Source organism: Bos indicus x Bos taurus, chromosome 20, assembly GCF_003369695.1.
Source record: "Bos indicus x Bos taurus breed Angus x Brahman F1 hybrid chromosome 20, Bos_hybrid_MaternalHap_v2.0, whole genome shotgun sequence".
NCBI lineage: Eukaryota > Metazoa > Chordata > Mammalia > Artiodactyla > Bovidae > Bos > Bos indicus x Bos taurus.
The window spans coordinates 13,284,278-13,356,366 of NC_040095.1; the positions used below are offsets into that span (position 1 = coordinate 13,284,278).

General features: G+C 38.0%; 1 protein-coding gene across 6 annotated transcripts; it reads right to left on the reverse strand.

Annotated features, from left to right (window-relative positions):
• Window positions 1-7,256: 7,256 nt before the first annotated feature.
• SREK1 (splicing regulatory glutamic acid and lysine rich protein 1) lies at window positions 7,257-52,196 on the reverse strand. Of its 6 annotated transcripts, none has more exons than XM_027520437.1 (12): window positions 51,887-52,196; window positions 41,370-41,503; window positions 35,629-35,744; window positions 29,392-29,556; window positions 29,068-29,246; window positions 27,878-28,008; window positions 26,893-27,007; window positions 20,854-20,973; window positions 20,104-20,490; window positions 16,029-16,124; window positions 10,502-10,643; window positions 7,257-9,435 (listed from the first exon to the last, which is right to left on the reverse strand). In XM_027520437.1, the coding sequence occupies exons 1-12, from the start codon at window positions 52,045-52,047 to the stop codon at window positions 9,286-9,288; spliced, it is 1,896 nt and encodes a 631-aa protein (XP_027376238.1). In that variant the 5' UTR covers window positions 52,048-52,196; the 3' UTR covers window positions 7,257-9,285. The 6 variants fall into 6 exon arrangements, with proteins under 6 accessions (XP_027376238.1, XP_027376237.1, XP_027376239.1 ...); XM_027520436.1 differs by having other exon boundaries at window positions 10,502-10,646; window positions 51,887-52,195; XM_027520438.1 differs by lacking the exon at window positions 51,887-52,196 and having other exon boundaries at window positions 10,502-10,646; window positions 35,629-38,884; window positions 41,370-41,474.
• Window positions 52,197-72,089: the final 19,893 nt, after the last annotated feature.

The window sequence follows — 72,089 nt, forward strand, 5'->3', positions numbered from 1 at the left end:
GCTGTACCACAGAGGAGCATACTTTCTGGAGATTTTACTCTTTTGTCAGTGAATCTCAGGGTTATTTTTCCACAGGTAAGAAAATCAGCATTATAAAAACTAAATATACTCTCATTATACTCCTTAAGTATAGAAACCATTCATAATAAAAATAATACGAGACATTTTGTCTGGAAGTCAAAAAGTTAAGGGTGACATGTGTCATTCCTCTAGCAAGTCATGTGAAGGTCACACTTGGAAAAGTTCAAACTCACTACTGGCAAGGGTCTCTCCTCTCTTACCCCCAACCTGTCCTCACAAATGTAGTTCAACATTTGGAAACCAAAGCAGGTCATGACCTTTAACCACAGAAGGACAGAAGGCTTACACAGAGAAATCTGTGTGTATAGCCTCACCACCTCTGAACCACTTAAACCACTAGCTCATATAGGGTTGCAAATTTACGTATCTGATAGCCAATTTAATTTTAAGAGAAACCCGTAATAGTCTGTCTCACTTATATGACCATCCCAAGTACACAGCTCATTCACCAAATGGAGAGTTAAACTTCTGACATATGGGAGAAGGCATTCCACTTGCTGTTACAAGACAACTAGTGGCAATTTTCATCGTGCAAATACTAGTTCATCAGTAGATGAACGGATAAAGACAATGTGGTACATATATACGATGGAATATTCAGTTCCGTTCAATCGCTCAGTTGTGTCTCTTTGCGACCCCATGAATCGCAGCACGTCAGGCCTCCCTGTCCATCACCAACTCCTGGAGTTCACCCAAACTCATGTCCATCAAGTTGGTGATGCCATCCAGCCATCTCATCCTCTGTCGTCCCCTTCTCCTCCTGCCCCCAATCCCTCCCAACACCAGTCTTTTCCAATGAGTCAACTCTTCACATGAGGTGGCCAAAGTATTAGTTTCAGCTTCAGCATCAGTCATTCCAATGAACACCCAGGACTGACCTCCTTGCAGTCCAAGGGACTCTCAAGAGTCTTCTCCAACACCACACTTCAAAAGCATCAATTCTTCGGCGCTCAGCTTTCTTCACAGTCCAACTCTCACATCCATACATGACCAGTGGAAAAACCATAGCCTTGACTATATGGACCTTGTTGGCAAAGTAATGTCTCTGCTTTTGAATATGCTATCTAGGTTGGTCATAACTTCCCTTCCAAGGAGTAAGCATCTTTTAATTTCATGGTTGCAATCACCATCTGCAGTGATTTTGGAGCCCAGAAAAATAAAGTCTGACACTGTTTCCACTGTTTCCCCATCTATTTGTCATGAAGTGATGGGACCAGATGCCATGATCTTAGTTTTCTGAATGTTGAGCTTTAAGCCAACTTTTTCACTCTCCTCTTTTACTTTCATCAAGAGGCTTTTTAGTTCACCTTCTGCCATAAGGGTGGTATCATCTGCATATCTGAGGTTATTGATATTTCACCTAGCAATCTCAATTCCAGCTTGTGCTTCTTCCAGCCCAGCGTTTCTCATGATGTACTCTGCATATAAGTTAAATAAGCAGGGAAACAATATACAGCCTTGATGTACTCCTTTTCCTATTTGGAACCAGTCTGTTGTTCCATGTCCAGTTCTAACTGTTGCTTCCTGACCTGCATATAGGTTTCTCAAGAGGCAGGTCAGGTGGTCTGGTATTCCCATCTCTTGAAGAATTTTCCACAGTTTATTGTGATCCACACAGTCAAAGGCTTTGGCATAGTCAATAAAGCAGAAATAGATGTTTTCTGGAATTCTCTTGCTTTTTCCATGATCCAGCAGATGTTGGCCATTTGATCTCGGGTTCCTCTGCCTTTTCTAAAACCAGCTTGAACATCTGCAAGTACATGGTTCACGTATTGCTGAAGCCTAGCTTGGAGAATTTTGCGCATTACTTTACTAGCATGTGAGATGAGTACAATTGTGCGGTAGTTTGATTCCTCAGCCACAAAAAAGCAATGAATTTGAGTCAGTTGTAGTGAGGTGGATGAACCTCTCAGAGCCTGTTATATATGCAAATAGAGGAAAACAACAGAAAGGGAAAGACTAGAGATCTCAAGAAAACTGGAAGTATCAAAGGAACATTTCATTCAAAGATGGGCACAATAAAAGACAAAAACAGTAAAGATCTAACAGAAGCAGAAGAGATCAAGAAGAGATGGAAAGAATACACAGAAGAACTGTACAAAAAAAGATCTTAATGACCCAGATAACCATAATGGTATGGTCACTCACCCACTCACCCAGAGCCAGACATTCTGAGAGCAAAGTCAAGTAGCCCTTAGGAAGCACTGCTGTCAATAAAGCTAATGGAGGCAATGGAATTCCAGCAGAACTATTTAAAAATCTTAAAAAGATGATGCCATCAAAGTGCTGTACTCAGTATGTCAAAAAATTTGGAAAACCCAGCAGTGGCCACAGAACTGGAAAAGGTCTATCCTCATCTCAATTCCCAAGAAGGCCAGTATTAAAGAACATTCAAACCACCAGACAATTGTACTCACTTCCCATGCCAGTAAGGTTATACTCAAAATTCTACATGCTAGGCTTCAGGATTATGTGAACTGAGAACTTCCAGATGTCCAAGCTGGGTTTAGAAGAGGCAGAAAAACCAGAGATCAAATTGCAAACATTCACTGGATCATAGAGAAAGGAAAGGAATTCCAGAAAAACATCCACCTCTGTTTCACTGACTTTGTTAAAATCCTTTGACTGTGTGGATCATAACAAGCTGTGAAAAACTCTTAAAAGAGATGGGAATACCAGACCATCTTGCCTAGCTCCTGAAAAACCTATATGCTAGTCAAGAAGCAACAGTTAGAAGAGAAAACAACTGACTGGTTCAGGATTGAGAAAGGAGTTCGACAAGGCTGTTTATTGTCACTCTGTTTACTTAATTTAGATGCAGAGCACATCATGCAAAATGCTAGGTTGGATGAGTTACAACCTGGAATCAAGATTTCTGGGAGAAATATCAACCACCTCGGATATGCAGCTGATATCACTTTAATGGCAGAAAGCAAGGAGGAACTAAAGAACCTCTTGATGAGGGTGAAGAAGGAAAGTGAAAGAGCCAGCTGCAAACTAAATATTAAAAAAACTAAGATCATGGCTTCTGGTCCCATCACTTCATGGGAAATAGAAGGAAATGTGAAAGCAGTGACAGATTTCCTCTTCCTGGGCTCTAAAATCACTGCGGATGGTGACTGCAGCCATGCAACCAGAAGACGACTGCTTCTTGGCAGGAAAGTTATGACAATCCTAGACAGTGTGTTCAAAAGCAAAGACGTCACTTTGCTGACAAAGGTCCGTTTGGTCAAGGCTATGGTCGTTCCAGTAGTCACATACGGTTGTGACACCTGGACCACAAAGAGCACCGAAGAATTAACTGACGCTTTTGAATTGTGGTGATGGAGAAGACTCCTGAGACTCCTTTGGACAGCAAGGGGATCAAACTAGTCAGGCTTAAAGGAAATCAATCTTGAATACTCACTGGAGGGACTGATACTGAAGCTGAAGCTCCAATACTCTGGCCACCTGAAGCAAAGAGCCGACTCACTGGAAAAGACCCTGATGCTGGGAAAGATTGAAGGCAGAAGAAGAGGGCGACAGAGGATGAGATGGTTGGATGGCATCACTGATGCAATGGACAGGAACTTGAGCAAACTCCTGGAGATGGTGAGGGGCAGGGAAGTCCAGCGTGCTGCAGCCCATAGGGTCACAAAGTCGGACACGACTTGGCCACTAAACAACAAATCAGAAAAACAAACATCGTATATTAAGGCACATATATGGAATCTAGAAAAATAGTTCTAATTAACCTATTTACAGGGAAGAAATGGAGATGAAGACATAGAAAGCATACTTGTGGACCCAACAGGGGAAGGAGAGAGTAGGATGAATTGAGAAAGCAGCACTGACATATATATACCATTAAGTGTAACACTAGTGGGAAGCTGCTTTATAAGGCAGGGAGCCCACCCTCGCACTCACTGACGACCTAGGGGGTGGGACGGGAGAGGGCAGGGAGGCTAATGAGGGAGGGGATACATACATATACATATATATATGACTGATTTCCATTGTTATATGGCAGAAACCAACACAACACTGTAAAGAAATTATCCTCCAATAAAAAAAAGAAAGTTGATTCTGAAAACAAAAGGGAGATTCAAAGAGCCGCTGTCACTTACTGGAACACTGCAAAATGTTCGAGATGCAAAGCTTTGACTTGAGATGGCCACCTAACATGAAGAATCCCCAATGATCAAAAAGGCTATTAACAACTTTTCAGTTATAAAAGTATGCTGTAAATATGTAATTAAATGTCTTAGATGAAATTACTACTCAACAGTGGAGACTTTAAGATTTTCATTTTATTAAAAATAGAGCAACACAACAGCAGCAGCTTCTGATAAATCTTCACTGGTACCATTTGGAAGCAGTCCTACTCACATAAACATACACCACCTATGCAGTACCTTTGTTTTACATTTCAAACCTTTCCCTTGATGATCCATAGAGCATTACGTAAAGATTAGCACTACTGTATTAAACCTAGTTAAGATGGAGAAAAGTAATATTTAACTATTAAATTGAACTACCTATATAACTACACAGTACACCCAAATATAACCTCCTGTGGAAATTAAGAGAATTCTGTACTGTTTCCCAACAGTGTTTTGCCTACCAGTAACCTTAAATGGTAGAACAATCTCTTCAACTCTTTCAGCATGAATTTCACGAATTTGAACTTACAGATACAGTTAAGAAATTATCTACCTAGCAAATAGAACTTAGTCAAGAATGAAGGCAACTATTATTCTATTCCAATTCTCAGAAAGGAAATCTTACTGGTAAAATTTGTGAAGTTTTATAAAAGTTGGCAAGTCTCAAAATTAAAATGTTACAAAGTAAATTTAAAAATCAGACAACACACTAAAAATCTAAGAACAGTATGTTAAGAAATGTTGCATTACATATAAACTAACAATTGTAATAAATTGATTGGCTACAAACTATAGAAGTACCTTAAAATGAAATAGAAAGAAATCTAGTTATTAGTTTCTAAATCTCATCTAGTAATAATAGCTTTAGCTTTTATTTTAAAAATTATGTACCAATCTTTGGCAGAATCACCAATAAAAGTGTATTTAAGAAAAACAAATTCACCCACAAATCCAAGATTAAGTAGGGAAGTGAATTTTATTTTTAAAAGATTATTTTATTACATTTATACTTGACTCCTGCTTCCAGAAATATCACTTAGCTCTTCTGAGAGCACTAACCTCTGAAACTTAAAAATCAACAATTTTAAATGACTATTACTGAATAAACATGAGAAAATACTAAGTTATATATGTAGTAAAAATTCTTTTAAATCTTTAAAACACTGAAGGAATGTAATTACTTTGTGGAAACGACTCTACTTCATAAGTGACCCAATTAAAACCAGATACTCCTTTCAATAAAAATATAAGAAATATCTCATTGAAATGTTATTCAATACAACACTCAAAAAGAATTCATTTTAACTGCTAATTCAATTACTAAAGTAGGATTTAAATCAAATCATACTAAACGACCCTGATGCTGAGAACGACTGAAGGCAGAGGAGGAGGAGGTGGCAGAGAATGAGCTGGTTGGACAGCATAACTGACTTAACGCACACAAATCTGAGCCAACTCCGGGAGACAGTGAAGGACAGAGGAGCCTGGCGTGCTGCAGTCCATGGGGCTGCAGTCAGACTCGACTTAGTGACTGAACAACAATTATTCCAAATGTTTAAACTTTTAAAAGCCTATTATTGCATATCATACCCCTTAAATTTGAATGATATCTTCAGTTGGGACCAAATTTGCCTCCAGATTCAAGTTTTAACCATAGCAACCCATATAACGTATAAGAATGAATGAGGATACTGAGGATGACTAATATCACAAAAGAAATTATTTTCCTGACCAAAAAAAAGAATACTGATTCTAAATGCCAGTGTTTACTTTTCAATCACACATGTCAAAATTTAAGTCTCTGATACTTCTCAAGATCAACGTAGCAAATACTGAATATCTTGGGAAATAATTCTAAACAGAAGAGCACAAGCTGACTTATGTATTTTTAACTATGTGTTAATTAGACTCCATAGAAAATAATGAGACAGCTGCAAAAGTTAAGAGTTTATACTTGTTTCCTCACACGAAACTGGCTAGCTTATAAAGAACATCTTTTATTAACAGTGTACACTGCTGAAGAACAAAAACAGAAGGACCAACAGAATTTGTCTAGAATGATGAACAGCAACTACAATTTAAGGAACAGAATATACTCGCTATATAATCAAGCTGAAAAAGATAATTTACAGATGGTATCAAGTATAAAATGGCTGTCTTCTTGGCCTTACCTCACGTTTTCCTGACATCTACCTGGGATGAAAAAGACGGTTTTAAAAAAGTAATGAAATACCTTAAAAGAAAATAATAAACAAATGAAAACATATCAGCCCTTATAAGTGAACAAAGAGAAAATCTTTCTCACACACACACACAAACACACACTCTCTCTCTCCTCCCCCCGCCCCCACCCTCCCTCCCTTACCTCTAGACCCTAGAAAGTTTCACTTCCCTAAGCCTGTTTAAGAAAATGACTTCACGTTCTCTGGGCCTCTGGTATTCCTGCGGCTGCTGCTGCTAAGTCGCTTCAGTCGTGTCCGACTCTGTGCGACCCCACAGACAGCAGCCCACCAGGCTCCCCCGCCCCTGGGATTCTCCAGGCAAGGACACTGGAGTGGGTTGCCATTTCCTTCTCCAGTGCAGGAAAGTGAAAAGTGAAAGCGAAGTCGCTCAGTCGTGTCCGACTCTTTGCGACCCCATGGACTGCAGCCTACCAGGCTCCTCCGTCCATGGGATTGTCCAGGCAAGAGTACTGGAGTGGGGTGCCATTGCCTTCTCTGTCTGGTATTCCTACTCAAGCCCAATTTTTATAAATCAGTGTCTTTTAAGATTGGAATGGTTATCTCAAAGCTGAATAAATATCATCAGCAAGAAAAATAACTGGCATCAGAAACCAAATTACGTATGTTAATTACCAACTTACCAAACATTTAATAGAGTACAGAGCACAAGAAAATACTCAACTTTAACTGATTGCTCTATAGACACCACACAAACATGCACTCTCCATACCAAAACAATCTCCATAGCTATGCCAACTAAAACAAGAACAGGATAAACCTAAGATGCTGTTTTGAAATGCATGAACAAATATTTTCCTCTAAAATACTTAGCTTTATTAGAGAAATGGTACTAAAAATAACAAAGATTCAAACAACATTTGTTCTATTCTACTTACATATCATAAATAAGAAGCTTTAATGCAAGACACACACTCCTTCACAATCTTTCCATATGCACCCAAGCATTCCTGTATCAAAATAAGCTGTTTACCAGCCAACCGTATGTGGTTGAATGATTAAAATGACCATCTATACTTTACATAGTAAAGCATTTTCAAAAATTTTAATGTACATAGTGACAAAGAGGAAAAAAAACAAAAACACAGTAATTGTGAACACATGAAGAGTAGTTAAGCAGCTTCATAATCAAACCGGGCTTCATTACTTGGAATAAGGGCAATTCCTTCCATTCTCCACCAAATACTTAAGTTTCAATAGTATTAACATTAAAAGAAAACTCAAGTTGAAACCAAGTAACTGATGTGTTACTCAGCTCTTTAAATTTATAAGTAACTCTTCCCCATGAGGTAAGGCAACTGAGTAATTTGATTGTATTAGACTGCATTAAAATAATTATACTTGATTTTTTTTAATAACATGCTAATTAAAAGGTATAACTTTTGGAAATGGAACAATGAAAAGAGTTCTGAAACTATAAGCTGTGGTTGGGGGAAGCATTAGCAATGCTGTCATTTTACTACCTGCATACTTTCTGCAAAAAGTGTGCCTAACAATGCAGGATGACCTATATTTTAAGCTCAAGTAAACATACTTCACACATAAAACAAATAACCTCACGTACTCTCCTTTAAGCACAATTTCAGCACATCATTTATGAGAAGATGATTGAGAGGTAATAATTAAGGCCATCCACTGGAGACAACTAAAGGGTCTTGTTTTAAGTAAAGTGAGAACATGCTGCTTCATTTTCAGTTATCACAGTATAAAACTGATGGTCCCACAACTGCACTGTTGTTTCAAGCGCTGAAGTCATTCTTAAAACAGACTTCCCTCTCATATTAGGTAAGGAAGAACTCTTCTGACATATCACTTTCACACTTTTCTATGGGAGGGAATGAAATACCCATCTAAATTCCATATGAATTGAGAATGACTAGCTCATATAAAATTCTAGAAAACAGTATACCACGTTGTAGAAGGCACTAAAGCTTCAGCTTGTGCTCCCATAGCCCATTTTGAAAACCCAGCTTTCTTTTTATAAATGGCACCTTTACCACCTACAGCTGACAACACACACTGCAATATTGTTCATAATAAGCTCGGAAATGTCAAGAAAGTTCAAAAAGAAATGCTTACTATGTGGGGAGACCCAATGATTCTAAACACTGAATACTAATATGTCATTAGTATTCAACACAGTTGTTCTTCCTTTTGAAAGAGAACAGTAGCATGCATTGTCAGTTGGTTTGTAATCCACTTATTTAAGCAACTTTAATCTGTAAAACTATTTTAAAGAAAAACCACTGTCCTAAACTGTGAGCAAAAGAAAACACAACAGTGAGAATTTAACACAATCACTATAAATCCTGTGAAGTAAATGTTAAAACTTCTTACAAACTCTGCACTTACAAGGGTGTGTACATATTTGCACCGATTTCAAGCACATTATCAATTTGTATATATTGAAATTAAAAAAAAAAGTAAAATAATACAAAATCAGTTTCTAGCATTTCTTAAAAGAGCCTCCAAAGCTTATCTCCAGTCTTTATGGATAGTATAACAAATTTAGATCTTTAACGTCCCATTTATTTGTAATGGTTCTTGGCAAACACTAACAAACCACGTGACAACGGTGTCAGCCGCCATGGAAACGCACAGATTTAGAGGATGAGGAGTTTGGGTCACACCTGTTATCGTCATGATGTCCATGCCTGTTTTCTTACTCAGTAACAAGATGGCCACAAAGTCTCCTAACAACTAGAAAAGCCGTTAGCTCGTATCTTTATGCTCTACTGGATTTCTTCACTTTTAACATCTTGCTGAGAGAATTAACAGCTTTGGATTCTATTCCAGCGTGTGTGTAGGTGCGTTTGTCGGTCCTATACTGCTTCCGTTTTGGCAGAGAGGTTTTCTTCGTTGGGCTGACAGTTCCCATTTTGCTGTACTTTGTTTTCCTCAGTCCGTGGTGCATCCTTGTCATCCACTTCTTTGCCCACGCTTGAATCTGGTTCTTTATTGTGCTCCTTCTCCTACAATGAGTATTTAGGTATACATTTAATATTTTTCTCAAGAGCTGCCAGCTATTACATCTAGTTCTGGCTAAAATATGTAACTTTACCTTTTGTGTATTAGTCAAACTGGGTATTTTCTCCCATTTACCTTTTCAAATAAATAGTATATGCAAACATGTATCGATATGTCCTTTGTACTTCTAAGATGGGACAACCCACGGAGACTCAGTTGGAATAAAACAGGTACACAGAAATTCTATGGAAGAATTCAACAAACGTTGCTGCCTGACTTGAAAAAGTGGAAGAGATCTGCTGAAAGTAAAACAGTTCCCACAGAGGCCAGGATAGACTTGTAATCTGGATACCAAATAAGCAAAAACAAGGGAATGTAGAAAAGGAAGTCACTGTTCTTCCTACCAAAGACTGTTCAAGAACAGTCCAAATTCAGTCCTCAACCAAGAATTAAAGAGAGCATGTGGAACAGTGTCTGGAATGTATTAAGTGCCCAGGAGATATTAGCAATGTTACTGACAATGATGATAAACTTCTAGCAGTATGGGAATAAATAAAATTGTAAGATGAAAGCACCAGACTTCATAAAACACAAATATTACTTACCAGTATAAGGAAAATAACCTAATTCACAAGTATTTACAATATTTAGCCCCTCCCTCAAAATCCTTACTTGATGGAATTTGGTTTCCATTAATTATTCTAATTCAACAAACCTAACAATTGGTATATTATCACAAAACCAATGATAACATCATCTGTCAAATTTGCTAAAACAAATACAGTGAGGAAAATGTCAACAAGTAGAAATACTCCTGTACCTTGTTAAAATTTTTATTGTATGCCATTCTGTGAATAAGATAAGGAATGCAACTGTTTACACTAGTTAACATTAATTAGTTCTTATCTTCAAAAACTAGGTGAAAAAACTGCTGATATAACAAATATTAAATAAGTAGTACCAAAAACACTGTTGCCCTCAAGGAGCTTTGTCTAAAGTTACTCTCTCTATGAAATAAAGAACAATCTCATACTTATTATTTAAACCCTAAACATGGAAAGACTTGCTTACTTTAAGTGAAGTATTGTTCTTCTCCACCTTGTCCTTCCCTTCTCTATCATTAGAGCTCTTCCTTGTAGAAGCTGAACGCTCTCTCTCTCTTCTTTCACTGATGTGGTCCTTTTCTTTTTCTCTCTTTTTATCCTTCTTATTTCTGCTATAGGAGTATTAATAATGTCAGTTAACATCTTAAAAAGTAAATACCCAGTATATTGTTAACTAAATATTCTTACCTAATACTAATGCATTGTAAACAAGCGTATCAGTAACCTGGTGGACCAAGTAACGTACATGAGTCCTGTAACCCACCACCTCAATTCCACACCCAGTTAACTTTTTAAAGACACACAGTCATTTCTGCAGAGGCGCAATCTTGTATTACCAATTTCTTAGTTTTAAAACATTCAAGGTTTATTTATCTACTGTAATTAGGATAAAACAAAATCAAATACATAATACTTTTACCCCTTCTTTTCAAAGCAAAAAATGAATAACCAGAAAATAATTAAAAAAAGATAAAAGAATCAGATAAGGCTGAATGACTTCTCAGGCAAGACTGCATGACTTACAAAAACCTGGAACTTCAAATAACCAATGACACCATGCGCCCTCCTCTCATTCACAAAGTCCCACCCACCAATTCAAGAGCGAACGCTAAGCAGAAGATGGACTGAAGGCGTTCCATTTGCAGAAACAACATATCCCTAAAATTAGAGGGGAAAAAAATGATGCACTTCATATCAGAAGCGTAACAAGACATCTTCAACTCAAAATAATTAACGCTAATACAGAATTCTTTGTCTTAATTATGAGTAGCTTTAAAATAAACACTAAGACCAGGCAAACAAACAAAAACACTTAAGAAACAGACCCAAGTACATGTGAAAATTCAATAAAGCATCTCAAATCACAGGGGAAAAGATAAAGACCTGGGAACAATTGGATTATTATTCAGAAAATGATACAAGTGGGTCCGTATCTCATTCACATAAATAAATCCAAATGGATTAGAGACCTAAATTTTTTTAATGAAATAATACAAGTACTACAAGAAAATGTAAGTGAATTTCTCTCAAACTTGAATGAAAGGGAAGATTTTTGAACCATAACTAAAATTCCAAGTACAATAAAAGATTCATATGTATGCCTACATAAACTTTTGCAAAGCAAAGCAAAAAAACACTGCTAGCATATTCAAAAGAAAAATGACAAACCAAGAAAAATATATTTACAACATACTTATGTATATATGTTTATCTTTACATATAACTCTTAAAAGTCAAGGAAACAACTGCAAAAAGATCGGGATTCCTTAGCAATGTATTTAACCAAAAGGGCAAAAAATTTGCCAAAAGAAATAAATGCATAAATAAAATGGAAACACACCCCATGTTCTTGAATCAGAAGACTTAAAATAGAGTTAAGGTAACAATCGTATTCAACGTGATCTACAAATTCAATGCAATCCCCATCTAAATCGCATCGGCATTGTTAGCAGAAATAGAAAAAAGCCCATCCTAAAAATCATATACAATCTCCAGGGACATCAAATAGCCAAAACCACCTTTAACAACAAAATCGGAAGACAGTTCCTGATGTTAAAACTTATTACAAAACTACAGTAAGCAGAACTTTTGTTGGTGATACAGTGGATAAGAATTTGCCTGCCAGTGCAGGGGACGTGGCTTTGATCCCTCATCCGGGAAGATTCTACACGCCGTGAAGCAACTAAGCCCATGTGCCACCACTGCTGAGACTGCATGCTGCAACTGCTGAAGCCTGCATACCTAGAGCCTGTGCCCACAACAAGAGAAGCCACCACAATGAGAAGCCCGTGCACCGCAATAGAGAGCAACTCCCACTCTCTCCAACTAGAGGAAGCCCAAGCAAAGCAAAGCCGACCAGTGCAGCCATAAATAAATAAATAAATACCTGCACACAAATGCTCACAGCAGCATTATTTACAATAGCGAAAAACCCAGGAATAATACTAAACGTCCATCAACTAATGAATGGTTAAATGACAAAACCTGGTTTTATCCATTCATTGGAATATTACTCATCCATTAAAAAGGAATGAAGTACTGATTCATACTGTAATATGTATGAACCTTGAAAACATTACATTCAAAGAAGTCAGATACAAAACCACACATACTTTGAGTCTATATGAAACAGCCATAATAGGCAATCCAGAGACAAGAAGTAGGTTAGTGGCTGTCTGGAGCCATGGAGAGTAACTGCTAATGGGTACAGGCTTTCTTCTAAACTGAAAGAAATTTTCTGGAACGAGCAGTGATGGCTGCACAAAACTGTGAACTCTTTTGAGAAAAATGCAACAAAAATTACTAAACATCACTGAAATGCACATTTAAAAGGGTGAATTTTATGTTATGTAAATTACTTCTTCAATTTAACAAATTTTAAGTCAAAATGGAACTGAGGTTGGGTAGAGTTGCTGACCACATACAGACACACACACAGCATATATTGTCAATATTGTCTTTTGGAAGAAAAGGAAAAATTTAAATACATGTATCTGCTTAATTTTGCAAAAAAGAAACACAAGGAAGGATAAAACAATTTATCACTTATAGAAAGTGGATGTTAAAGTAGAAGGAATCTGGAAGGAGGTGAAATGTTCTAAATATATCTTTTTGTTTAATTTGAGTTTACAGTTGATAAAAGGTTTTACTTTCGTGAGCAAAGTATTTTTTAAAAATCTGCCCCACCTCCTCAATATCCCACACCTTCCTTTTATTCTCATCTAAAAATAATAACCCACAAACAAATAAACAAAAGATCTCTGCTGGGAAGCATGTTCCTTCTACCCTGGGCAAAACTTTTTATAAATTCCTCTTTTCTCTACCTGGAAAACCAAGTGAAAAATTATGACCCATTAGGAAGATAGTGGGATGAAAAAATATATATACATAAATCACTAACCTTCCTATGTATAAACCTAATCTCCAATTATATGACATAATGAAAGACTTCATTTACAAGAACAAAAAAGCAACATATATCTAAAATTAGACCTTGAAAATGCATAAAATCTGTTTGAAATAAACACTGAAACATTCATGAAAAACACTAAGGATGGCCTGAGTAAGTAGGCCATGTTCCTGGATAGAAAGACTCACCTTCATAAAGTTTTATTTATTAATAAATCTATTCATCAATTTCCCCATTAATAAATTTAATCATACTATAACACAAATTATCAGTAGGTTTTACTTCTAGAACACAGTCAAACTAACTCTTAAGTTCAAGCAGAAAAATAAACACACAAGCATGATCAAGAAAGCTCAAAAAAAGAGAAATGAGAGGTATGGAAAAGTGTGTGTGTGTGTTTATGTGTGTGTGTGTGTGCGCGTGTGCGCGTGTGTGCACGTGCTCAGTCGTGTCCAACTCTTTGTAACCCCATAGACTGTAGCCCGCCAGGTTCTTCTGTCCATGGCATTCTCCAGGCAAGAATATTGGAGTGGACTGCCATTTCCTACTCAAAAGGATTTTCCCAACCCAGGGATGGAACCAGCGTCTCTTATGTCTCCTGCACTGGCAGGCAGATTCTTTACCAACTGTACCACCTGGGGAAATAAAGACCTTACTGAATATTTAAAAATATTATACAATCCGTATAATTAAAAGCATGGGGCACTACTGGTACACAATCATCAGTCAAGCCAATCCAATACCACATAAGGCCCAGAAACAGACTCCAAGACAAACAGGAAAATTTAGTATATGGCAAAGGAAACACGGGGTAAGTGTTAAGAAAACTGGGTTTTTAATGATATTGGAAAATAAAGAAGCATTTGGAAAAATAAAATCGTATCCATGTGCCATACTGCAAACAAGGAAAAACCAATGGATCAAAGATGTAAAAGAAAAAATTAAAAGTATAAAAGTACAAAAAAGAAGCAATGAAGGAATTTTACTATAATCTTGGAATAGCCAAGACTCTTCTACCTGTAAGACTCAAAATGGAAAAGTCACAAAAGAAAAAAACTTGAGGAATTAAACTATGTAAGTCAAAAATCTCTATAAAATTAAGTCTCATAAACAATTTCCAAGAAATGACAAACTAGGAATAATACTTGAAACCAAGTCACTGAAGAATCATCTCCACAATATAGAAAGAATTCCTGAAAATAGAAAAAGTAAAAAGAGAGCCCATAAAAAATGTGCAATGTATACAATTCACAGAAAAGGAAATACAAATGGCCTTCAAATATATGAAGAGATGGTCACCTTCACTCTTAAGAAAAATGCACTGAAAATAACTTTATACTGGTACCATTTCTCATCTCTCAGATAGACCAAAATCCACAACTTTGGAAACAATCTGCAGGAGCTACAGGGAAATAAGCATCTCAAATGCAGCTGGTTAAAGCGCAAGCTGCCACCAACCTTTATGAAGGACAACACAGAAGGAAGTATCTCTCAAACCACAACAACACTCACCCCCTGGCCCACCAATACCATTTACAGAAACTGTCTCTGCATACTGGTGTCATCCACGGACTGGCACATGCCAGGGGTGCTTGCCATCTACCTCTACAAGGATTAGATCGCGTGCTGCTGCAGCCGCTGCCCTCCAACACCCTCTGAGGAAGCCCAGGGTGGAGAGCAGAAATGAGGCACTCTGTGCTCCGGGAAAATGGACACGACAGATCTTCACAGAGTAAGATATTTTCAGGAGCCGACTTTATGAGCCCAATTCTTACATCTACTCCTATCTAGAAAAGCACTGAAGCCCTTCATGGTGACGACTGTTTCTTGTGACTAGCAGAAATTTCACCAGACCAGCAGAAACTTTCTAAAAAAGTAAAAATAAACGTGCTTGATTGCATGCACTCTCCCTTTACCAAAGTCACATATATTCTGTCCTCCTCCCCGCCTCTTTGGAGCAGTCTCTCAGCGCTATCCGAGGTGCTGTCTCCCCGGCTGCAGTCCTCACATTGCCCCAAACAAAACTTAACTCACAACTCTCACATTGTGCATTTTTTCAAGTTGACACTGGCACACTACAAAATTATGTAAATCCAAAGCTATTCATTACAGACTTACGTAATTTATAAAAAGAAAATTAAGAGAACCTATTCAGTTACTGTAGGCTGGTTTCATAACACACAACGGAAGACCATGCAGTTATGAAAAGGGATGAGCATCACTCTGATGAATACACAAAGTTCTTCTGGTAGTTAAGTGACAAAAGCAACTGTACAACAGTGTACATTTTGCACTACCTTTTGTAGAACATGAAAAAAAACATTATATATTCTCATCTGCTCCTATATACAAAACTGGAAGGATATACCAAAAAACTAATAAAGTCGTTACTTGTGGGGACAGGATAGGTGCACATATCATGGAAGTTAAGATCTATTCATAACTTTTTGTATTCTCCAGATTTCTAAACCAAACTAATATATTACATGTTACTCACTCAAAATATAAACTTATAAAAATAACAGACTGAAGAGAAAAACCCTCCCTGCTTCCTCCTCAGTTCTAGAACATGTTTTCAACCTACCTCCTGGGGGATGGAGACCTAGAAGATTTCCTTTTTATGGTTTTTGATGTTCTTGGTGACCTGGAAGAACTCCTGCTCCTCCTCCTACGCCTTTCCCTGAAAGTCAAGAATGTCATTTTAAAAACCAGTAACTTCAGGAAGATTAATTCAAATACACAAAAGCAAAAGGGTCTGGAATGCTCTCAAGTCAAGAGTATTCTTTAACGGTCAGTTTAAACTAATGTCTTTCATGAAAATATTCTATTATCTAATTTTAGTACAGGTCAAATGATGAACCATAAATTCAACAGACAAGCAAAAACATCTCTTAAGATTTCATTTTAAAAAGATGATCTCCTAGTGCACCAGCCCCAAGCATGGGGAGGGAGGAGGGAGGAGGGTTCAGGATGGGGAACGCATGTATGCCTGTGGCGGATTCATTTTGATATGTGGCAAAACCAATGCAATGTTGTGAAGTTAAATAAATAAATAAATAAAAAGATGATCTCCTTTACGTGTGATTTATTTGGACAGAAATTTCTAGAGCAGAAAAATATTAATGGATGTTTCATATTCTCTCTTACATTTAACATATTTTCTTCCTCAACACCTAAAGCATGTTGCTGTCCAGATCCTCTGTCATGCATCTAGCTCCTTGCTGCCCCACTGTGGATTATTTTTTCTTAACAAGTTAATAGGCCCTTTTCAAGAAGTGAAAGATAAATAGGCTTGCAACATACAGCCTTTCTAAACCCGAGTGTGCAGAATGCCTCTTTAAGGAGTATTTACATTAGTTCCCTTCACAGATAAACTGCTTTTACCCCCTCAACCACCTACCACTTCATTATTGTTGTTCTAGTCATTTAAAATTAAGCACACAAGTTACTCAGATATAAGGAAATTACTTAAAAACTGGGGTTTAAATATGATGAAGTAAAAAATAATTATTAAATAGATTAACAAGATTATTAAAAACTTTTTTATTAAAAACTATTTTGCTTAAAATATTACTGAATGACACATACTTTTAATAATAATTTTATGTGTGTGTTCAGTCACTAAGTCATGTCTAACACTTTGCAACCCCATGGACTGTAGCACACCAGACTTCCCTGTCCTTCAGTATCTCCTGGAGTTTGCTCAAATTCATGTCCACTGAGTCAGTGAGGCTATCTAACAAATTATGTCATTTGTAAGAGTGGTCAACTTAGAAACAATGAACTGCAAGATGTCTATTCAGGTGATGAGGTATGAGGATTTATTTCTTAAATGACTAATGCAGCCAATGATCTATCTCACAAGAAGCTTTGATAATAAGTGGCCACAGAACTGAAACAACCAAATGCTCTAGACTTCAAGTTCCCTTATATGTCAGTAAATTGATTCTAGGCTAATGAAATATTTTGTGTACTTTTTTCATCTATAAAATAAAAAACTAGACAATGCTTACATGTGGTATACACAGTAGATGTGAAGACTGAAAGAGTTCAAGAACTTTGAGAACACAAATCAATTTCTGCTCTACCTAAGGTTCTTGCCTCCATTACCTAATTTTATCTCCAAGTCATCTCAAAATTATACTTCCTACTGTGGAAATTGGATGACATCATTCCATGCAATCAATACCATTCTGGAGCAGCACCCCTTCCCCCACCTCACACCCCAAGTAACTTTTTTCATAGTGTGAGAATGCCAGTGTATCCCATTTTATACAAAATGGCTCCCTTTTCATCAGTGTAACTCTTTACTTGTATTTCAGGAACACTGTGTGTGGGTGGACATCTAGTAACTGCCAGTTAGTGGTAATGAGAGCCAGGCTTGAGACACAGCAATCCAGAATAATCAGTTAGTTGAGAAGGAAGCTATCAGCACTAGTATGCAGACTGGAGTTAAATAGGCTGACCTTGAAATTTTAGTTTCACACTTAACCAGCTGCATGACTGGAGTCACAGTACTTAATCTGAGTCTTAGTTTTTCCAATGGATAAATGGATAAATAACAACTCTGGTCTCACCATGCTGTTATGAGGATTAGGATAACATCTGTAACGTACCAAGTCTAATGTGTGGTGCACAGTAGGTGCTCAATAAATTTTTTCTCTTTCCCTTTGTTGGTCTCATCCTTACTGACTGTAATTTCAAGCATTAAAAGTTCTTAAATATCAAAATTTTTTCTTTAAAAAACATAGCTCAGAAGACAATGTTGGAAATAAAAACATCAAGTCGACTATTTTTCTGAGCAGTTAACAGGTTTCCTATTCACTAAACAAATCAGAGCACTTGAAAGGAAGAAAACTGCTAAAAGAAATTTTAACTCTTCACTAAGTTCTTCTGAAAGCATGAATCATTTCAAAAGACTGAACCAGCATCAGTCAGCATTTATTCTCCAGGCCCCAGAGGTTATCTAAGGACTGAATATGACTATCCACACGTTCTTAAGTATCAAGCAACTTAAAATAGTCCATGAAAAAATTAAACATTTTGAAGTCATCAGAAAAAGTAAATTCAAATGAAGTTGAAAAGAACCAGGACGCTACTTGGTGTTGTGAAAGGCACTGTCTAAACATAAACATCAAAGAATGTGTGAAACACAACCAATAAAACAACTGCAGTAAAGACACCGCAAGGCTTAACCGACACCCACAGCAAATGAGGGAAATTATTCAGGTTGTTTCAATGTGCTGAAATACAGCAGAGATCTACTGATTTGAAGTTCCATTTTAACATATACTGCTGCTTTCAACTTTAGAAAAAGCCAGTACCAAGTACTAGTGAGAGTCTTCATTTAAACAATCACTAAAACAGAGAAAGAGCTACTGTACTACTACACTTCTAACTGAAGTGCAGAGCAGATGGAAAATTTCCTGAGCTTTGGTTTCTTCATGTTTTAAAACCATGATAACAGTCTTCTCACAGGCTTACTGTGACGATTAAATAAGATTAGTCATGAAAAACTCTGCTGAAACACAAAATCTGGCATATGGTAAAGCACTCAATAAATGCTAGAAATTATCTTCAATTAAGTAACCAAAGACTAGCATTAAGAATAAGCTATTTAAACAGAAAGCAAAAACATTAGGAAATGCACATGCCAGTCTCAAATTATTCTCTATGAAAAACCTTTCAAAAATATCTTTAAAATTTGCTAAAATATGTTTTGAGGTATTTTTAAGATACAGTTTTTAACACAACTTAGGAACTTCCATTTGTTTATAGTCACAATATCATCTGAAGCAATGGATACAGGTTGAGATAATCCTGAATTAAGGAAGGTCCTTGTTTGCTGCTGTTACTATGGCAACCTGCTGCCACCTGGTGGCAGTCTGTGTGTGTGTGTGTGTGTGTGTGTGTGTTTGCTTCAGTCACATCTGACTCTTTGCAACCCTCTGGACTGTAGCCCGCCAAGCTCCTCTGTCCATGGGATATCCAGGCAAGCATACTGGAGTAGGCTGCCATGCTCTCCTCCAGGGGATGTCCCCAACCCAGGGATCAAACCCGTATCTCCTATGTCGTCTGCATTGGCAGGTGGGTTCTTTACCATCAGTGCCACCTGGGAAGCCCTGATGGCAGTGCACCTATTAATAAAGAGTTCTAAGAAAAAAGCAAATCCTTAACAAAGAAATGAAAACCAAAATTTAAACATCACACATTCAACAAAATAGAGCAGTAAAAATGAACTTGGATGACAAAAAAGACTAATACTGCAACCTTAAAAATAATTTTACATATTAAATTTACTACTCATTCCAAAGAAATATAGAAGCCTAATAAGCAGTCAACTTTTCCACATAAAACCAAGTCAGAAATAAAAAGCTTGCCCCTGCCATCCCACCCTCCAAGAAAATAATAAGCAACAGCGACAGCAGTCACTGCACCACCGCCAGGTTACAGCAGTGGATTACAAAGGACAGCTAACTTTTCCAAAAACTGTGCCCAATATTATCTCTTCCTCCTCACTGATTCAATACTGTAGCAATCCCTCTGCTAGAGAAATGTTCTACCATTATTTTACTGATTCCATGTATAACAATATTTTCCCTCTCACTGAAAACTGTCATCAATGAGCCTCTTGGTAGAAAGGTGAAGCATTATCAAACCTGCTGGAACTACGAGATCTTCTTGATGCATTGTAACTTCTGGGTGGTGTTCTGGACTTTTTATCCTTCTTTCTTTTCTCATCTATCTCTTTGGATCTGTCCTTTTCTCGTTCCTTTTCTTTGTCTTGTTCCTTCTCCTTTTCTTTGTCTCGTTCCTTTTCATGGTCTTTGTCCCGCTCTCTCTCTTTGTCCTTCTCTTTGTCCTTGTCTTTATCTCGGTCCTTTTCCCGTTCTTTATCTCGGTCTTTATCTTTGTTTTTACCCCGTTCCTTTTCTTTTTCACGTTCCTTTTCCCTGTCTCTTTCTTTTTCCCTTTCCTTTTCTCTATCTTTTTCTTTCACTCTTTCCTTTTCCTTGATTTTTTCTCGGGTATCTTTTCTTTTGTCCCTTTAAAAATAAAAATAAATAAATAAATTCACAACTAAAACAATTCTACTCCCCAAAAAGGACCTCATTGTTTCCTCAACAATTATCAAAACAACTGATAACAGCTAAAAGACATTACATACAAATATCTACATACTTTCTACATACATGAAGCTAAATGAAACAATTACCAGGCTGAATTAAGTAGTCTGGAAATCTCATAAGTCATACTAACCATCAGATTCAAATCAATGACAATTGACGTTAAATTATTACTTAAATGATCAAAAAAAAGTTCAATTTCTTTCATTCAAATTTTAAACTACAATAGATTTTTAACAAATAAGGTCATGAGAAAACTACCCTTAAATTCAAAAAACTCACCGTGAACGTGAGCGACTCCTTGACTTTCGCCTCTCCCTTGATTTAGAGCGTTTTTTATGAGGACTCTTAGATCTACGTCTATCTTTTTGTCTTGAACGTGATCTATTGTGGGATCTACTCCTAAAGAAAGACAAATTGTTAGAGTATCAAAACTTAGTCTCAGAATTTCAATTTCAAATGGGAGAATTTTAAAACCAAACTTGACAGTATTTATCAGTATTTTTAAACTCTCTTTACATAACACTTCAGATAGCTTATCTGACATAATTTATTGGAAACTTTACCAGTTTATTGCCCAGAATACAAAGACAGAAATAGAGAAAGAAGTTAAGCTATTTCCTACGTCAGACAAGCTGATGGTTTCAGGTGTGACTTTCCTTTGCTAAGTACTACATGCTTCAATTAGTACAGATGATTTCTCTTGGTCCGTATTTCCATATCATAAATTGTCTTTAACTCCTGACTTGCATGTAATATGACTGCTTGTGGTTACACCTTATCTTGACAGGGAGTGGTGGTTATATGGTTCAATGGTTTCTATAAACAGCTGTGTGTTGTTTGTCATAACACATACTAAGAAGAATGTGTAAGAAAGCACAGTACTAATGATGGTGCTAGTGTGACAGGGGACCAAACACCTTACTCATGAGTGAACGCTAAATATAATCAAATACTCAATTTGCAAAGGCCCTGATTTTATAATTACATATACAGAAGTATTAAAAGAAACCATTATTACTAGAATTCTTGGAGGAAAAATAACTGTTCTTCCAATTCTAAAATTCTCTAGGCTCTTCTCCCAACTAAATAGCATATATAAGTGACATTTTTCATATTGAGGTATGCTAGGAACTATTCATTAAAATATGACAAAACTGAATGCATACAACAAGTGATGAGACTCACTGGTTTTGGAGACAGACAATCTGGCTCTGACACTCAGTTCTGCCACACAACAGCTGAGAGAACTCTGGTTAATCACTTAACCTCTCTAAGCCTGAGTTTCTTCATCTAAAAACTGGAGTAAAAATCATACCTACACCTCTTATGACTGCCATGATGGTTAGAACAGATGATGTATGGAAAACTAACCATTCCTGGTGCAGAATAAATGGTTAAAACTCCTACTCTCAATATCTACATCATCATCAACAATTAACATTAATGAAAAATTATTCCAAGAAGGTAAAATGAACTTCTATAAGGATGCCTTACATAATTAAGACTCATCTTGATAGTAATATTTTCATGAATTAAGTTAAAACAAGTTTATAGAAGAAATACATATAGTTAAATGCTTGTAGAATGCTATGAAACCAAAAAAATCTACAAACAATCCTCAATTAAAAATAAAATCTTGTTCATAAAACACATTTTTCAGTTAGCTAAAATTTGTTTTCCAACAGTTAATTTTCAACTAGATCATTCATCTATTACATGGCTTTAAAAATTAAACTTTTATCTTTACGCTATTCGGTCCCTAAGTTGTGTCCAACTCCTCGTGACACAGGAAAGCACGCCAGGCTTCCCTGTCCTTCACTGTCTCCTGAAGTTTGCTCAAATTCATGTTAGTTGAGTCAGTGATCCTATCTAATCATCTCATTTATCTTCATACCACATTTTAATCTAAGAAAATAACTATTAGTGAGTTGAAATCTTTATCACCAATAACCTATGAGACACTAGGGTCAAGTAGTAGCTACTAGAGAAAAACTGCCAAACTTACAACGTTTTTAAGTCCATTTACAGCCATCCACATAAGGGTAATGTTTTAAAGGGCCTTTGCCTCTATGTACTTAATAGTCCTGTTAACTTTGCTAAAAAAAATAATAATAATTTTGTTTTCCTCAAATAGCGCTTTCCAGTCTTAATTAAGAAACTCTTAATAAAAATTAACCATAGCCCTAACAAATAAAAGTTAAAAATAAAAAAGCACTCACCAAAAAAAACAAACAAAAAAAGAAACAAAAGCAAAGCAAAACACAAAAAAGCAATGACCGCTTGGCTTCCCACTTTACACTGTGGGTACTCAGAGTTTGAAACTCACTGCTCAAGAGTAATTACTGTATTTTAATTTTGACAATAAAGATTTCATGTCTATGTCACCCACTAGTTGCCTTTAAGTATTCTGATTAGGAAAGCTAAAAGCTGTAAGTCAAGAGCAAGACTACTCCAATCAAAGATAAAGATGTGAGCCATCATTAGCAGTTCTCATTTTAGCATAAATGTACAAAATTGCACTTACAGGTTAAATTGTAAATAAAGGACAACTTACCATGATGTTGCATCAAAGTTCATTTGTAAGTCAGTTGCTTCCCATTAAAATATTATAAAATGTCTTACAGTTCCTATGCTGGTCTGTAAAAGTTATAACTTTACAATACAGTACTACCCACCTTTTCTAACCCTGACCCTATGAAAAAAAAAACAATAAAAATTTGGACAGAGTGGAAACACATCTTCCCAGTCCTAGCCAAGACAATAACAAATAACTCCTTACTCCCTCCTACAGAGAGAAGGGAGGAATAGGGAAAAGATCAGGGGAAGGTCCTAGAAGTATTACAACACTGCTGCTGCTGCTAAGTCGCTTCAGTCGTGTCTGACTCTGTGCGACTCCATAGACGGCAGCCCACCAGGCTCCCCCATCCCTGGGATTTTCCAGGCAAGAACACTGGAGTGGGTTGCCATTTCCTTCTCCATTACATGAGAGTGAAAAGTGAACGTGAAGTCACTCAGTCATGTCCGACTCCTAGCGACCCCATGGACTGCAGTCTACCAGGCTCCTCCATCCATGGGATTTACCAGGCAAGAGTACTGGAGTGGAGTGCCATTGCCTTCTCCAAGGTAGAAAAAGATGGGCCTTCGAGAAAGGGGATCCTGCAACCTCCACTCTTGGCTAGGTCTAGTGGGCCAGAGAAAGAGCTGAAGGTGCCCAATCCCACTAGAAGGAGAGAGGAACCACGAAATGTATGGCATTTCCTACAGTGGAGAGGGGGAGGGAGTTCCTTAAGTCCAATGTTTTTGGTTGAGGAACCTTTTTTTCAACAAAATTCATCCTCTTTTGCATTTCTTTAAGATTTTAGTAAAGGCTTCTTGTATAAGAACAGTATATGCTGATAAAAAAGACATACAGGCGTACCTCAAGAAATACTGTGGGTCAGATTCCAGACCACAGCAACAAAAGGAACATCACAATAAAGCAAGTCCAAGGAACTTTTTGGCTTCCTAGTGCATATACAAGTTATATTTACTCTACAGTGTAGTGTATTAAGTGTGCAGCAGCACTGTGTTACCAAAAAAAAAAGTACATACCTTAATTTAAAATGTGTTGGCCAGAAAGTTCATTCAGGTCCTTCCCTAACATCTTACAGAAAACCTGAATGAACTTTTTGGCCAACAACATTTAATTGCTAAAAATGCTGATCATTATCTGACAATGCAGGACTGCCACAAACTTTCAATTTGTTAAAAACAACAATATCTGTGAAAGCATAATAAAGCCGAGTATAACAAAATGAGGCATGTCTGCATGTGAGCCAGCCAAGAACAATGAATTTCTCACTCTATATCATTAGACAGACCTCCATGAAACTCCCATGAATAAAAATAATTAACAAATTTCTAACCCTTGGAAGGGGAAAATATCCAAATACACTTAAAATGATAAGAGTAAAAACCTTAAAATAGATAAATTATATGTCCCAACAGAGAAAACTTCACAGAAATTATCAAGAAAATAATGATATTAATCATTAAGTTCTGCTTTTTTCCAGCTACAGAATACCATTAACAGATATGGAATATGGCTCTATTAACAGTATGGCTCTATTAACACAATTTAAGAGTCAAGTCACTGGTCTTTTTCTTCCTCAGAAAGTTATTACTCTTTCACTCACTCCTATACTTTCTTGATCTCCTTTACTTTTACCACTCTGTTGACCTATAGAAATATCCATAACCTAGTACCACTGAGTTTCTGCTACACTGCCTTCTTCATACATGAAACAATTTCCTTCTCTTAGACATGAACTTGCCTTACTGTACAGCCTTGGATAAAGAGTAAAACCATATTCTAAAAGGAGTTTTGCAATCTAATAATAATAGGGAAGTATACACCAGTACAGCTAAAAGTATAGTTTACTAGTCTAATTAAGAATATCTGCAATTAGAGATCACCATTCTGTGTGAGGTAAATCAGAAAGAGAAAAACAAATACCATACAATAACACTTACACGTGGAATCTAAAATATGATAAAAACGAACCTATCTATGAAAAACAGAAATAAAATCAGGGACACAGAGAACAGTATGGTGGTTGCCAAGGGAAAGGGGGTGGGAGAGGGCAGGAGTGGTAGTTTGGGATTAGCAGATGCAAACTGGTATGTCTAGAATGGATAAACAAGGTCCTACCGTAGAGCATAGGAAACTATATTCAACATCCTGTGACAAACCACATGAAAAAGAATGTACATATACGTATAACTGAGTCACTTCAGCTGTCCAGAAGTAATCAACACAACACTGTAATCCAACTACACTTCAATAAGAAATAAATTTTAAAAAAGAATATCATATTTTCCTATCCCATTGCCTCAACTCCTTGATTAGCACAGGAAATTAAGACTAAACTGAGCTTGCTGATGAAGTTCAACAAAGAACATACTGGTCCTTTTTGCCCTCCCCTGAAATCCTCCTTCTCTAATACTCCCAACAAACATGCACACACACTCTTTTCTATGTCTTCTCTTCAGAGAGTATGAATATGTATGTACATATACATACAATTAGGATCCACTGTATCCATTTTCACATTTCAGTAACAGCTCCCTCCTCATCTTAAAGAAGACAATAAAACTTACCATGTTCGACCTGATTCTTAGGTTACTTTCAATCAAGTTTATATTTTGAGATCCCCTTTGCACCACACACAACATATTTTTAAAAGAACATTAAAATGAGAGAGCCATGCTCAAAAATAAGATAAACAGAATAGAAAACAGTTCTAATGAGGTGGATGAAACTGGAACCTATTATACAGAGTGAAGTAAGCCAGAAGGAAAAACACCAATACAGTATACTAACACATATACATGGAATTTAGAAAGATGGTAACAATAACCCTGTGTACGAGACAGCAAAAGAGACACTGATGTATAGAACAGTCTTATGGACTCTGTTGCAGAGGGAGAGGGTGGGAAGATTTGGGAGAATGGCATTGAAACATGTAAAATATCATGTATGAAACGAGATGCCAGTCCAGGTTCGATGCACGATACTGGATGCTTGGGCCTTGTGCACTGGGACGACCCAGAGGGATGGTATGGGGAGGGAGGAGGGAGGAGGGTTCAGGATGGGGAACACATGTATACCTGTGGCGGATTCATTTTGATATTTGGCAAAATTAATACAATTATGTAAAGTTTAAAAATAAAATAAAATTAAATTAAATTAAAAAAACAAAACAAAAAAAGAATAGAAACAAAGTTGAAGCACAATACAATAGGTGCCATTAGAACTGCAAGTTACTCCTATGTTTCAGGTCCCAAAGTGGGTGGAGGCAGCTCTATCACCAAGAGTACAAAGGCTTAAAGGACTTCATTTGATGCAGAGTACTAGAGAAAGGCAACTACTTGAAATCTAGATCTGGGGTAATACTTCCCAGACCTTTTGGGGAACAAAAATGCAACTTTACCAGCACTTTCAGCACCATATGTTCCCTTTTCCCAACCTGAAGAAAGAAAAATTTCTGCCAATTCTTTACACTAGTTAATTCTTAGAAAAGTCAAGAACAGAACACCTTAAGATAAAAAATCAACTTCTAAAACTAAAAATTAGTTGCAAGTATGTATTTACTAGATAAAACTTCATTCTTAAGTATACTGCTATAATTAAAGCAACATCTAATAGTAACCATTATTTCTGATGAATACCAGTGAAATTTCTAAACTCTGAAACTTGGACAAAAACTCAAGAAAATCTTAACCATGGTAAATACAAAAACAAACAAACATTAAAAATATGACAGCAGAAATTCTCACCTGTGTTTTGACTGCGACCTTTTCCTTCGAGAACGGGATTTTGAGCTAGACCTGGATTTTGAACGAGTGTGGGAACGAGATCGACCGCCTTTTCTTTCATTGCTCTTTCCAGACTCTGGGAGGAAAAAACCACTTTGCAGTGTAAGCTCAGAACAATTAAAGATCCCAGTTAATAATCAGGCACAAGTGGAATGTACCACATATAGTGCAAGGGGCCTACTCTCTGTACATCCTCCTCCTGTGCAATTATCCTTCAGAAACATCCAAGAAAGTCATTGCATAAACTCGTTGAGTGCAGCCACCCTGCAGCAGTACATATAAACCAGATGATTATAAACAGCTGTTCGTAGTATTTTGTTGCTGCCATAATGTACGATTATAACATGTCTGTAATTCCTATGACAGTGATTTTAAATCCTTTTTCCATTTATTTTCCTAGAATTGAAGTTTAAGTTCTGAGTGCTAATTTGAAAATTTGCTCAAATGTAAACCATCTAGACATTTTTAGGTTGGATTTTTATAGTTAGCAACACAAAAGATTGAAGAGATGTTCCTTTACCTTGCTAAAATAGTCTCTATTTTTCCTAAATTGTGGTCTCTGTTGTCTATTTTTAAAATTAAAACTTTGAAGGAAAAATGAAATCTGCTTAATCGTAACATTTAAAATATATTTATTCTTGTCTTTAGTCTCACAAAAACATTTATACTTTGCTTTAAGCAAATCAGTTCTGTACACTGATTTTGCTATTAAAATATAAAGAACTGATTTAACTCAAGCTAATGTACCTCAATTCAGTATCATGGAAAAAGACATTTGTGCTAAATAGTTCTTCAACCTTTGGTGCTAGTTAAGTCACTTACACTTTGAGTTTCAGTCTTCTTATTGTAAAATGAAGGGACTGAACAGATAATTTCTAAAATTCCTTTCAGTTCTAAGAGTCTATGATCATCAACTATGACCTATGTAACAACGCTGTGGCCTTACCTGGTTCGATAGCTGCTGAGATAAAGGACTGAGCCTCTCGTACTCGCTTCATTACTTCTTCTAACTCCTTAGCTGCAGCCTGAGGTGTCATCTCAGGGGGTTTTACTATTGCATTGTTGGAGTGATTTATTCTAAATTAAAAATATTAGCATATCACAAATACACACCATATTTTACAAAACCTGAAACAATTAACTGCTTATAAGGTACACATATTTACAAATCTGAGGACATCTCAAAAGCACATGAAGAATAATATAGCTAAATATAGAATAACCAAAACCAACCTCAGAACCATGATTCATCTCATTTCCATCTGCCATCATCTCTTGCTAACCAAGGCAAAAGCAAGGGGAAAAATAAAAAGAAAAACTGAACCCTAGCTAACTTCTTTGACAACCTGAACAGACCAGGACAACAGCTTTACCACACAGCTTAGAATTAAAATACATTAAAATGGTAACACCAGTATTAAAATGAGTCATTTCTATTCTTAGATTATAAATAACTCTCCCTTCATCGCTAAGAGTGGTTTCTCTGAGGCACATAAATGAATTTGGTGTGTCTCACTTTAGCATGGTGAAAAGACAAGCATTCACTAAGAACATCATTTCTTATCCTCTAATAGCAGACTCCTGACCAAACTGCATAGTTAAGATCGTTATCTACAGAATTCAAATAAAACTGTCACCTCAATAATCTACATGAAATAGAATTTCTCGTCTTGAGTATCTAAAAGGTTCTATCAATTTTTCACTTTGCAAACAAGAATGCAAGCAAGCCTTAAAATGTTTAATTTTTAAACATTTCTGAGATTCTGGATTTACCAAAATTCTATTTCTATATTACTATAAATTCAATTCATATGTTAGACTGCCCATTAGTCTATCATAATAATGCAAAACTAACCTGACTTGTTAAAGCCTATGGAAAAAGAGCTACAATCAATATGTATGGTATAAATATGCTAGTATTAAACTAGACCTTATAAACTAGAAAGTAACATGTCTTCAAATGTGACTTTAAAAGCTAAAATGGTAAATATCTCATGTGTTTCATTTATACTTAACACAGTCTTCCTTTCCACAAATTGCCAATTACTATTAAAAAGAAAAAAAAAACTTAATTACATAAAAAACACTTAAAAATTTTTCAGAATCATTAAAATTTCTTTGTTTAGTGTTTCTTACTTCAGTGGCCTGTCTCCAAACATAACTCCATTAAAAGCAAGGGCCCTTGGTACAGAATTTTGGTCTGCAAATTCCACAAAAGCAAACCGAGTTGGCTGAGTCTCATCACCTGCCATCCGAACAAACTTCACTTCTCCAACTTGTTTAAAAAATTCAAGTAGCTGATCAGCTGTGGTTGTCTGAAGAAACAAAGTAACAGTTTTAATAAAGTATATTCTTCTTAAAAAAAAATCTGGTAAATATTACTTTACCAACTGATATGATTTTTAAGAAAGGGGAAAAGATAAAAGGTCCCAACACTCGATTTCTTCTTCTATTAGTTACCTGGGAATTCAAATTGCCAACATAGACTGTTCTCCTAATTTCATCAATTTTAGAAGGATCCACATTCCCCATCAGTGGTGGCTGTGGTATCTCTCCAAGGGTTGCAATGTTGGGGTCTAGGGCTGCTGCTGGTATAGCTCCCAAACTGCTAAGGGAAACGCCCAGCTATAAAAAATAAACATAGCAGGTATTTTCTGTTAGTGTCAAAATTACCATTATCAAGAAATCCAAAGAGGGGATAATGTATACATATAGCTGGTTCATTTTACTGTTCAGTAGAAACACATTATAAAGAAACAACACTCCAATAAAAGTTCACTTAAAAAACAAAACAAGCAAACAAAGAAACATTACCAGCCTCTCGTCTTGAAGAATACTGATCAATTCAGTAAGACTGGGAAGAGACTAGGGACTCCTAATTTAAGCCAGGTATACATCTGAATTAATCAGAGTAAGGTCACAGTGGTTTTCAATGTAACAAGAATGTATTTCTTAATGTATTTCTTAACTATCTGGGTATTTTCATTCTAAACTTAACATTAAAAACAAACAGTGAATTCTTACTATTTTTTTTTCTATTAAATGGTAGTTTTAGTAATTGAGAATTCTATTCTTTTCTGTTGACCAATCATGATACAATGATATTAACTGAATAATAGTTACATAGTCACAATAGTAAAAGATCAGTTTTCACAATCAATAGCCAGACAAAAAGTAAAAGATAATTACAACTGCAAGCCGTAAGGGAAGCTTGATTAACCTAACAATATAAAATAATTACATACAACTTGGGGGATTAAGTACAGTGACGTGCTGAGTGGAAGTGTGTACGTGCACATGTTCTCATCTGTCCAGCAAGTCTGTCTTTGGTTGGTGCATTTAATCCATTTCCATGTAAAGTAATTATCACTATGTATGATCCTATTTGGCCTTTTACACAGTTCATGACGTTCTCATGGCAAGTACACTGGGTGGCTTGTCATTCCCTCCTCCATGCTGAAGCTGAAGCTACAGTATTTTGGTCATCTGACACACACAGACGACTCACTGGAAAAGTCCCTGATGCTGGGAAAGATCAAGGGCAGAAGAAGAGGGTGTCCGAGGATGAGATGGCAGGATGGCATCACCGATGCAATGAACATGAACTCAGGCAAACTCTGGGAGATGGTGAGGGACAGGAAGGCTAGGCGTGCTGAAGTCCACGGGGTCACAAAAAGTCAGATAGGACTGGGCGAGTGAACAACAGTGATCCTATTACCATTTTTTTTTTTAGCATTTTCTTAACTGTTTTGCATTTATTCTAGTAGGTCTTTTCTTTCTCGTGTTTCCTGCCTAGAGAATTTCCTTTAGTATTTGTTGTAAAGCTGGTTTGGTGGTGCTGAATTCTCTTAACTTCTGCTTGTCTGGAAAGCTTTTCATTTCTCCATCAAATCTGAACAAGAGTCTTGCTAAGTAAACTATTCTTGGTTATAGGTTCTTCCCTTTCATCACTTTAAATGTATCACACCATTCCCTTCTGGCTTGTAGAGGTTTCTACTGAGAAATTAGCTGATAACTTATGGGAGTTCCATTTTATCTTATTTGTCATTTTTCCTTTCTTTTACTATTTTATCTTCGTTTTTAATTTTCATCATTTTGATTACTATGTGTTTCAGTGTGTTCCTCCTTGGGTTTATCCTGCCTGAGACTCTTTCTGCTTCCTGGACTTGGTTGACTACTTCTTTTTCCATCTTAGGGAACTTTTCAGCTATTATTTCTTCAAATATTTTCTCAGGTCCTTTCTCTCTTTCTTCTTCTGGGACCCCTATAATGAGAATTAAATGGTGCATTTAATGTTGTCCCAGAGGTCTCCTAGGTTGTCTTCATTTATTTTCATTCGTTTTTCTATATTCTGTTCTGTGGCAGTGGTTTCCACTATTCTGTCTTTCAGGTCACTTATCCATTCTTCTGCATCAGCTATCCTATTAATTCCCTCTAGTGTATTGTTCCTCTCGGTGTATACTTTAGTTCTTCTAGTTTCTTGGGAAACATTTCTTGCATCTTCTCAATCTTTTCTTCCACTCTTTATCCAAGATCCTAGATCATCTTCACTATCGTTATTCTGAATTCTTTTTCTGGAAGGCTGTCTATCTCCACTTCATTTGCTTGTTTTTCTGGAGTTTTACCCTGTCCATTCATGTGAGACAAAGCCCTCTGCTTTTTCATCCTGGTTAACTTTCTATGGTGTGGTTTTGGTTCTAGCCACTGAGGTATTGTGTTCTTGCTTCTTCTGTCTGCCCTCTGGTAGATGAGACTAAGAGGCTTGTACAAGCTTCCTGATGGGAAGGACTGGTGGCAGGAAAAACAGGGACTTGCTCTGGTGGGCAGGGTCATGCTCAGTAAAATTTTAATCCAATTACCTGCCAATGGGGGTGTTTGCGCTCCTTCTCTGTTTGTTGTTTGGCCTGAGATGACACAGCCAAACATGGGCTCTATGGTTGGGTTAATCATGACGTCCAAGAGGACTTACACCAAAGGGCCCTTTCCAGGACTGCTGCTGCCTGTGTCCCCATCCCCACGGCATGCCACTGCCAATCCACACCACCACAGCAGACCCTCCGACACTAGCAGGCAGATCTGGTCAGTCTCCTGTGGGGTCACTGCTCCGTCCCACGGGGTCTTGGCATACACAAGATTTTGTTTCTGCTAAGAGTGGAGTCTCTGTTTCCCCCAGTCCTGTGAAGTCCTGTAATCAAATCCCACTGGCCTTCAAAGTCAGATACCCTGGGGAATCCTAGTCTCTTTGTTGGATCCCCTAGCTGGGAAGCCTGACGTGGGACTCAGAACCTTCACAACAGTGGAGGAACTTCTTTGCTATTACTATTCTCCAGTTTGTGGGCTGCCCACCTGGTGGGTATGGGATTTATCGTCATTGTGCCCCTCCTACCATCTCATTGTGGCTTCCTGTCTTTGGACGTGGAGTATCTTTTTTTGGTGGGTTCCAGCGTCCTCCAGTGGATGGTTGTCCAACAGCTAGCTGCAATTTTGGTGCTTTTGCAGGAGATGAGTGAATGTTCTTTTACTCTGCCATCTTGAACTGGAAACCCTGTCAATTCTTACCTATTTGCAGTAGTTTTTAGTTTAAACATTAAGAAACATACTTTAGTGTGAATTTAAACTTAAAAAGATAGATCTGAGAATCTGAAAATGAAACATTCTACAGAATCATGAGAAGACTTTTTAAGAAACAAAAACACGCTACTTTCATTTTCACCTGTGCAATTTAAGTCAATTAAGTTAACCAACTATATAGTGTTATACTGTTGCAAAACTACTAAAATTTTAACAATGCTTTCTAAAGGCAAAACTACTAGTTTATGAAATCAGTATCACTTATGCTTGTCGTAGCAACCCATGTGTGATCTTTTTAAAACATCAAATCAAGTTTTATCTCTGCTTAAAACCCTTTAGAATAAAATTCAAACTTCCTTCTGTGGCCTAAAGAGCCTTACATAAGCAGTGCCCTTACCTGCCCCTCTAATCTCAAAACAACTACTACCCTACCTCCTTAAACCCCTACCCTGCCACCAAACCATTCTGTACCTTGAACACACAAGTTTTTCTCACTCAGGGCTTTTTACCTGGCATTCCATCTACCCTAAAAAGCTCTTCCCCGAGTTTCTGCTGGCTGAACTCTTCAACCATCAGGTCAGTCATCCTCTCCAAGTTTTCCCTGACCTTATGGAGAGCCACATTTCCTCTCTACTGCATCACTGTTTTTTCCTTCATAGTTTTTATTAACATAATCTGTGGTATCTTGCTGCTAACAGACCTTAGATTTGTTGCTATCATCATTTCCAATTATCATAACATTGTAGAAAATATCTTTAGTTCAAAATGCATGAATGATCTAGCCTCTCTCCACATGTTGCCTCTAATGACACTCCTTTTTCTCCTATCTCATCTCTGATAGTCTAACATTCAGATGATTGAGGGTCCCACCTTCAATTTTTTCCTACTGTGCAAGAGAATTATTATATAAACTAAGCTAAATCACAAGTATGAGTCTTGTTAGTTCTGCATGGATTTAAAACAGACTTTTCCAGGTATTCCTTCTCCACTGGGACGTATAATTATAGATCTGGAGTGGGATTTTCCAAATCATCTAACTCAAGCCCTTTGTTTCTCAAATGTAAAGACCATTCAGTCTTTTTTTCTTCAGAAAACTTTTTTTGTCTCTGTCTTCTTTGCACCTTACCATTCTTCAACACTTGTGCCATTTGACATGGTAACCATCGATTACACAGAGCTATCTGAATTTTAATTAGAATTCAGTGCCTCAGTCACACCAAATTTCAAGTGCTCAATAGCCACACGCTGCTAATGGTTTCTATACTACATAGTAGAGATTCAGACATCTCCATCATAGCAGAAAGATCTACTGGATATGGCTGCTCTGTAACAATACAACTACCCTTCTTTAGATTAGTCTCTATTCTGGCCCTGGTCCAAACAACCTAAATATTGGGTTAGCCAAAAAGTTTGTTCAGGTTTTTCTGTAAGATGTTATAAAAAACCCACACAAACTATTTGGTCAACCCAATACTTAAAAGAGTGCCCTTTCAGTCTTTGAGAGGATAAAGATGATCTGGACTCCCAATATAAAACTTCTGCCTTCTGAATATAAAACCCAATATAAAACCTCAACCTCCCTGAAGATTACATAAACTTAATCTTAATCTCCCTATTAAGTAGAAACCTTATGAAAGGTTTCATTCACTCTTATCAAAGAGTGAATCTTTTTAATGTCTAGAAATGTTCTAGGCAGAGAATAAATAAATATTCCAAGGCAGAAATATATTTGGTATATCCAAAGACAAGGTCAGTATGACTGAAGCAGAGGGGAAACAAGTAGGGAAAAAAGGCCCGAGAAGTAGCCAGGAGCCAAATCACAATGGGCCACCTTTCCCGTGTTTTATAACTTCATGAAGTTATATAATAATAGATATCTACAGCTGAATTAAAAGGAATCATTTCTCATCAAAGCAACAAATTAAATAATAAAGACGTTATACTGTTGATAAATAAACCTAAAAATATTCAAAATAGCAAGACAGTATTTTCTGAGGAGGGGGGGAAAAAGACAGTAATTCAGGAATTAATCTTAAAAATGCCAAAACATACCCAAACTCAAATTTCTAAAAAGTCCAATTCAAATGATCAGATGTTAAAATAAAAGGCACTTTCCCTCCATGGATCATAACACAGGTCTCCAGTAGAACAATGGCATGTAAAAATCCTAAAATCTTGCACTTCCAAGTTTCAAAAATCACTTCTAAAACTTGGATAAATTAAGTAACTATAATCATAAAGTTTACTGATTCACTCCTTAATAACCCAGTACCACAAAGCTAAACACAACTTTCAATTAAAGTGAGTTTTGCATTTTGTCTTGGGTTTATTTTTGCAGAAAAATGACTCTTCTTTTAAAATGGCCAGAATCTTTTATATATACCAAGAACTCAGTAACAGCACGTCTTTTTTTTAACACCACTTGGAAATCACAGAGGAAGCATTAAATTATACTTAGTTAACGAGAAACTATTTTTACCATGTTACATTTTCTCAGTATCAGACAAAAGCTTCTCTGAGATGTTTTTTTTCCATTATCAAGGTAGTAAATTATTTCATATTTTTCAAATGAATTTAGTCCTCCTGAACTGGGAAATACAGGTACCTAGACTCTCCAATTCCTCATGCTATCTACAATGCTGGGTTTCAGTAACTGATGTACTAATGAAGAATAAACTTCAGTTCTCAAATTTAAATGAATCCCCAATTACTTCATAAACAATTCCAAAAGGCATTTCAGGTCAGTGACGAGGAAAAAATTAGGCAGACATTTCAATCAAATCCTCTCCATTAAAAAAACTGTATTTAAAAAAGAAATTTAAAAAAATTAAAAATAAATAAATACATAAATAAATAAAAATAAAAAAGAAACAGTGACTTGCCTGGTGGTCCAGTGGCTAAGACTCTGCGCTCCCAATGCAGGGAGTGCAGGTTCAGCCCCTGGTTGGGGAACTAAGACGCCACGTGCTGGGTGACGCAACCAAAAAATAAATTAATAAAAATAAAATAGAAATAGTTTTCTAAGCTCTTTACAAAAAAAAAAGAATTTTCTAAGCTCTTTACTTAGCCGATTACACAGTTAAATGTTTACCCCTTTTAAAAGAGGGTGTCTCATCTCATACTCACTGTAGTTAAGGGATTTGGAGTCGGTATGGGAAGCAAGCCTGCACCAGGCATCAGACTCGTCATGGTTGGAGCAGGAGCCAATAAAGAGAGGGCTTTAGCTTCCTCTGGGATTTTACCTGCAGAGGCAAGTTCCAAACATTACAGAAAGCAGAAACACCACACAACTTTACACTATGATTTTACAATTACCCTTGCACTTAAAAAATAATAATAATAAATGAATCTATCAGATCCATATAAAGAAATAAATAAGAACTTAAGTCTTTCCTTTTACCCTGCTCTACTAGGAAAAATAAAAGTGAGCAAAATTTCAAAGACTAACAATCTCATTAATGGAATATTATTTTAAAAACTGAATAATGTAGACAATTATTTAACACTTTGAGCTATGGGTCACCTGTACTGGAAACTTAATGTTCATGAACCAAACGATATCAAGCATGGACGCTTTTCCAGGACGGTGTTTTCGCGGTGATCGAAAGTTGTGTTACACATGACAACCGTTCGTGTTGGCTGCATCACTAATAGCACACAGAACATCAGATACAGAAAAGAAGAACATTTTTTAAAGTTTAATCCCCAGAAATGGCAAATAACCAAATTAGTCAAAAAAAAGAAAAAGAAAAAAACAAATATGTGCGAATTGAAATTTATTCCCGAGTGTCCCTATCCTGTTAATTTAAACTACCTACTTGGGATGCAAACAATTTTGATAATCTTCCAATAGATTCCATTTAATTTCAAGTAGACAGAAAAAAACAAAAGCTACTGCATGTAACCAGCTTCAATTGAAAAGGAAGCCTACACCCATTCAGTTAACAAGGCATCTCACCAACAATGTCAGAGATGACCAAAAGAATCCAGTTCCAAAGAATATATATGTCTTGGGAAACTATCATTTTTGAAAATAACTAAAAAAACTTTCCTGAGTCTCAGGAAACTTCTTAAATTACTGACTTTTACAACCAATTTATGTATACTTATCTGAAGAGGGGTGGTTAATGCCTAAATGTCTTCCTTAAGCAGCTTAAGTGCCTAATAATAATAACAGTAACATTAAAATAATCCTAGACACTAAGAAGAAATCCCTACAAGTAAAAAAATGAAAATTTACTCTGAATTAAGTCCATCAATTTGCCACATTTAATTACTGAATTCTAATCAATCAGTTTTGATAAAGACTATGACTTTCACACATTTTTTTCTGCTTTCTCTTAACTCTTTGAAAAAGAAAACTTCTAAGAAAAATTGACTATACATAGCAATTTCAGAAGAACTACTCATATATAATTATGTTATTTGACCAAACATTTCTATTATGAATTCTTCAAAGTAATTTAAAACACTGTACAAAGTCACATCAAATTGCAACTAGCATATGGAGTAAATTTTCAAGAAAGCACAATGCTGGGTTTCAGTGGTAAAATTCTACTTAATACAACCAGATGTGCAGGGATAAATCTCTAAAAAAACTTATTGAATGCACTTCTAAATGTGGATGGAATTCAAGGTGAATTTTAAAATTTGCTTTAAATAGTGGTTATACCTTATTCACAGGAATAGAAAAATTACACTTTCTTAGCTTTAGCAAATGTCTATTTATTCTAAGTCTATATAACCTTAATTTACTAATTTCAAAAACAAAGTCATTTTATTATTTCAGTAAATACTGCATAAGCACAGATTTTAACATGCATAAAGATTAAAAGGTGGGAGGATCTTACTTGAAGACATCAAATAATAATTTATTTTGTATTTATTAGTTACTAGCATTAAGACATGTATCTGTATATTCACATATATACTATACTATTTACATTGGTATCAAACCTGTTTTATCTTGTGAAAATAAGTATTCTTTCTTTTTTAAATATTTGTAAAACCTGAACACATCTTGATAAATCAACTGAGGTCCTAAGGTACAAATCCTATGCTCTACTACCCTAATTCATGTACCTAAAAAAATTCCAATTTAGTAATGTCTCAATTTAAGATTACCTGTTGATTAAATAAGCAAAACTATACACACAAAACAGTGCAGGAAGACTATACCAACAAAAAGGGTATTTAACCTAGGCCAAAAGTTGATTACTTAAAGTCATTCGCTTTTGGCTTAAAAAGTTGTCAGTAGGATATCTGACTTTCACTGCCTCTCACAACATAATGAACTATTTTAAGTATTAAGTCTAACTAAAAGCACAATATTTATTATTCTTATTACAATTAAAGATAATCTAAAAATCCCATTGCTTAATTTCCAAGAAAATTCTACCAAATTTATCCTCCAAATATTATCAGAATGTATAAAAGCATAAAGCAAATTAAGTACTTAGCATTTTTCCCAAACTGTACTCATCAAAGACAACTGAGAGGAAAACAGTGAGTGTCTCTCATGCATCCTAATCTCAGAATCTACTTAGAAACAAGTTATCTCTGAACATTTTTCAACCAAAGATTCAAGCAAAGAAATACACACGCAAGTAAATATTCAACAGTTTCTCAAGTATTCATTCCCCACATAGGCAACTAAAAGTGTTTTGTTTTTAAATCAATGCTATTTTCTACAATAAATAACTATCATAAAAGTGAAAAGTCTCTTCTTGTTCTCTACCCTCAGAATGTTATAAGAAATTTACTTATTTTCCTTGATGATTGTGTATGCCTAAAATTCCAAGGGAGAAGGACGAAAATTCAAAGTTATTAGTTGGTCTTTATGAGAGTTGCAGACTTGGCAGAAAACTGCAAAAATGTTACACTGAGATCAAAAACATGCTCCTAAATAAGAATCTCACCACTGTTTTAGTGTTTCGGGAACAAAATGTACCCGATCAGTTTATAAACACCAATTGAAACTAGCACTGAGCTTCATGAAACTGTATACTAATTTACTGTGAAAACTTATTTTATGTTGAGGATGAGTTCTACTAATCATCTCCCAATATAATTTGCAATGCAATGTTATGAACTCTTAATGGAATACCATTTACAAAGAACTGGAAAACCAGCTCACAAGTTAAAGTGAAAGAGATTTAACAAAACAAAACAAAACAAAACAAAAAAAAGGGACAAAATAAAGAAAAAGAAATGAAATTAAAGTAAAACAATAAAAAACAGAGACAGGGCGTCCATCTTCTGCGGTTCAGACTCCGATCTCATTTCCCCAATGAAGGTTTCACTTGACGGCAGGTTTAGTGGCATGGCAAACAATGCCTAACTCAGGCAAGTGTAACAGGTCTGCCTTGGCCAGTCTAGTCATCTAATAATGCACAAATATCACATAGAGAAAACATACAAAACCAAATTAATAGTCAAAATCCATCTACCAGAAAATGTGGACATAAACTTATGACTGATGATTAGGTTGACACCCTATCTTTGACCTTATCTTTTCTAAGTGTTAACATTTATAAAAAGAAATCTGAGATGCACGCAACAACAAAAAGAGGTCATACCTGGACAAGTATAATGAAAGTAAAACATTTTATTTTGAAGTGGCATGTTTTATTAACAATAGCTAACGCTTAATATGTGTGAAACTATTACACATCCAACCTTAAACAGCTTAGGATCTTCTCACAATACTACAGTCTGAATTAAAAACAAACAAAAAAACAGCAAATTGAAAGAAACTGAAAAAAAAGTCTTACAACTTTTTGCTATGGTTCTTTCACTTCTTTCATAATGCTGTTTCTATACCATCAAGGAAAGAATACAATCAGTGAAGTAAATAGAAGACTGCTTACGGAGCAGCAGTACAGCTGCTCTTACAGAACTTACTCCACTGGAACTCTTTCCTTTGATTTACTTCTAATTTACTTCCCTATCTTTAATACAATACATTATTACTTTGCTTGCAGTGCATAATCAGATCTTTCAGTAGCTCACTGTGACATTCTTCAGGTTCTATGAATTCATCTCTGTTGTACTAGTTCAATGAAAAATGTGTATCTGAATGTTTTTCCAGTATCAATTATTTTATAGGTTCGTGTTCTAAAATACAACTAAACTGGAATAAAAACATGAATTTTCATGTTCAAAAATAGCGAAATTTTGTCTCAAAATGTTAATACTAAAAATATTCGAGTCATTACAATAAATATGCAGTTAATTCTATCAAGTAAAACAGATAAAAAAAGGAACCTCTATATGCCCATAATCTTGAACATTTATAACAAACAATGGTCACTTTTCAAATATTTGAAAAATCCTATGGGAATACAGCAAGGTTCCAGCAGAGCCACACTAACAAAATTCTTCCTTCCAGTTCAATAATAAGCTAAAAATCACACAAGATCTGTGCTGCTGGTGGCATAATTTTTTGATACAATTAATATTCCTATTAATAAACCTTCTACTTATTTTTTTCCCATGCAGTTACTTGGTATGAAATTGGTATGAACTTGGTGTGCAAACTAAACCATTACCAGCTCTTTTCTCACCTTGTTCTCCAATTGTAGGATCGTTGTACGCTTACAGATTAGTAGATAAGAATAGATTTAAGCAAATAATTAACTTCAGTTCATTTTTATTCTCCCTACCCCACTCTAATACCCAGGCATGGGAAAAACACTTTGAAATTTATCTGAAAAACTCCAGAAGGTCCTGTTCTGGGACGTCAAAAATAACATCACTGTATCTGACTGTACTGTTTTTGACATCCCAGAACAGGCATTCTGGAATATGCAAAAACACCTGAAAGGGCAGCAAACTGTTTACTATACACTACTTTAATGGTAGCCTGGTTTCTAAAAATGGTTTTAAAACATTACATATGAAAACTCATTAGACTGTTTCAGGTAAAAATTTTATGTTGTAAAACAGTTACCACAAGCCACCAGTGAAAATATATTTTAAAGACATTTAAATTATAATAACCAATTATAAAATCCATGTACATATGCTACAATCAGTGCTCTGAATAAAAGTTAATTACACACTAGAACTTTCAAATTCAGCACAGCCTATTATATGTTAGTGGCTCTGTAAACTAAGTTACTAAAAAAAATAAGCATTAATAATAATTAGCTCTTAAAGCAGGTTGTCATAAATTAATGAATTACTGTAAGGCCTTTGGCCTTGTTACCCCTTCAAACAACTATTTCCTTGATGGATGCTTTGGAAAATTATTTTCCATTGTTTTTCTTTAATTGCCATCACCACCCCCAACCCTACCTCCACTCCCCCAACCCACCAGCAAAAGAGGTCAGTAAAATAAATTTCAGTTGCACAGCAAACAATTACAGTGAATAAGAAATAATGGTTTCATTAAAAAGGTAAATTACCTTAAGAAGATACTGTAAACCTTAAAATATGAATATTTTTCTTTAACATAATTACCACCTAACCCCCACTTAGCAAAATGTGTACACTGTTTTATTTATAAAATTTCATTAATATTGTATACACAAGGGCAAAGGATCACTTATTTACACATTTTAAATAATTTCCTCTACCAATTTAATTTCAGAAAGCTTGCTTTAAACTTGCAAATACAACAAAGCAAAGTAAACCAAAGAAGGCAAGCAATTTAAAAAATTTTAATGTCTAGCTATAATATCTCAAATATACATAATAAAGTAACCATTTTAATATATTTTATTATTAGGTAAAATCCTTTCCATCTCCCAATTTCATTCTTACACACACATGCCATATCCACTTGCCAATTTCTAGGAAAGCCAGTGGCAGTAATGGACAGGACAGAGATTAAAGTAACTTACAGAATCATATGCGATACCAACCTTCTGCACAAGGAACAACTATCAGAGCTCTGTCAATAAAAACCGTGTTAGTTAGATGCTGGGCCACACCAACACTTGATGGATCACGAAACTTAACATAACATACTTTGGAAGAAAAAGCAAGAGGTGCGTTGCTGCAAGATAAAAAGAAAAACAATTGGACTAATAAACATTAGGCTGGCTTTTTCATTTTCATTTACCATTTATTTTTTAGATCTTTACATAATCTTACACAATCAAGACAGGAATTTCTGCTGCTAAGGCATGAAATTCCAGAACGTAGTCTTTTAGATCTTTACATAATCAACACAGGAATTTTTGTTGCTAAGACATGAAATACCAGAACTTAAGTCTTTTGATGGTGATTTGCTGCAAAGACTAAAGAGAAATCTAGACAGGCCTACAGCCCTGTTTGTTAAAAATCTGAAACTTAACACATTCTTAACTTTAGTGAAATGTGAAAATAGCTGACTTAACCCAAGGATGTTTAACTGGTGCATCAATCAGCAAAATCTCTTTCATAAAAAAAGCCCCAACTCTCAAGACTTCAAATTTTGTAACTACTTCCAATCCTCCCTAACATGATTCCTGACATTTAAAATCACTAAAAACTTCACAAACATCTAAAAACAATCAGAAAACCTGGAATTAAAATTATTTTGCATATACCAGACTACTTCAGATTAGGCAGCACTGTGGTTTCCCAGACAAACAGTTTTACAAACAAAATTTATATATTTTATAGGTAAAAGAGAATAGATTCTTACAAGTCCTACTAGATTTAATCTGGGCAAGACTACATTAAAAAGAAGCCAGACACAGCACAGATGAAAGCAATTTTTCCATAATATGAATCCATCATGTTAGAGTTCAAAATACACTATATCCTCATAAAGAATCATTTTCTCAACCTACCCGTAACTGTGTTCAACTAAAATCTGTAATTGTCTTCAGCAAGTGAAAAAAGGCACAACCTATATATACATGTATATATAAATGTACAATCCTTGAAAACATTCAATCTGTCACACTAAAAAAGTAAGATCATTTGAAAAATACCAAATATGACTTAGGCAATAATTGTAATTTACTTTAGTTGACAAAACAGGTCAAGGAAGGTGACCACAATCTAGACCTAGTAAAAGGCAAAGATGAGATTTAAAGTCTAATTACCCAATTCCAAATCTCATGTAACCTTAATCATTCAGTTAATCAAGAACTTTAAAGCCACTTTAATGTACTATTTGTAATTTCATAAATATCCATTGCTTCTTAAAATTAAAAACTTAAACATAGCAAAAAATCCACTTTGATAATGGCTAAATGTAGTTATGATATTAACCAAACACTAAGATAAAATATATCTGCATTTAGAACTTGAAACTATATGTTGATATATTATTACTAACATAACTTAATCAGGCTAATTAAAGAAGCTAAAATAAAAATAAAACTCTACCTCTTTTTCACTCAACTGAATTAAGTTCTTTCCTGCCTGCTGCTGCTGCTAATGCTTAAGTCGCTTCAGTCGTGTCTGACTCTGTGCAACCCCAGAGACGGCAGCCCACCAGACTCCCCTGTCCCTGGGATTCTCCAGGCAAGAACACTGGAGTGGGTTGCCATTTCCTTCTCCAATGCATGAAAGTGAAAAGTGAAAGTGAAGTCGCTCAGTCGTGTCCGACTCTTAGCGACCCCATGGACTGCAGCCTACCAGGCTCCTCCATCCATGGGATTTGCCAGGCAAGAGTACTGGAGTGGGGTGCCATTGCCTTCTCCGTCTTTCCTGCCTAAAGCCATCCAATTCAAGCTTCAAGCCAGTCCTTTCAACCTCCCCCTACTCAACACATAAGTGAAGCACTGTATGTATTTGTCATGAGATGATAAACAATCTGTGGGCTTCCCTCGTGGTGCAGTGAAAAAGCCCTGCCTGCCAAAGCAGGAGATGTGGGCTGCATCCCTGGGTTGGGAAGATACCTGGAGAAGGAAATGACAACCTACTCCAGTATTTTTGCCTGTGAAATCCCATGGGCAGAGGAACATGCTGGGCTACAGTCCATGAGGTCACAGAAGAGTCAGACGTGACTTAGCGACTAAACCGCAACAACAAATACATCTTGTGTCCAGACTTCACTTACCTGGGTATTACAAGATCACTAATTCAGGCCTTTCTAAGAGCTCTAAACTCCTATATCTTAGTGCCTGCTGGAATACTGCATGGTGATGGTCACAGGGCCCACCACTGAACTTATTCTTAAATTCATCACCTTCCTCTATACCAATCCAGCACTTTGTCCTAATTCATATCTCAGTTAAGGATACTACCACATCACCTAAGTCAGAAATCTGGGAGTTACTAATGTGACCATCATTAGTACTGTTCACCAAATATTTCCAAATTTCCTTCTGGCTACATAATAAAATTCTATTTCTTTTTTTCCTTGAAGTTAGGTATGGCTGTGCAATTTGGTCAATTAAATATGAGCAGAACTGAAATGTATTCCTATTCAGGAGCTTTAAGGGTCACTGCTCCGTTCTGTCCCTCTGCCACAGTGACCAGCAACATCAAAGAGATGGGTGGCTGATACATCAGCTTCATCACCAACCCCATCAATTTAGTATAAGAAATGATCTTGTTTTTATTAAACTACTGAGATTTATGGGTTTCCATCCTTGATCCTTCGTCCTTCTTTTTCATCCAATTGGTCTTCATATCCTATGAAAATGGCCTCCCAAATATTTGTCACATTAATTCTTAAAACTCAACACTCCAAAAACTACGATCATGGCTTCCAGTCCCATCACTTTCTGGCAGATACATGGGGACACAATGGAAACAGTGACAGACTATTTTCTTGGACTCCAAAATAACTGTGGACAGTGACTGCAGCCATGAAATTAAGACACCTGCTTCCTAGAAAAAAAGCTATGACAAACCTAGACAGCATATCAAAAAGTAGAGACATCACTTTGCCGACAAACATTCGTCTAGTCAAAACTATGGTTTTTTTCCAGCAGTTGTGTACGGATGTGAGAGTTGGAACACAAGGAAGGCTGAGCGCCGAAGAATTGATGCTTTCGAACTGTGGTGCTGGAGAAGACACTTGAGAGTCCTCTGGACAGCAAGGAGATCAAACCAGTTAATCCTAAAAGAAATTAACTCTGAATATTCTTTGGAAGGACTGATGCTGAAGTTCCAATCCTTTGGCCACCTGATGTGAAGAGCCAATTCACTGGAAAAGACCCTGACACTGGGAAAGATAAGAGGGCAGGAGGCAAAGGGGGGGCGACAGAGGATGAGATGGTTGGGTGGAATCACAGACTCAACAGACATGAATCTGAGCAAACTCTGGGAGACAGTCAAGGACAGGGAAGCCTGTCGTGCTGCAGTCCATGGGGTTGCAAAGAGTCAGACACATTTGAGGGACAAAACAACAAATTCTTTCAATATTCTCATTATCAATGCCTTCATTCAAATCCTTATCATTTCTCACTGGGATTACTAACCAATCACACTGCCTCCAATCGCAACTCTTTATTTAACAATCTTCCACAAAAGCTATTAAAATAATCTTTCTAAACCCTAAATTTCTTCATGTCATGCTTCAATCTCCTCAGAGCCATCCTTCTTTTCTTGCCTCATCATTTTAAAAATCCAGGCATAAAAACACTTGCCGTCCCCAGGACACATTCTGTGCCAACAGAGCCGCCTTTGAGCCTGCTGTCTCACTTGGCTATGATATGCTCTTACTCCCCTTCTACTTTTCTTCAAGGCTCAAGTTTCAAAGTCTTCTGGAAAGTCATTTTAAAAAATCAAAGTAACTAAGTACCCTCTTACATGTGCTACCAAGACATCCTATATATTTTCAGCAGTTCCCTTATGTGAAACCCCGAACAGACCTAGCAAGCTTTAAGACACAACTGATTAGTGACACGGCACAAGGGCCCATTTCACCAGCTAACCCAAAACCTATAATTCGGGAGGCCTGACCAAATGAACTTGAACAATCACATTCTTTCTCTTGGGCTGAAAAGTCATGTAGAGTGAGGGTTTGGGCCAGATGCCAGATGAGTGAGTACAGGTCTGCAGAGAAACTGAGTAGATACAGAGAAACAACCAAGCTGACAATAAATCCTGACAGGAATAAGCAGATGGTGGCCTTGGGTGCTGATACCTTCCTGGCTCCCAGTCTCAGTTTCCAGGAGGCCTAGTCTGTATTGTACTACTTAGGGAAATCATCTTTTTAACAATGTCTCTTCCTGAGCTAGATTAGTAACACCTTCTGTCCTTGGCAGCGCGCCACCCCCCCTCCCCCGCCCCCCAAAACAAATCTATGATTACAAGGAGCTATGAAGGCCCTAGCAATTGCAACAAGTATAAACTCTTTTAGCACTTGAAGAAACTAACAAGCTACCAATGAAACTATTTCCTAAATTGACAGATCCTTCTGTAAAAGAATGGAAATCTGAATCATCACTGTTGTAAACTGCAAACAATCCCAAATACCCCGCTTGAAACACATCATTTCAAATTTAAAACACCCACAGGAGTAAGAAATGTGGGACTGGTTAATAAACCATATGCTATGGAGATTTCAGAAGCCCAAAACCTGGTAAAAAGATGCCAGTCTGTTCTGAACAGCATTACCGTAAAAGAATGGATCCTAGTGCTAAAAGCAATTTTCTTCACCATCTCCAATTACCTTCCTTAAATGGAGAGTAAAATCAACACAGTATCTACTTTATAAAAATGTAAACATAGAAGCTTTTCAGAAATAGTAACATTCCTTTATTTTGAATATTATAAGCTAAAAAGATCCAGTGTGTGTACATGCTCAATCATCTGGGTCATGTCTGACTCTGTGACCCTATGGACCATAGCTCACCAGCCTCCTCTGTCCATGGGATTCTCCAAGCAAGAATACTGGAGTGGGTTCCCATGCACTCCTCCACGGATCTTCCCAACCCCAGAGAACGAACCTGAGTCTTCTGTGTCACCTGCATTGCAGGCAGATTCTTTACCCACTGAGCCACCTGGGAAGCCAAAAACGATACAGTGGCAGGCCTAAATACAAATATCTCAGCAAACAACTTTGTATTTATATTTATAAATGAATATATTTCCAAACGGAGAAGGCAATGGCACCCCACTCCAGTACTCTTGCCTGGAAAAATCCCATGGACAGACGAGCCTGGTGGGCTGCAGTCCATGGGGTCACGAAAAGAGTCAGACACGACTGAGCGACTTCACTTTCATGCATTGGAGAAGGAAATGGCACCCCACTCCAGTGTTCTTATCTGGAGAATCCCAGGGACAGCGGAACCTGGTGGGCTGCCGTCTATGGGGTCGCAGAGAGTCAGACACGACTGAAGCAACTTAGCAGCAGTAGCAGCAGCAGATTTCCAAATCTTATGTTTAGATTTTTCTCTCTAGTATATCTATGCTGTTAAATAAGGTTTACTTTTTTAAAAATTAAATATGATTATCATTTCAAATGCAATCCTGACCTACAGTTTTAATTTTTAAAAGGGGTTAAATATGTTATTGGTCTAAACATGTTTCTCTAAAGAAAGTAACAGTACTCAAATATAGCAGATTTTATATTGACCTCATTTGTTAAATCACTTTTTTAAATAAAAACCTTCTACAATTACTTTTCAAAAAAAAAAATTAGAATTTTTCACTGAGAGTTTAATGCACAAATCACAGAACCAACTTTTTGAGCATCAGTTAAATTTCTTGGATCCTAACTGGTTATCTGGGCTTCCCAGGTGGCGCAGCGGTAAAAAAATCTGCTTGCCAATGCAGGAGCCGTAGGAGACTCAGGTTCAATCCCTGAGTCAAGAATAGCCCCTGGAATAGGAAATGGCAACACATTCCAGTATTCTTGCCTGGAAAATTTCACAGACAGAGGTGGGGAAACAGTCCACAGGATGGCAAAGATTCAGACACAACTAAGCATGCACACACATAACTGGTTATCTAATTTTCCACTAAACATGGTGACAGCACTGTACAATCTTTAAAAAAATACTCAATGTGGTAACACTATGATTTTCCAACACTTTATTATATTTCTAGACATCCTCTGAGAATCTATCAAAAAAGATATAATGCAAAGCATGGACAAAGTATGTAGTTCTATGTATGAAAATATTAACTGATACATAACAATTTCTTGGAGAAGGCAATGGCACCCCACTCCACTACTCTTGCCTGGAAAATCCCATGATGGAGGAGCCTGGTGGGCTGCAGTCCATGGGGTCGCTAAGAGCCAGACACGACTGAGCGACTTCACTTTCACTTTTCACTTCCATGCATTGGAGAAGGAAATGGCAACCCACTCCAGTGTTCTTGCCTGGAGAATCCCAGGGACGAGGGAGCCTGGTGGGCTGCCGTCTACGGGGCCGCACAGAGTCGGACACGACTGAAGTGACTTAGCTTAGCTTAACAATTTCTCAACAGGTCTCCAGTGATACTATGGATGGCTCAATTGTCCTTTCTATAAGACTTCCTTATGATTTACTGACACCCACTAAATGCCAGAGGCCCTCCAATCACAGCGGACAATCAAAAATACACATTTTCAAATACTTCTAGCTAAAACCCAATGACAGAATTTCAAACACACACATACACACTTGAGACTTTAAATATTATTACAATAAATAAAACACAGCAATATGAAAAATGCTTACTGAGTAAAAAAAGTTGACAGGAACAGTGTATATATTCTTTTGACTACAGTAGATTAAGATAAGGGATTCCCCAATAGCTCAGTTGGTAAAGAATCCGCCTGCAATTCAAGAGACCGCAGTTCAATTCCTGGGTCAGGAAGATCTGCTGGAGAAGGGATAGGCTACCCACTCCAGTCTTCTTGGGTTTCCCTGGTGGTTCATCTGGTAAAGAATCCGCCTGCAATGCAGGAAACCTGGGTTTGATCCCTGGATTGTGAAGATCCCCTGGCAAAGAGAACGGCTACCCACTCCAGTATTCTGGCCTGGAGAATTGCATGGACTGGGACTGTATAGTTCATGGGGTCACAAAGAGTCGGACAAGACTGAGCGACTTTCACTCAACTCATTCATATTAAGATAAATGTATATAAAAACGACTGAAGGGAAACACTTGGAAATGGAAAAAGGCTTTGACAGGGCCCTAGGGTCACTGGCAGTGTTCCATTGTCTGAATTTTTCATAATGTGACTATACAGGTTATGCTATGCTATGCTATGCTAAGTCACTTCAGTTGTGTCCAACTCTGTGTGACCCCATAGACGGCAGCCCACCAGGCTCCCCATCCCTGGGATTCTCCAGGCAAGAACACTGGAGTCAGTTGCCATTTCCTTCTCCAATGTATGAAAGTGAAAAGTGAAACGGAAGTCGCTCAGTCGTGTCCAACTCTTAGCGACCCCATGGATTGCAGCCTACCAGGCTCCTCCGTCCATGGGATTTTCCAAGCAAGAGCACTGGAGTGGGGTGCCATTGCCTTCTCCGATACAGGTTATACTTTTAGCTATTTGACAGCTTTTACTTTATCAATGCTTTTGAAGACCAGAGAAGTGAAGAAAACCCACAAGCCAAAAAAAAAAAAATCAACACGGGGTTGATGGCAGAAATGAGACTAGGTTACCCTATAGGTATTGTGCACTGAGGGGGCACAGGAGAACTTCTAGGGCGCAGAGAATCCTATCCACGTGCTGGATCTGTTCACTTTGTGAACATTCATCAAGCTGTATACCCTTACCCATGCACTTTTCTACACATTATACCTCTATAAACAGCTTACTGAAAAAAAGACAAAAATTTATTACCATTGTAAATAGGTTTTCAAGATGTATGAGATTCATTTGTACTAAACAGTACTAAATTGTACTAAAATAAAAAGTCTGGATATTTGTCATCTAGCAGCACAAATAACAATTTTTAATATTTACAATGAATGTCTACTCCAATTCTTAAATGTTTCAACAGAAATTGAATTACGGCCTCATGCCAAAAAAAGAAAATTTAATTTAAAACCTGAATTTTCATATTAGCAATTGCATCCTTAAAATGTAAATGAGAAACTATTCTCACATTCTATTAAAGAAATATAGTTCCAAATTTAAAACAAATCAATTTCTACTCAGCTTTCAAAGATTAATCATAAAATACCATTTCCACAACACTGAAAAAAGAATTCTGTCTTCAAAATACCTACTACTATTGCATATTTATACATTTCAGCCCAAATTTGCAAACAGAATGTAAGGACCAGCTTATGACAACTTAACTACAGTGCAAACAGAAAACACACCACTAGAAAAGCATGTTAATACTTGTGAAAAACAGGAATAGGGGAACTGCAAATATAGAATAACTGGTCAAAGATTTTGCCTGGCCTAGGTGTATTACATTTATGCTACAATTCTGCAAAATGCATTACAGCTGGTGACACAGTAATTCTGTTTCAATGCACTGTTTAAGTAACCAGCTTTTTTATTCTCTTACACTTTTAAACTCCAAGCAACTAACATCTGATTTCAAAAAATAGCCCATTTTACTAAATGTCAGATAACTGGCAGCATATTGCCACCCAAACGCATTTTTCAACCATGTGAGTGGTGTTATGTTCTCAATGAAGAATATTCTGTGATGTATTTCTTCTGCCCATAAGACACATTATCACAACCTTGAAAGCAAGGTTAGTTTACAAAGGTTTATGTACAAAATATTTTACTATTTGATGCCAATTCGTTCAGAATACAGCAACCCTCCAAACAGTTCTCAATTATTCAGAAATGTTCTGAGTGTCTAAATGAAGAGAAAGCTTAAAGCACTTTCAGAAGTTATATAAGCTAACCAAAGCTATATATGTGATGAGGAGTCAATACAGATGTATGTGCACCCACTTATGAACTATTTTTGGCAAAACTGTTATTACTGAATCTATTCATGTGGAAACAATTTATATAACCAAGATGAATCATTTTACAACACAAACTACAAGACAAAATATCAATGTCATGAAAAACTTTTAAAAAGATGACTGGGGAAAAAAACCGGTGTGAGGGGGCAGAGGGGGAGTAATCCTAGATTAAAGATTTCTTTAGTCCTAGATTAAAGAAAATAATCAAACGTACAGAGTGATCTCTGATTATTTCTAAATCAGAAAAAGAAAATGGAGAAAAGGCGTCACACTAACTGAAAAAATTTAGATGTTATATATTGTCAAGTATTTCTTGGATACATTAACAGCACTGTGGTAAAGTAGGACATATACATAAGAGATTCACATTTAATTGTTGAGGAGTGAATTGTCAAGGGATGTGTATGTAGAGGTGGGGAGAGGGAGACAGAAATCTGTGGCTAACTATAAATACAGATGAAGGGAACATGGGAGTTATTCTCTCAGCATTTCTGTATGCATGAAAATACTTTGAAACAAAAATGAGAAGAAAAACTTAAGTAAAATTTAAAAATCCAACACTAACTTTTATCACTATCTATGCAGTAGCAATGCGGTATAGAGAGAGAGAAAACTAAAGGAAAATAGATCTACATTCATCACTATGAAATACCCCCAAAAATCAAACACAATTTTTTTAATAACAGAAATCTTAGGCAACTACTATCCCTTTCTTCAAACGATTTTGATGAAATGAACAAAACACTGAGAAATTTTCATATTCTGGACACTAGTTTTTAAAAGTTTATGCCCGTAAGAAAATAAACAACCCTGAAACCTCTTACAAATTTTGTGAGCTGATACTACCGTACAAGGGAAATCTTACTTCAAAGTACACTACCTGGGAAGTGTCTGATAACAGAGAATGCCATCCCAAATCTGGATTTCTAGAAGTATACAGCAGGAATAATCCTGCACAGATTACTGTTTTTTCTGAAAGGTTCAGGGCAGTGTGACCTTCTAGGAGGAAATTTTAATCCGATGCCAAAAGGGTGAACAGACATGAATCTTTAACAACATGGATGGGCTCGGTTAGATTAACCTCTGAAGATGCTAAATTTGTGAACACAGGCCCAGGAACAACTATAACCCTAATTCTATTTGTCATCAGCCGTAGGCAACAACGGCCCGACACTGAGGCCCTAAGAATCGGATAGTTTCTCAGGCGCAGTCTCCGCGATTTTCCATTGCAAAAAACCCATCAGGCGCTTGCCATGAGGACTATTCCGGGCCCACCTGCGGCCATCTTAAGTTAGGGAAAAAAACGGGGGAAGCCCGGCACTTAATTCGAGGACTCGGCGACGACCACTGGCCGGGAGGCACGAAAAGGCAACCCCTCTAAGTCCTTTGTAAGGATTCTGTGCAAAGATTAACCTCCGAAAGTCGACTAACCAGGAAAACAGAAGCCGGGGGCTGGGGCCGCGGTGCCCCAATCAAACATGGGCACCAAGGGAAACCCGGTGGTCACGTGACGGGGCAGCGCGCCCCCGTCCGCGCTCTCCCCCACGCCTGGGTTCCCGAGGTCTCGCTCGGGCCCGCGCCCCTCCCCCAGTCGAGCTCGAGCACTTACTCGGGCGGGTAGAGCCGTAGCTCCTCGATTTCTCCTAGGAAGGAAAAAAGCGTCCGCATCTGCTCGCTCGTCACCGCAGAGGACAGATTTGTCACCTGAATCACCGCCGTAGGGGTGAGGCCGAAGCCTAAGCCCAAGCCGAAGCTGCCGGCGCTGTTCATCCTGATCCGCGCTGCCGCTGCCTCCCTCCCCAACGTCTACAACGCGTCAGCGACGGAGCCGGGAAAGCGGAGATTGCGCGGCCGCGAGCGCGCTCCCGCTGGCGAATTCACGGCAACGGGCAGGTCTAGCCGCCCATTTCACAACTCCCCTGCTCTCCGGGCTGCGCGCGCCAGCCGGAAGCGTCGCCCTGGCAACCCAGCGGATCTCGCGAGGCTGCAGCCTGGGTCTCCCGGGTGTGTAAGGCTGTTGGTCCTGCTGCACTTCTCCCCGCCAAGATTTTGATTGAGGGTTTCCCTGGTTACGACTCCATCAAATTCTTGTGCTCCTGTAGACACAAGAGAACCACCTCTTTCCAGTCTTTATAGTAGCTAAGACTGGGAAGTCAAGAGGCCTGCTGCTGCAAAGCTGTTAAGAAGGGATGACTCTCGAGCATCGCAGTTAAATACTTGGTTGAACTATAACGTGTCAGTATTATATTCACGCAGCTCCTCCTCCCCACCTATATAAAAAAACAAATTGACCGGCGTCCCATTCATAAAAAAACTCAGAAAATTTTACGAAACATGTAAATTTAGATGGAATTAAAGCAGTATGATGAAGGCTATGCGGTTGTCGTTTGTAACATTTTTTAGCTCATTCCGCAGGTATTAATATTTGAGTGTTAAGTACCAGACAGACACGAACACATTAAGGACAGTTACAGAAGATCCACACAGACTTTGCAACCTAACGAGACACAAGTAACAGTAGTATGTGAAAATAGGGCAGCTGTTCCCAAAATGCCATCCGCAAAACCTGGAAGGTCCTGGGGGCCTTTTCAATGAATCTGTACGGTCAAAAGCATTTTTACAATATGAAGACTTGATTTTCTTCACTTTGTTGAGAATTGCACTGATGGTGTAAAGCCAGCACCTTAGCAGAAATCAAGGCAGTGGTGTCAAACTGCACAACTACAGTGAGTCCCTCTACGTATGAGCTTTTGAGTTACAAACTTTGAAAGATGACAAGTGTCCCTGTATGCCAGGTATACTGGCAGTACTACTACACTTTACAAGGTACTCTTCTTGTGTGTGTTTATTAGTTTTTTATGTATTATTTGTGCATAAAGTATTATAAACCTCTTACAGTACAGTACTATATAGTCAATTGCATGAGTTGGGTACCTAGGATAACTTTGCTGGACTTATAAACAAATCGGACTTAAATGCTCTTAGAACGGAACTTTTTCTTAACTGGGGGACTTACTGTAGTGGAATGCAAGGACTTTCCTGTGGCTCAGACGTTAAAGAATATGCCTGCTGTGTAGGAGACCCGGGTTCAATCTCTGGATCGGGAATATCCTCTGGAGGAGGAAATGGCAACCCATGAGGAAATCCCCATGGGCAGAGGAGTCTGGCGGGTTCTAGTCCATAGGGTCAGGAAGAGTCGGACACGACTGAGCGACTAACACTGTAGTGGTATTTTGTATTCTCCTCCTTGCACTCAGAGCATACACAATATATGGGTTTTTTTTAATAAGCTAGTTTAAGAATGCCCTTGACAGAGTTCCCTGGTGGTCCAGTGGTTAATAATCCGCCTACCAATGCAGGGGACATGGGTCCCTGGTCAGGGGAAGATTCCACATGCTGTGGGGCAACAAAGCATTAACGCCAAAACTGCTGAGCCTGTGCACCCTAGAGCGCACGCTCTGCAACAAGAAAAGCTGCCACAGTGTGAAACGTGTGCTCCCAAACTGCAGAATAGCCCGTTGGCCACAACTCGAGAAAGCCTACGCGCAGTAATGAAGACTCTGCACAGCCAAAAAAAAATACATAATTGTCTTTGGAAAAGTAGTAAAAAGTATTAATTTTACTAAATCTTCACCCTAGCATACGCCTATTTTTTTTTATAAAACCTTTTTTTTTTAGTTTTTTTTTTTTTTGGCCTCACTGCACAGCATGTAGGTAGGATCTTAGTTCCTCAACCAGGAATCAGACTCACCTAACCGCTTCATTGGAAGCCCTGAGTCTTAGCCACTGGACCAACAGGGAAGCCCCCCACCTCTTTTTAATACGTGAAGAATTGGGAAGTACTTCTGCTGCATGCCCAAGTAGGATCATGCATCTCCAGAACATGCTCTTGTGTGATTGTTGGAGTTTTCACTCAAAAATGCAAAGTTTTAAAAATTTGTATCCACCGTCTAGAGCTTGACAGCTTTCCAGTATTTAAACTTTTCTGCTAAAAACACCAGTGATATTAACAAATGTGTTTTTTCACATTATATAGTGATTATAATTGCCCATTTGAAAATCTCTATAGCTCAATGAAGCAGTTTTCAACAGAACCAATACATGCTATTACAAAATTAAAAAGAGTTATCAAAGTGGAAGATGGACCCATGGATTTTACTGTAGCAAAATGCAACAAGTTAATTGATATGGTTTCAGATTCTATCTATGTTGTAATTGCACTCTAGGAAACAATCACATGTCCAGTTTGGGATAGTTATCAAACGAGATATCTCATATCATCTAGAAAGATAATGAAAATAGTTTTCCCTTTTCCAACGACTTATCTGTGTGAGACCAGATTTTCTTCATATGTTTCAACCAAAACATATCACACAGATTGAATGCACAAACAGATAGGGAAATCCAGCTGTCTTCTATTAAGCCAGACATCAAAGAGCTTTGAAAAATGTAAAGCAATGCCACTCTTCTCAAAATTCTTTTTGGAAAATATCACTTTACCATAAAAATGCATAATTTAGCTCCACAGCCATTTGCTGCTACTGCTGCTGCTAAGTCGCTTCAGTCGTGTCCGACTCTGTGCGACGCCACAGATGGCAGCCCACCAGGCTCCCCTGTCCCTGGGATTCTCCAGGCAAGAACACTGGAGTGGGTTGCCATTTCCTTCTCCAATGCATGAAAGTGAAAAGTGAAAGTGAAGTTGCTCAGTCGTGTCCGACTCTTAGTGACCCCATGGACTGCAGCCTACCAGGCTTCTCTGTCCATGGGATTTTCCAGGCAAGAGTACTGGAGTGGGGTGCCATTGCCTTCTCCACCACAGCCATTTGGGAGCAGGCTAAAAAATTTATCATTTATGTAAGTACATAATGGGTTTATAATTATTTTTAAATGGGTTTTTAAATATTAAATTTTACAGATTTAATTTCTAATGTGATAAATATGTACAGATACCCCATAAATCTTTTAGGGTCTTCAATAATTTTTAAGAGTATAAAGGGGTCCTAACACCAAAATGTTTGAGAATTACTACCAGAGGGATAAGCACAAGGAGAATTGGGAGCATACACTAAGGCTGCTTAAACTTAGTGCCAACTGAAGGTTTCCCAGAAGAGATGCTGTTTGCACTTAATCTTGAACAAGTAGGAATTAGCCAGGCAAGGAGGGAGGGAGGAGCAGTGACAGACTCTAAACTGAGGTGAAGAACATGCAAAATAGGAAGATACGAGAGCCAGGTGAGCTCCACAATATTCAGAGTTTAGTATTGCAGTCCAAGGGCTGAAGAATAACTAGAGACACACAGGAAAGAATACGCCTTCCTGAAAGATACTGTTTGTCATGCTGAGAGGGCACTTCATCACTAGTTGTTGGGAGCCACTGAAGATGTTTGAACAAAAGCGTGAATATGTCAGATTCCTAGAGTGATTGCCATCCCTGAGAAATGGAGACATGTTGAAAAAGGTGGAAACTAAAGATAAAAGGGACGGGTTCAAAGGATAAGTGGTGGTAGTAATGACAGCAAGGGACAGTTCTAAATTGGGGGGTCATTGAACACTTTTAAAAATAAATGAAATGAAAGCCATTGATTCAGAAAAATATATATGTACATACACTTGGTTTTAGATACAATTACAAGTGCTTTTTGATGGATCCCAGTATTAACTACCACCTGTTTAGAACACTGGTCCTGAGACTTTCACGTGCATCAAAATCATCTGAAGGGCACGTTAAAACAGACTGGTGGAGACTCGCCCCAGTGGTCCAGTGGCTAAGACTCCGAGCTCTCAATGCTGGGGGCCCTGAGTTTGATCCCTGGTTGGGGAACTAGATCCCACATGCCACAACTAAGACCCTGTGCAGCCAGATAAATAAACATAAATAAATATAAAAAAAACACACACACACAGACTGATGGCTCCATCCCCAGATATTCTGATCCAGTACATCTTCGGATGCAGTGGGAGGATGGGTACTGAAAATTTTAATTTCAACAAGTTCCCAGGTGATGGGGCTGCCAGTGATCCAAGAAGCCCTTTTGAGCACCACTGGTTTAGAAGGTTATAAAACATTATTTAGTAGACTTAGTAATCTACCATTGATGGTAAAGCAGAGGGAGGAATTTGTTTCTGGCCTGAGGGACTATGTAACAGTGCCCTAGTTCAGGACCAGAAATAAAAAGGAAGAGCAGATTTGTAGAGAAGAAGGAAAAAAAATATTGAAATCCATCATGGACAAGTTCCTGAAATGAAATTTAAGGAAAATGTCTAGAACAAAGATAAAGTGAAAAAGTGAAAAGTGAAGTCACCCAGTCATGTCTAACTCTTTGTGACCCCATGGACTGTAGCCTGCCAGGCTTCTCCATCCATGGGATTTTCCAAGCAAGAATACTGGAATGGGTTGCCATTTCCTTCTACAGAGGATCTTCCTGACCCAGGGATCAAACCTGGGTCTCCCACATTGCAGGCAGACTCTTTACCATCTGAGCTACCAAGTACGTGATTTAAACTTGAAAGTAGATACAGTTAGCCAGGCAAGGGAAATGCATTGAGTAACATTAAAAGGACAAATACAACAAACAGCCAAAAACAAAACCAAGCCAGGAGGAAAATTAGAAGGGAGGACAGTCACAAAAGTTAAAGGAAGAAAAAGTTTTAATGAGGAAAAATGAAGAGAAGGGAGGAAAGAATGATTAAAAAGGGTCAAATTCTGCAGGGATGACAAAATCAGGAATACAGCGTGCCTAACTGTAGACGTGTAAGTGACTACTGAGGCAGCAACTAGATGAACCAGTTTAGAGAGGCAAAGGTCACAGTATCACTATTACTTCCTCTGATTCATCTGTGAATCTCTCGAAAGGGTTTATGTTAACAGCTGCTTAAGTGGGTATTCAAAAAGGGAAGATACAGTTTGTCTTTCCCAATCCCTGTTTCTCAGCCACCTAGTTTCCCTTTCATGGGAGAATAAATCACATTGTTTATTTAACATTTCTCTTGGTCAGATACTCAGCTAGGTGCCTAATTGTTGTTGTTTAGTTGCCAAGTTGTGTCCAACTTTTTTACAACTATGGATTGCAGCCCACCAGGTTCCTCTGTTCATGGGATTTCCCAGGTCAGGATTCTGGAGTGGGTTGCCGGTTCCTCCCACAGTGATCAAACCCGCATCTCCTGCACTGAGAGGCAGATTCTTCACATCTGAGTCACCAGGGGAAGCCGTTATGTTGCCTAATAGGTCATAACAAAAGAATTTCAAAGTAACTACATCAAGGCTATGGTTTTTTTCCAGTAGTCATGTATGGATGTGAGAGTTGGACTATAAAGAAAGCTGAGCACCGAAGAGTTGATGCTTTTGAACTGTGGTGTTGGAGAAGACTCTTGAGAGTCCCTTGGACTGCAAGGAGATCCAACCAGTCCATTCTAAAGGAGATCAGTCCTGAGTGTTCATTGGAAGGACTGATGCTAAAGCTGAAACTCCAGTACTTTGGCCACCTCATGCGAAGAGCTGACTCATTGGAAAAGACCCTGGTGCTGGGAAAGATTGAAGGCAGGAGGAGAAGGGGACAACAGAGGATGAGATGGTTGGATGGCATCACCAACTCAGTGGACATGGGTTTGGGTGGACTCTGGGAGTTGGTGATGGACAGGGAGGCCTGGCGTGCTGCGGTCCATGGGGTCACAAAGAGTGAGACATGACTGAGCGACTGAACTGAACTGACATATACACAGAAGAGTGTTAAGACCAACATAAAGAGAGGTTTTTTGGTTTTTTTAATTAAAACAATATGTTTATTTCTCAATCATGCTATCTATCCTATGTCCCAGGGAATTCTGCTCACTGTAGTTCCCACTGTATATTAATAAAATCTGACATGCAAGACAGTTTCTTAGCGTTTAGTATAGAATGTGGTCTTCTAATGAGCCAAATTAAAGAAAATTTTTTTCCTGACCTATTTCAATAAGTTTTGGAGGAAACATCAAAGATACATTTATTAAAACTTTTAAGGAATAAACATTCTTATAGAATTTATTCCCCCAGGGATTCATAGGAATATTTGCAAATTTTAAGAGCAACCATGTTATAGTCTTACCCTGGTTGACTATTTAGACCTAGCTGTCCTTCTTAAAAACTTAACAGAACAATAAAAATCGAAGTAGAATTTTCCACTATGAAATGCCCAAAGCTCTTCACTCTGCTGTCAGTAAAGTATTGCTAGAAATGGATTTAGTACAAGGAATGCAACATGTTAATCATTCTTTTGGGTTTTTATGGAGGCTTTGGGGGTTGATGGAGGCTACATTACATAGTCATGATTGATTGAATTTACTGGTCTAGCCCCTGTCTCCTCCCCAGAGGTGAGTGAAGGGGTTGGGGGCCGGCACTGACAGTTCCAGTCCTCTAATCTTAAGGTTGAGTTGCCTGGCAACCAGCCCCCATCTTTAGGTTATCTAGATGCTTTCCTCAAAGTCACCACAGTAACATAAAAAAAGATACTTTTATGTCTCTCATCACTTAAGAAATTCCAATGGTTTTGGAGCTCTGTGCCAGAAAACAAATAAATGCATCTCATTATAAATCACACTATCACACCTACCCTAACTAAAGATTTGTATATGTAACTGCCTTCTGGTCATCTCCCCTTGAATGTCCGAAAAACTGTTCAAACTCAAAATTCTGAAAGTGATCCCTTTTTATTTACTGATGCCTATATCAAACCTGCTGTAATTTTGTACTTTTCAATGTCTCTACTTTTATATGCATGAGTTAGTTGCTCAGGCATGTCCGACTCTTTTTGACGACCCATGGACTTTAGGTCCCCCCCGCCCCCCAGGCTCCTCTGTCCATGGAATTCTCCAGGCAAGAATACTGGTGTGGGTAGCCATTCCCTTCTCCAGGGTATCTTTCCCGACCCAGGGACTGAACCCAGGTCTCCCACACTGTGGGCATATTCCTTACTGTCTGAGCCACCTGGGAAGGCGCTTGACTTGTACATATTCCTTCAAACCCTCACCTGCCTTGCATGTTATGCTTCAGCCTTGTTAGGCAACGTCTGTTTCCTCCAAGGTATCCTACTGTTATTCACACTTGTTGCAGAATGACAGTTGCACCACATACATGACTTAATGCAATTCACAGTTCATTGTTCCAGACACATTCCGGTGAGTCAATGAATGCTTGGCACTTACTGCTGCCTGGACAGAAAGGAAGAGACTGATGTCCTAAACACTCAGTCGCCCATTCTCTCACTGCTGAATCCTGGCTAGAAGACTCTGTTCTGACAATTCTTCCTTCAAAAGGGATGTGGCTTCCAGGAGTTAAAATGTTACTTGAGCCTTCTGGACTCTGGGCTCTCAGATCCTAATCTCCCGCTCATCCCAGTGATAATAGGAAGAGTGAAATTGGATCTTAGGGCACCATCCAGCCAAGATTAATACAGTTCTAACTGCAGCCACCCAGCTCCTGCTCATGAACTCTCTTCCCAAAGTTGGTACATCAGAAATAGAAAACGTTGCTTTCTTGTATTTTTTTAATATGATCTACACAGGAAATTGGGGGGAAGGAGGTCTCATTAGCAATGGTATAACTACTTTATGTAGGGAGACAATTTTTAATAAACAAAAACTTTCTTCTGATTTATGAGGGCCAGTAAACATTTTCTGATTCATGATATGTTTTAGCAGAAACATACTCCCGGTTTTGCCTCAGACATTATTACATTTTTAGCTTTTGTTTTTCCAAGAGTAGGAAAACACTTAGAAATAGTCATACTCAGGCTGATGCTTGCTTGCTTGTTTCCCTTCTAAAATGCTGAGTTAGGTAAACAAACAACAGAACTTTAAAAAATATCTTCCACGGCCTATCTGCTTTGCTTTCACAACACTGCTTCCTCAATCAGGAATGCTATAAGAGTTTGATGGGCCTGCTACAACAAAGCACCAGTAGCTTCCCCATTATCTGTGGTTTCAGTTATCCACAGTCGATTGCATTCTGAAATTATTTAATGGAAAATTCCAGGAACAAACAATTCATAAATTTTAAATTGCACGTCATTTGGAATAACATGATGGTGCCTCACACCATCCTGCTCCATCCCACCCAGAATGTGAATCATCTCTTTGTCCAGCATACCTCACTCAATTAATCACTTAGTAGCAGTGTTGGTTATCAGATCAGCTATTATGGAAACGCAGTGCTTGTATTCAAGTAACATTTATTTTCTTTAATAATGGCCCCAAAGTGCAAGATTAGTGATGCTGGATATTGGGATAATCTCTTATGATGCTTGATTATAAATCAAACTTTACAATTGGTGTGTATGTATAGGAAAAAACACAGTACATATAGGGTTCGGCATTGTCCTCAGTTTTAGGCATCTCCTGCACATGGACCGTATCCCCCATGGATAAGGGGGGACAAAAATATTACAGACTGTGATTGAGTGGCTTTAACAATAGTAATGTATCGTCTCACAGTTCTAGGAGCCCGAAGTCTGAGATTAACAGGTCAGGCAGCCTAAGCTCCCTCTGTAGGCACTAGGGAGGACCTGTTTCAAGCATCACCTCTAGACTCTGGTAGTTCCCTGACTTTTGGCAGTCCACAATCTTCAAGATATTCTCCTTGTGTGTGTCTGTGTGTCCAAGTTTTTACTTTTTATAAGAATACCAGTCAGGACTTCCCTGGTGATCCAGTGGCTAAGACTCCATGCTCTCAAAGCAGGGGCCCCAGTTTCCATCCCTGTTCAGGGAACTAGATCCCACATGCCACACCTGAAGATCCCACACAGCTAACACTCAGCACAGCCAAATCAATCAATTAATTAAAATAAATATTTTTAAAAACTTAAAATTGTTTTTTAAAGAATTTAAAAAATATGTTAAAGAAAAAGAATACCAGTCATATTGGATTAGGGGTTTGTCCTCTAGTGTAACTTCATTTTAATTACATCAACAGTGACCCTATTTGCAAACAAGGTCACACCTTGAGGTACTAGAGATGAGGATTTCAACCTACGAATTCAGTAGGCACATGGTTCAACACATAACAAATGCCTTCCCTCGTTTGTTCACCTAGAAATGCCTGCTCATTTTTCATGGCTCACAACATCCTCTGTGAAGCCTTTCCTATCTTCTCCGGGGACTTTGAACAATCCCTTCCTTTGTGGCCACACTGGGCCCTGTGCTACCTCTATCACATTTATTTATGTATTTTCTAATCTTTCTTCCCCTATTAGACTATAAGTTCCTTGTGGGCAGGGACCTGTCTTGCTCATTTTTCACCCCTTAGCATCTAGCAGAGTGCATAGCACATAATTAATGTTAAATAAATATTTGCTCTTTGAATGAATGAATTGAGTATGAAAGTGAAAAAAGTGAGTTAGTCCTTCAGTTGTGTCTGATTCTTTGTGACCCCATGGACTGTAGCCTGCCAGGCTCCTCTGTCCATGAGATTCTCCAGGCAAGAATACTATAGGCGGTTGTCATTTCCTTCTCCAGGGGATCTTCCCTACCCAGGGATTGAACCCAGCTCTCCCACATTGCAGGCAGATTGTTTACCATCTAAGCTACCAGGGAAGCCCAGGACAATTTAAATAGGAGAGGCTTGCTTATGCTTAGTCACTTAGCTGTGTCCAACTCTTTGGGACCTCATGGACTGTAGCCCATGAGGCTCCTATGTCCATGAGATTTTTTCCAGGCAAGAATACTAGAATGGGTTGCCATTTCCTACTCCAGGAGATCTTTCTTACTCAGGGATCAAACCCGAGCCTTCTGTGTCTCCAGCATTGCAGGCGGATTCTTTACTGCTGAGCCATTGGGGAAACCCAAATAGGAGAAGAAAACAAGCTAAATCCTCAGCATTTGTTTCAAAAAACAGAGAAGTGAATACAGGGAACTTGCCCAATTGCACTCAGCATTTGAGACAAGCCCATGCTGTTCCTCAACACAAATACTCTCATTGATCTAGACCGATCCAATATCATCACTGCTATTTAAATGTAAATAAATTAAAATTAAATACATATAAGAGATTCAGCTCACCAGGCACACTGCTGCTGCTGCTAAGTCGCTTCAGTTGTATCCGACTCTGTGCGACCCCATAGACAGCAGCCCACCAGGCTCCCCGTCCCTGGGATTCTCCAGACAAGAACACCAGAGTGAGTTGCCATTTCCTTCTCCAATGCATGAAAGTGAAAAGTGAAAGTGAAGTCGCTCAGTCATGTCTGACTCTTCGAGACCCCATGGACTGCAGCCTACCAGGCCCCTCCATCCATGGGATTTTCCAGGCAAGAGTACTGGAGTGGGGTGCCACTGCCTTCTCCGACCAGTCACACTAGCCATATTTTAATGTTCAACAGCCACTTTGTGGCTACCATACTGCAGAGCACAGATATAAATATGTGTATAATTTCAGTAAGTCCTGTAGGACAGTCTTGGTCAATAAACTAATCTCAAGGAGATAATCTTTTTTCAAAGACACAATTTAACAGCATTAATTTATCTTTTTATATGACAGTGCTATGTTTGTTGTTAGCAAAAAAACAAAAAATGAGTCTGATTACTGTGATCCTCATTTCAGTGAATTTTTTAAAAATGTTTTTGCTAAGGAGAAATTTGTTACAAATTTGAAAAATCATCTAAAGCAAGCAAAAATAAGGAGAGCTCAGGAAATGTTTTACCAACGAAATGCTTTTCCACTATTAGTTTATTAAATTGACAACTTAGGTATCTGTGAAATTTATGGTTATCATGCACACAAGCTAAATACTGTGTCAAAGGTGGAATGGATTCCCAGTTTGCTTATAAAACTTGTGTCCGAACTGAGATCTCTTAATTCAGTGTTTAAGATGAGTTTAAATACACATTTAGGGAACTTCCTGGCAGTTCAGTGGTCAAGACTTTGTGCTTTCACTGCAGCCATGGGACACAGCCAAAAAGAAAAAGAAAAATACTCGTTTAGTATTTAGCTGTGTTCTAGAATCTTATGAAGCACAATTAGGATAAAATAAATTACATTTTTTAAAGTTTAGAAACAACCTCAGGAAAACTTTTACTACAAACAATCGGGTCAGATAGGATCTGGGATCTAGTCAAAGTCTGGAGGAAAACAACTTCCCAATAACATATGGCAGAGCTCCCTCGGGGTTATAATTAGACCATAATAAAACCGAAGGTCACCTTTTATGTCACAAAGGGTGCTTGTGGAAACGCTCAAGATGATCACACTGAATTTCAAAATGGATATATTTATTAACTTACAGACAAAGAATATTGGAGAAATTAAGATAAATCATTGTGTATAGAAAATAACTTTCTTGTACAGTAAATTCAAAACCATAATTATGTTAATATATTTCCATCCTTTTCAAAAGAACTGCCTTAAATATCATATTTGGTTTTGAATTATACACAATGCCTGCTTTCATTTTTCCTAGCTTTACTGAGTTACAATTGACATAAAACATTATGTACATTTAAAGTGTACAAAGCATTGATTTAATGCGCATCTATTGTGTCATTTCTCTCCCATAGCATTAGCTCTCGCCTCCCTAGTATCACCTAATTATTTTTTCTATTTGTGGTGAGAACATTTAAGATCGACCCTCTTTATTTTATTTTTTCCTTTTTTGTTTTCTTTAAATAACCACATGTCCTAAATGTACATTTTTTATCAACAGTTATTTTTTGCAACAGTTATTTCATACAGATATTTAATACTTAAGTTATTGTGTGTTTTCCTGGTAAGTATTCAGATTTTCAAGGATTACTTTTTTGCATTATCAAAAAACACATTTGAACTTAGCATTTAAAAAAATTAGCAACTTTCAAGTATGCAGAACAGTTTATTAATTAGACTCACCATGCTATACACTGGTGCACATCACTTTGCCAACAAAGGTCCATGTAGTCGAAGCCATGGTTTTTCCAGTAGTCATGTATGGATGTGAAAGGTGGACCATAAAGAAGGCTGAGTGCTAAAGAACTGAAGCTTTCGAACTGTGGTGCTGGAGAAGACTCTTGAGAGGCCCTTGGATAGCAAGGAGATCAAACTAGTCAATCCTAAAGGAAATCAACCCTGAATTTCAGTGGAAGGACTGATGCTGAAGCTGAAGCTCCAGTGTTTTGGCCACTTGCGGAAGGTGAACACCTGACACACTGGAAAAGACCCTGATGCTGGGAAAGACTGAGGGCAGGATGGGATGGTTGGATGGCACCACCGACTCAATGGAAATGAACTTGAGCAAACTCCGAGAGACAGTGAAGGACAGGCACACCGCAGTCTCAGTTCAGTTCAGTTCAGTCGCTCAGTCGTGTCCGACTCTTTGCGACCCCTGAATCGCAGCATGCCAGGCCTCCCTGTCCATCACCAACTCCCGGGGTTCAATCAAACCCACGTCCATCGAGTCGGTGATGCCATCCAGCCATCTCATCCTCTGTCGTCCGTTCTCCTCCTGCCCCGAATCCCTGTCACCATCAGAGTCTTTTCCAATGAGTCAACTCTTCGCATGAGGTGGCCAAAGTACTGGAGTTTCAGCTTTAGCATCATTCCTTCCAAAGAAATCCCAGGGCTGATCTCCTTCAGAATGGACTGGTTGGATCTCCTTGCAGTCCAAGGGACTCTCGGGAGTCTTCTCCAACACCACAGTTCAAAAGCATCAATTCTTCAGTGCTCAGCTTCCTTCACAGTCCAACTCTCACATCCATACATGACCACTGGAAAAACCATGGCCTTGACTAGACGGACCTTGTTGGCAAAGTACTATCTCTGCTTTTCAATATGCTATCTAGGTTGGTCATAACTTTCCTTCCAAGGAGTAAGCGTCTTTTAATTTCATGGCTGCAGTCACCATCTGCAGTGATTTTGGAGCCCCCCAAAATAAAAAGTCTGATACTGTTTCCACTGTTTCCCCATCTATCTGCCATGAAGTGATGGGACCAGATGCCATGATCTTAGTATTCTGAATGTTGAGCTTTAAGCCAACTTTTTCTCTCTCCTCTTTCAATTTCATCAAGAGGCTTTTTAGTTCCTCTTCACTTTCTGCCATAAGGGTGGTGTCATCTGCATATCTGAGGTTATTGATATTTCTCCCGGCAATCTTGATTCCAGCTTGTGCTTCTTCCAGCCCAGCGTTTCTCACGATGTATTCTGCATATAAGTTAAATAAGCAGGGTGACAATATGCAGCCTTGACGTACTCCTTTTCCTATTTGGAACCAGTCTGTTGTTCCATGTCCAGTTCTATTGCTTCCTGACCTGCATAAAGATTTCTCAAGAGGCAGGTCAGGTGGTCTGGTATTCTCATCTTTTGAAGAATTTACCACAGTTGAATGTGATCCACACAGTCAAAGGCTTTGGCATAGTCAATAAAGCAGAAATAGATGTTTTTCTGGAACTCTCTTGCTTTTTCCATGATCCAGCAGATGTTGAAATTTGACCTCTGGTTCCTCTGCCTTTTCTAAAACCGGCTTGAACATCTGGAAGTTCATGGTTCATGTACTGCTAAAGCTTGGCTTGGAGAATTTTGAGCATTACTTTACTAGCCTGTGAGATGAGCAGAATTGTGCGGTAGTTTGAGCATTCTTTGGCATTGCCTTTCTTTGGGATTGGAATGAAAACTGACCTTTTCCAGTCCTGTGGCCACTGCTGAGTTCTCCAAATTTGCTGGCATATTGAGTGCAGCACTTTCACAGCATCATCTTTCAGGATTTGAAAGAGCTCAACTGGAATTCCATCACCTCCACTAGCTTTGTTCCTAGTGATGCTTTCTAAGGCCCACTTGACTTCACATTCCAGGAAGTCTGGCTCTAGGTGAGTGATCACACCATCGTGATTATCTGGGTCGTGAAGCTCTTTTTTGTTCAGTTCTTCTGTGTATTCTTGCCACCTCTTCTTAATATCTTCTGCTTCTATACAGGTCCATACCATTTCTGTCCTTTATCGAGCCCATCTTTGCATGAAATGTTCCCTTGGTATCTCTAATTTTCTTGAAGAGATCTCTAGTCTTTCCCATTCTGTTGTTTTCCTCTATTTCTTTGCATTGATTGCTTAGAGAGGCTTTCTTATCTCTCCTTGCTATTCAGTCTATGGGATTGCAAAGAGTTGAATATGACTTAGCAACTGAACAACAGCAAAATTGGTGGTGATGGTGTAGTTGCTAAGTCATGTCCAACTCTTTGCAACTCCACGGACTGGAGCCTCCTCTGTCCATGAGATTTGCCAGTCAAGAATACTGGAATGAATTGTCATTTCCTTCTCCATGAGATCTTCCTGACCCAGGGATCAAACCTGCATCTTCTGTGTCTCTTGCTTGGCAGGCAGATTCTTTACCACTGAGCCACCTGGGAAGCCCATCCTGAACATTAGATCTCCACAACTTATTTGTCTTATAACTAGAAGTCTATACCCTTTTACCAGCATCTCCCCATTTCCAGCGAAACTGCCTGGTGGCTTGCCCAGGAAAGAATCCACTTGCAATGTGGAAGACCCACATTCAATCCCTGGGTCAGGAAGATCCCCTGGAGAAGGGAATGGCAACCTGCTCCAGTATTCTTGGAAAATCCCATGGACAGAGAAGCCTAGCAGGCTATAGTCCATGTGGTCACAAAGAGTCAGACACAACTGAGTGACTTTCACCCCATCTTCTCCACCCACTGAGTCCCTGGTAATCACCATTCTACTCTTTCTGCATGTTCAGCTTTTTAGATTACACGTGTAAGTGATATCATACAGTACACACACACTATCTCACATCCTTATCCAGTCATCCATTAGCAGACACTTAGGTTATTTGCATATCTTGGTTGTTGTGAATAATGCTTCTGTGAACATGGGAGTTCAGGCATTTTCCAGATCCTGATTTCATTTCTCTTGGGTGTATACCCAGAAAAGGGATGGCTGGATCATTTCTAATCTCTTAAGGAATGTCCATACTGTTTTCCATAGTGGCTATGCCAATTCACATTTCCACCAACAGCACACAAGGATTCCCTTTTCTTCACATCCTCACCAACGCTAATTATCTCTTATCTTTTTGGTGTAAGGTCATATCCTCTTGTGATTTTGTTTGCATTTCCCTGATGATTACTAATATTAAGCATCTTTTTATGTACCTGTTGGTCATTTGTATGTCTTGTTGGGAAAAAATGTCTATTCTGTTCCTCTGCCCATTTTTTAATCATATATATATATATATATATATATATATATATATAGTGTATAGTATATATATATATAGTAATGGGGTTGTATGAATTCCTTATATATTTTACATTTTAACCCCTATCAGATATATGATTTGAAAAGATTTTCTCCCATTCTGTATGTTGTCTTTTCACTTTGTTGATCATTTCATTTTCTATGTAAAAACCCTTTAGTTTGATGTAGTCTCATATTTATTTATTTGGTTGCTTATGATCTAGGTTTCATATTTTAAAAATCACGGCCATGACCCATATAAAAAGGTTTTTCCTATATTTTCTTCTTGCAGTTTTATTATTTCCGGTTTTATGTTTAAGTCTTTAATCTATTTCGAGTTAATTTTTGAGTGGTGTAAGATAAGGATCCAATTTCATTCTTATGCATGACAGTATCCACTTTTCCCAAAACTATTTATTGAGAGATCTTCCTTTCCCTCTTGTGTGTTCTTGGCTCCCTTGTCAAATGTTAACTGGCTGAGTCTGTGAGGATTTGCTTCTGGGCTCCTGATACTGTTCCATTGGTCTGGGTGTCTTTTTTTTAATGTTTATTTATTTAGCTGTGTCAGGTCTTAGTTGTGGTGTGGAGGCTCAGTAATTGTGACACATGGGCCCAGCTGCCCCAAGGCACGAAGGATCTGTTCCCCGACCGGGGATCAAACCCATGTCCCCTGCGTTGCAGGGCAGATTACCGACCACGGGACCCTGGGGGAAGTGCCCTAGGTGTCTATTTTTGTACCAACATCATACTTTTTATTACAATAGTTCTGAGTATAGTTTGAAATTAGGAAGTGTGATGGCTCGAACTTTGTTCTTCTTTCTCAGGATTACTTTGGCTATTTGGAATCTTTTGTGGTTCAGTTCAAATTTTTAGGATTATCCTATTCCTGTCAAAAAATTTCATTAAAATTTTGATAGGGTTTACATTAAATCAATAGATGACTTTGGTATGAACATTTTAACAAGATTAATTTTTCTAATATTTAATATTAGAATATTTTAGATTTTATTTTAAATATTTATTTTAAATAAAATAATTTTTCTAATATTTGAAAAAATCTTTCCATTTTTTGTGTGTCTTCCTTTTTTTCATTAAAGTCTTATATTTTTCAGTGTATAGATCTCTCATACCCTTGGTTAAAATTATCCCTAAGTATTAATATTTTATTGCTTTTGATGATATTGTGAGTGAGCTTGGTCTCTTTATTTCTTTTTAAGATGTATGGCTGTTGGTAACTCATTTCTGTATGTTGATTTTGTATGCTGCAACTATACTGAATTCAGTATTTAGTTCCAACAGTTTTTTGGTGGAATCTTTAGAATTTTCCATATTTAAGGTTATACCATCTGCAAACAAAAATAATTTCACCTCTCCTTTTCTGGTGTGAATAGCTTCTGTTTCTTTTTCTTGCCTGATTGTGCTAGTTAGAACTTCTAGTCCTGTGCTGAATAGGTGTGGTGAGTTTGGGTACTCATGTCTTGTCTTAGAGGAAAAGCTTTCAACCTTTCATCATTACTCATTATATATGAGTATAATGTTGGCTGTGGGTTTGTCATGCATGATCTTGATTATGTTAAGATACATTTCTTCTATACCCATTTTATTGAGTGTTTTTTATCATAAAAGGATGTTGCATTTTGTCACATGCTATTTCTACATCAAGATAGTAATATGATTTTTATCTTTCATTCTGTAATGTGGTGGGTTTAATTTATGTTTGTTGAACCATCCTTGCATACCAGGAATAATCCCACTTTGATCATAGTATAGGAGACTCTTAATGTGTTGAATTTGGACTGAATTTGGTTTACTGATATTTGGTTGAGAATTTTTGCATCTATGCTCATCAGGGATATTGGTCTGTAATTTTCTTTTCTTATAGTGTCCTTGTCTGGTTCTGGTATCAGTATATTGCTGGCCTTACAAAATGAATTTAGGAGTGTTTCCACCTCTTCAGTTTTTTGGAAGAGATTGAGAAGGACTGATGTTAATTCATCTTTAAATGTTTGGTAGTACTCTCCAGTGAAACCATCTGGTCTGAGCTTTATGTATTGGAAGGCTTTGAATTACTAAGTCAATCACCTTATTAGTCGTAGGTCTGTTCAGATTTTCTGTTTCTTCATGATTCAGTCATGGTAGTATCTATGTTGCTAGAAGTTTATCTATTTATTTTAGGTTACCCAATTTGTTGGCATATGATTATTCTTCTCTTTCCCAAGTCAATTCATAGAGACTGGAAGAGGGAACTGTAGTGTCCAGAAAGTCTGGGGGAGCAGGGGGCTCACCCTGTTCTTTTTTTCCTGGCCTGTTGAGAGGAACTCTTTCTAGCTGGCCAGTTCCCTCTTGGTGGTCAGCTGTGCTGGCTTGATGGAGGGAATGATGCAGGCAAAATGAAGCAATCTCTCCTCCCCCTTATGGGGGGTATTCTCAGGTCTTTTGTTCCAGTGTGTTGCTAAAATTTCTGAAGTGAAGTCCAGGGCTCTCCTTGTGCATGCACTCTCTTGCTGAGGGATTGGTTGGGGGAGGCAGGGAGCCTGTGGATGGAGTCTCCCACATCATCATTTGGGCCTATAATTCCTGCTTTCAACTCCTCTGCTAATTACTGGTGCTCAAATATTTGCTATCATGTTTGATAATGACGACTAGAGACTTTTCCCCTGGAACATTTAGATAAACAACAATTGGAGACAGGGATCAAGACCATCCCCATGGAAAAGAAATACAAAAGAGCAAAATGGCTGTCTGGGGAGGCCTTACAAATAGCTGTGAAAAGAAGAGAAGCAAAAAGCAAGGGAGAAAAGGAAAGATATAAGCATCTGAATGCAGAGTTCCAAAGAATAGCAAGAAGAGATATGAAAGCCTTCCTCAGCAATCAATGCAAAGAAATAGAGGAAAACAACAGAATGGGAAAGACTAGAGATCTCGTCAAGAAAATTAGAGATACCAAGTGAACATTTCATGCAAAGATGGGCTCAATAAAGGACAGAAATGATATGGACCTAACAGAAGCAGAAGATATTAAGAAAAGGTGGCAAGAATACACAGAAGAACTGAACAAAAAAGAGCTTCATGACCCAGATAATCACGATGGTGTGATCACTCACCTAGAGCCAGACTTCCTGGAATGTGAAGTCAAGTGGGCCTTAGAAAGCATCACTAGGAACAAAGCTAGTGGAGGTGATGGAATTCCAGTTGAGCTCTTTCAAATCCTGAAAGATGATGCTGTGAAAGTGCTGCACTCAATATGCCAGCAAATTTGGAGAACTCAGCAGTGGCCACAGGACTGGAAAAGGTCAGTTTTCATTCCAATCCCAAAGAAAGGCAATGCCAAAGAATGCTCAAACTACCGCACAATTCCGCTCATCTCACATGCTAGTAAAGTAATGCTCAAAATTCTCCAAGCCAAGCTTTAGCAGTACATGAACCATGAACTTCCTGATGTTTAAGCCAGTTTCAGAAAAGGCAGAGGAACCAGAGATCAAATTGCCAACATCCGCTGGATCATGGAAAAAGCAAGAGAGTTCCAGAAAAACATCTTATTTCTGCTTTATTGACTATGCCAAAGCCTTTGACTGTGTGGATCACAATAAACTGTGGAAAATTCTTCAAGAGATGGGAATACCAGACCACCTGACCTGCCTCTTGAGAAATCTGTATGCAGGTCAGGAAGCAACAGAACTGGACATGGAATAACAGACTGGTTCCAAATAGGAAAAGGAGTATGTCAAGGCTGCATATTGTCACCCTGCTTATTTAACTTATATGCTGCTACTGCTGCTAAGTCGCTTCAGTCCTGTCCAACTCTGCAGGACCCCATAGATGGCAGCCCACCAGGCTCCCCCGTCCCTGGGATTGTCCAGGCAAGAACACTGGAGTGGGTTGCCATTTCCTTCTCCAATGCATGAAAGTGAAAAGTGAAAGTGAAGTCGCTCAGTCATGTCTGACTCTTCGAGACCCCATGGACTGCAGCCTACTAGGCTCCTCCGTCCATGGGATTTCCCAGGCAAGAGTACTGGAGTGGGGTGCCATTGCCTTCTCCAAACTTATATGCAGAGTACATCATGAGAAACACTGGGTGGGCTGGAAGAAGCACAAGCTGGAATCAAGATTGCCGGGAGAAATATCAATAACTCAGATATGCAGATGACACCACCCTTATGGCAGAAAGTGAAGAGGAACTAAAAAGCGTCTTGATGAAAGTGAAAGTGGAGAGTGAAAAAGTTGGCTTAAAGCTCAACATTCAGAAAACGAAGATTATGGCATCCGATCCCATCACTTCATGGGAAATAGATGGGGAAACAGTGGAAACAGTGTCAGACTTTATTTTTTGGGGCTCCAAAATCACTACAGATGGTGACTGCAGCCATGAGATTAAAAGATGCTGGCTTCTTGGAAGGAAAGTTATGACCAACCTAGATAGCATATTCAAAAGCAGAGACATTACTTTGCCAACAAAGGTCCATCTAGTCAAGGCTATGGTTTTTCCAGTGGTCATGTATGGATGTGAGAGTTGGACTGTGAAGAAAGCTGAGCGCTGAAGAATTGATGCTTTTGAAGTGTGGTGTTGGAGAAGACTCTTGAGAGTCCCTTGGACTGCAAGGAGATCCAACCAGTCTATTCTGAAGGAGATCA

What these genes read in the sequence shown, in the direction of transcription:
- SREK1 (XM_027520436.1), bottom strand. Translation starts at nt 52,047, where the DNA reads ATGAACAGCGCCGGCAGCTTCGGCTTGGGCTTAGGCTTCGGCCTCACC. An exon ending in AGGTCTCCATCCCCCAGGAG is followed by an intron (nt 10,647 to 16,028) that starts GTAGGTTGAAAA and finishes ATACTCCTATAG; the next exon opens with CAGAAATAAGAAGGATAAAA. An exon ending in AGAACAATACTTCACTTAAA is followed by an intron (nt 9,436 to 10,501) that starts GTAAGCAAGTCT and finishes TACTCATTGTAG; the next exon opens with GAGAAGGAGCACAATAAAGA.